Below are 72,089 nucleotides of genomic sequence, written 5' to 3'. Positions count from 1 at the left end.
TAAGTCAGAAAGAGAAAAACACTGTATGCTAATGCATATATATGGAATTTTAAAAAGTGGTACTGATGAACCTAGTGGCAAGGCAGGAATAAAGACGCAGACGTATAGAATGGGTTTGAGGGCACGGCGGGAAGGGGGATGCTGGGGTGAAGTGAGAGAGTAGCATTGACATGTATACACTACCAAATGTAAAATGGATGGCTAGTGGGAAGCTGCTGCATAGCACAAGGAGATCAACTTGATGCTTTGTGATGACCTAAGAGGGGTGGGATAGGGAGAGTGGGAGGGAGGCTCAAGAGGGAGGGGATATGGGGGTATATGTATACATATGGCTGATTCACTTTGTGGTACAGCAGAAACTAACAGATTGTAAAGCACTTATGCTCCAATAAAGATGTGAAAAAAAAATGCAGAGGTTGCAGAGGTTACAGAGGTAAAGAGGAACCAACAAGAGAGAGTTGGAAAGGAGCAGCTAGTGTAGTAAATAGAAGGAAAACCGGAATAATATTCTGGAAGCGTAAAGGGGAAGGTGATTCAGGAAAGAGGAAGTTGATGACTATGCCCAAAACTGGTTAATCAGGTAAGGTGAGAATGAAGAAGTGACTGTTGGATTTAACAATGTGGAGGTGACCTTGATAAGATCAGTTTTTGTGGAGTGTGGAGGTGAGAACATGATTGGAGGTGGTTCAAGGAGAATGTTAGAACAAATCTGGATTCAGCAAGCATAGATGAATTGTTTGAGTCTTGCTTTAAGGCAAGAGAAGGAGAATAAAAGTAATGGAAGGTTAAGAGCAGTTTGTCCTAAAAATTAGGAAAGTGATAGCATGTTTGTAGGTTGACGGGAAAGATCTAGTCAAGAAGATGTAGGAATGAGATGGGATACCTGCCAGGGTGACATCCTTGTGAAGAAGAGGGTAGTTATGTGGTGCACAGAAGAAAGGGCCTGTCTCTGATGGAAGCATGAACAACAGTTCACCCACAGTAACAGGAGTGCAGGCAGGGTGGTTGGGCTCAGATGTACATAGATGGGTCAATGTGGTGGTTTGTGGAATTTGTGGAGTTCTATTTTTCTATTCTTTAATAATTTATTTTAGGTATAATATCCATCTAGAAAAGTACAAAAATCCCAAATATATAGCTTGTAATTTTTACAAAGTGAACAAACCTGTGTTAACTAGAACCCAGATAAAGAAACAGAACATTACCAGCAACCCAGAGGGCTCCTGTGTCCCTTTCCAGTTACTACCCAAGCTGCAGCAAGGATAACCACTGTCCTGACACTGAAACTGAGCAGGACCCTGCAGGGCACTCCTGGGTGCAAGCCCTTCTGTGTCTCCAGTTCTGGTTTGTAGAGAAAGCTTTCCTTTCCTAGGCCTTCCTGAAGTTTCGAATAGCAGACTCAAATTAATGATTAGAGAAGTAGAAAATGTGAAACAAAGGGCTTGAACAATAGAGTCAGAGGACTCCTAGTTCCTCCTGAAGGGATATAGATAACAGTCTGGTGCGTATCTTTGAGTTGTTCTGCAGAAACTAAGATTCCCATCTGGTGGAGGGTGTTGACTACATGTGGATCACAAGATCATAGACCCCAGACTGGTAAGAACTAGATTAATGATTAATATTCCTGAAACTTCACCCTGTTACCTCACCACCAACAAATCAGAAGAATGTCCGCAAGCTGATCATGCATCCTGCAACCCTCACCCCTAAAGTTGCCTTTAAAAACCAAAAGCCATTGGGAAGTTTGGGTCTTTTGAGCATTAGCTGCTAATTCTCCTTGCTTGGTGCCTTGCAAATAAATGCAGTACTTTCCTTTATTACAGCCTGGTGTTCGATTGGCTTTGCTGCGTGTCAGGTGAGTGGACCCAAGTTGCGTTCAGTAACAACACCATAGGTTTTTTGGCCTGTTTTTGAATTTTTATATAAATACTATGTTCTCTTTTGTTTAGGGCTCCTTAAACTCAAAATTGAGGTTCACCTATGTTGTGTGTAGCCATAGCTCGATGATTTTTACTACCGTGTAATATTCCCTATATGAATATACCATACTTTATTCTATTGCTGATGAACATTTGGGTTGTTTTCAGGTTTTATCTATATATTATGAATTGTGCTCTATGAACCTCTTGAAATGTTTTGTACGGAACATATGCATACATTTCAATTGAGTAGGTATGTAGGAGTGAAATTGCTGGGCCATAAGGTATACATATGTTTACCTTTGGTAAATACTGTCATGTAGTTTTTACAACATGATCTACCAATTTAACTCTCACCAGCAAGGTGTGAGAGGTGCATTTGCTTCACTTCCTTGCTAATATTATTAATCTGTCTTGGTCATTCTGGTGGGTGTTGGTATCAGATGGTGGTTTTAATTTGCATTTCCCTAATGACTGATGATGTTAAGTATCAGTTTGGCCAAAAAGTTCTTTCGGGCTTTTCCGTAAGATGGCACAGAAAAACCCGAACGAAATTTTTGGCCAACCCAGTAGCTTTTCATATGCTTATTGCTATTTGGTTATCCTGGAAATTCTCTTTTGATTACCTTTGTTTTGTTCAGTGAAATAAAGATGACTTTATGAGATGTGTATGGGGGAAGAGATATTGGAAGTTTAGAAAAGAGGAAAATGTATTAAATGATTATTTCAGGTTGGAAACTGGAAAAGCCGCCAGATTAAGGGGGAAAAAATGATGCCTGGCAGTATTAAGAACCCAATGACATTAGGGAAAGTGAGTTTGAAAAGAAATCAGCCACTCATTCACATTCAGCTGCAAGAGTACAGGCATACAGTAGGCAGAGGGTAGCATTTACTCAGGTTTGTGATGTATCCTAGCAAGTATGAGAGAGAGGCAAAGGAGTTGAGGTTACGTTAAAGGGAGTGATCATAATGATGGACCATAGAATTTTATCTGAGTAACATGGGGAGGGGAGGGGATGATGATGGGATGATATAAGGGGTGTACTGGAGTGTCATGTCCATGATGTGTTGGGATTGCTTTGAAGTGAGGGATTAATCCTACTTCAAGGAGTCTATTGAAGTGAGGGAGTAGTCCTACTTCAAGGAGTCTATTAAAGATTTTTAGAAACAGTGACACTTGAACTAGGTCTTGGAGTTCACCAAATGATGAAAGTAATGAAGGGTTTTCCAGGTAAGCAAATGGGATTACCAAATGCACGAAAATACAGGGTATGTTCAGGGAAATAAATGTAGCTCTTTATAGGTAAAGAGGAGGTAGCTGGGAATGAGGCCAGGTGAAGATGAGCCTAGAAGGTGGCCAGATTACAGAAAACCTAGTGTTCTGCTTCTGTCAAGTAGTTTGGACTTTATCTGTAAGCAATGAGGATCTGCAGAAGATACTTTTAAAAGAAATCTTTAATATGGAAATCTTCAAGCATATACATAAATAGAGAGAATAGCATAATGAAACTCCCAAGTACCCATCATCCAGTTTCAAAAATTATCAACTCCTGACCAACCTTGTTTTATCTACCCTTGGCCTAAATTTCCAACCCCAACTGAGCTATTTTGAAGTAAAGCCCAAATACATTTTTCCATTCATTCTTTAGTATGTATATCACAATTGAGATAAGTAATAAACATTTAAAAAACTCAACCAACTATATCATACCTAAAGTAGTAATAGTAATTCCTTAATTTAATGAGATACCAAATGTTTTTAAATTTCCCCCACTGTGTCATAATTATGTTTTACAGTGGGTTATTTGAAGTAAGACACGTTGGGTTGATACATCTCTTAAATTTCTTTTAATTGTAGATTCCTCCCTCTACCTTTATTGTATTGGCAGTTTATTTGTTGAACAAACTCGGTCTTTTTCCTCAACAGTTCCCCATATTTTGGATTCTGCTGATAGGATCTCAGCAATAGTATTTAATATATTCCTGTCCCCAATATTTCTTGTAAACTGGTATTTAGATTTAGAAGCTTGAAGGGATTCAGGTTTGAATTTTTGTCAAGAAAATTTCATTTTGGTATTTTGTATTGCCTATTCCATCACATCAGGAGGTACATATGTCTGTTTGGTCTGTTTTTTCTTCTTCTTCTTCTTTTTTAATGTTGGGATTGAACTGTGGGGTTTGGAAGTTGTCAGCCCGATTATACCTTTCCCATAACCTTTTTACCTAATCGTTTTAGTAGCCATTGATGATCATTGTTTAGTTCTTTTATTTCATAACAAATTGCAAAATGGTGGTATCCTAATTCTACAAATCCTTTTTTTTTTTTTTTTTTTCCGGTACGCGGGGCTCTCACTGCTGTGGCCCTCCTGTTGCGGAGCACAGGCTCCTGACGCGCAGGCTCAGCAGCCATGGCTCACGGGCCCAGCCGCTCCGCGGCACGTGGGATCTTCCCGGACCAGGGCACGAACCCGTGTCCCCTGCGTCAGCAGGCGGACTCCCAACCACTGCGCCACCAGGGAAGCCCTAAAATTTTTTATAAAGCACAACTCTTCCTTATCAACAGTATTGCTACTCTGAAGACCAATTATTTCTCGTTACCAGTTTTCAGAACAATGAATTGGTTACCTAATGACAAACAAATTTATGTGTATTCATTTAGCACTCAAGAATTGTTAAAAAACAAAACAAAACAAAACACAAAACACCACATACTTCATATGCTGTGATTCACTGCAATTATTTGATGAAGCTCAAAATGCTCCATCTTTGGCTAGTGTATTTTCCAATGGCTACAGTACCAAGTTATCACAAACATAGTGGCTTAAAACCATAGAAACTTATTGTTTCACAGTTCTGGACGCCAAAAGTTCAAAATCGGTTTCACTGGGCCACGTCAAGGTGTTGGCGTGGCCACACTCCCTTTGGAGGCTTTAGGGGAGAATCTGTTCCTTGTCTCTTCCAGCTTCTGGTGGTTGCCAGCATTCCTTGGCTTGTAGCCACATCACTCTAATCTCTACCTCCATGGTCATATTGCTTTCTTTTCTCCTGTATGTCAAATCTCCTGCATCTCTCTTGTAAAAATACATGTGATTACACTTAGGACCTATCCTGATTATCCTATACTTTCCCCACCTCAAGATCCTTAGTAACATTTGCAAACTTTTTACAATATAAGGAAACATTTACACATTCTAGGGATTAGGACCTGATATCTTTGGGGCCCATTATTCAGCATATGAAAACTAGTGAGAACCCTTTAAAGATGGCTCCTGTTTCCTTGTGACATGACTCCAGTAATTTTGGTTAACTTCCTTATTTTCTCTTACAAGAAGACTTTCGAAGCTTATTATATTTCCTATCCCTTACCTTTCATCAGCCATTCTCATATTTTTTTTTTAAAGTGTGAATGGTATTTATAAACCACAATTCGTGCATTAGGGATGCTCTCTGCTAATGGGTTGTCATTGAATCAAAAGGTCCAGGAATCAAGGGGGTAAGTGAGAATGACACTTGGCAATGTTACATCTAATAACCCACTCAAAGAATTTTTGCTTCCTGTACCTGTAATTTTGGGCTCTGCTGGTTGGGTCCCAAAGGAAGAACACATCCGCTAGGAACCCAACAATGCTCCCAGTGAACTGGAAATTGAGACTCCCATTTGAGCATTTAGGGTTCTTGTGCCACTGGACCAATGGGAAAAGAAGGGGGTTATTATATTGACGGGGGTGCTTGATCCTAATTATCAAGGAACATATGGCTGCTGCTAAACAATGTGACTCTCTGGAGTGCCTCCTTAGTGTCCCCATATTCAGTTGTAAAAGTTAAGGCTATAGCAATTCACTAAAGGAAAATTCACTAAGAACTTAAATACTTCAGGAATGAAGTTTAGGGTCTCCCCACCAGGTAAAGAACCCCAATCAGCTAAGGTGCTGACTGAAGGCAACTGGAAAATGATATGGGCTATGAAAAGAAAGATCAGTCTGATGGCTATTTAATTTATAAAAATGAGGACTATGCTGTCTGTTCCGTGTGTGTGTGTGTGTGTGTGTGTGTGTGTGTGTATAAACATTACATGTTAATCATTTCCCTCTCTCTTCTGTTGTTACATATAAAAGTTTCAGTGGCGACTAATTTTTATAAATTAGTCTTAACAGTACAAAATATCTGGGGAGTGGGTATGTGTGTTGAATTAACTAGGAAAGGAATTAACATCTCTAGCAGATGTTCATAGTGGTAGGAATTTGTGTCTTTCTTGTGGGGGACAGATTAAGCATATTTTGTAGAAGAGATAGTTTGTTGTTGTATGTAAATCTCAAAACAGGCAAAAGGATGGGAATATATGCTGAATATATATATATATATCCAGCACCTCTCAAAGGAGGGTGCTGGATATTCTCTTTTCTTTCAGATGCATATCAACTCTTCTGTATTTCCCTTTGCACTGCTGTGGCAGGAGGAGATCCACAAGCTACATTTCCCAGACTCCCTGCAGCTGGATTTCTGTTTAGTTCTGCCTTTGAGAGGCACTACTGGGATACTGGAAGGTGAGAAGAAGGGAGAAACTACCTTTCTTAGACATTCTGGTAGTGTCACAAGCAACGGCAGTGATAGCAGAAGTGACAGTAGATGCAGTGGAAGCTGTGGCTGGTTAGCGTAGGACAATTAGTTTCTGATCAGGCACATGGTTCAACAGTAGCAGCCTCAGTGGCATAGTGACTGTGGGTCCGAGTCATTACTGTTTTCCTCTTTGCTTCCTCAGTTCCTATTGTTTAGACACACTTACGTTTCATCTGTTGCTCAAGCTGTTTGAACACCTTTGTAACAAACTCCTTGTATTAAATTCCTTCCGTTTGAAATAATGTGGTTTCTTTTTCCGAGTGGACAATGACTGATACATTTCCTCTAAAGTAGGCACAGGCTTCCCTGGTGGCGCAGTGGTTGAGAATCTGCCTGCCAATGCAGGGGACACAGGTTCAAGCCCTGGTCCGGGAAGATCCCACATGCTGCAGAGCAGCTGAGCCTGTGCCTCACAACTACTGAGCCTGGGCTCTAGAGCCCATGAGCCACAACTACTGAAGCCCACGCATCTAGAGCCGCAACGAAGAGTAGCCCCCGCTCGCTGCAACTAGAGAAAACCTGCACGCAGCAACGAAAGGCTCAACACAGCCACAAATAATAAATAAATTTATTAAAAAAATAAAGTAGGCACTAGAGGGGCCCCCAAACAAGCTGAAGACTTGGTCTTTTTCAAGGCTCCTAAAGGTTAAGTTTCAAGACAGGTAGATTACATAACACTATGTATGGTGGTCTGGGAGTTCAGGGGAGGTTAAGAAACGTGTGAAGCAGAATGGTGAGGAAATCTTAGAAGTGGTGAGGCTTGAGTAGAGCAAACAGATCTGTGATAGGCAGGGAGAAGACAGATTTTTCCCTCAGCATTTTTTATAAGTTTAATAACAGTTGTAAAATAGACACAAAATTTACCATCTTAATCATTTTTACGTGTACAGTTCATTCTTGTTGTTGAACAACCAATCTCCAGAACTTTTTCATTTTGCAAAACCAAAACTTTACACCCATTAAACAACTCAATCCTCCAGCCCTCAGAGCCTGACAACCACCATTCTTTCTTTCTCTAAAAATTTGACTGCTCTCTATATAAGTGGAATTATATAATGTTTATCTTTTTTTGATTGGCTTATTTCATTTAGCATAATGTCCTCAAGGTCCATCCATTTCAGCATGTGTCAGGATTTCTTTTTAAGGCCGAATGATATTTCATTGTATATGTATATACGATTTTGTTTATCCATTCAATTGTTGATAGACACTTGGGTTGCTTCCACCTTTTGGCTATTGTGAATAGTGCTGCTATGAACATGGGTGTACAGGTATTTCTGAGTCTTTGCTTTCAATTCTTTTCGGTATAAATGCAGAAGTAGAGTTGCTGGATTAGATCAAAATTCTATTTTTAACTTGTTTAGGAACTGCCATACTGTTTTCCATAGCAGCTGCAACATTTTACATTCACACCAACAGTGTACAAAAGTTCCAAGTTCTCTACATCCTCACCAACACATATTTTGTGTTTCTGTTTTTGATAGTGGCCATTTTAATGGATGTGAGGTGGCCCTTTTTAAGCACTTCTAAGATTTTGTTGTATTGTTTTCTAAGTACATAGTTTTTAACAAGAAACCCATGGGTTTGTTATCTTCGTCTCTGTGGTTACAAAGTGACTTTTACCTCTGATTACTTAAAAAAATTTTCTCTTTATCACTGGTTTTTAGCAATGATATTATGAGGTATGTGGTTATCCTGTTTAGAGTTTATTAAGGCTTCTTTTCTCTGTTGATTTATCGTTTTCATCAAATTTGGAAACATTTGACTATTTCCTAAAAATTGTTCCTTTCCTTCTTGGGGGGGGGGGTTGGCACACAATATGTAGAAATCTCCACTTGATATGATCCCGCACGTCACTGAGGCTCTTCATTTTCTCCAGTCTTTTTTTCTCTGCTGTATTTTTTTTTAATTGGAGTATAATTGCTTTACAATGTTGTGTTAGTTTCTGCTGTACAATGCAGTGAATCAGCTATATGTATACCTATATTCCCTCCCTCTTGGACCTCCCTCCTACCCGCCCCCCCCCACCACATCCCACCCATCTAGGTCGTCACAGAGCACCGAGCTGAGCTTCCTGTGCTTTATAGCTTGTTCCCACTAGCTATCTATTTTACTCATGGTAGTGTATATATGTCCATCCTAATCTCCCAATTCATCCCACCCTGCTCTTCCCTCCCCCGCAACCCCGTGTCCATATGTCCATTCTCTACATCTATGTCTCTATTCCTGCCCTGTTCATTTGTACCATTTTTTTCTCGGTTCCACATATATGCATTAATATATGATATTTGTTTTTCTTTCTGGCCCACTTCACTCTGTATGACAGACTCTAGGTCCACCCACATCTCTACAAATGACCGTTTCATTCCTTTTTATGGCTGAGTAATATTCCATTGTATATACGTACCACACCTTTATCCATTCATCTGTCGTTGGACATTTAGGTTCTCCATAGCAGCTGTATCAATTTACATTCCCACCAACAGTACAAAAGGGTTCCCTTTTCTCCACACCCTCTCCAGCATTTATTGTTTGTAAATTTTTTGATGATGGCCATTCTGACTTGCGTGAGTTGATACCTCATTGTAGTTTTGACTTGCATTTCTCTAATAATTAGTGATGTTGAGCATCTTTTCACGTGCCTCTTGGCCACCTGTATGTCTTCTTTGGAGAAACGTCTGTTTAGGTCTTCTGCCCATTTTTGGCTTGGGTTGTTTGCTTTTCTGATATTGAGTTCCATGAGCTGTTTGCATATTTTGGAGATTAATCCTTTGTCGCTTCATTTGCAAATATTTTCTCCTATTCTGAGGGTTGTCTTTTCGTCTTGTTTATGGTTTCCTTTGCTGTGCAAAAGCTTTTAAGTTTAATTAGGTCCCATTTGTTTATTTTTGTTCTTATTTTCATTATTCTAGGAGGTGGGTCAAAAAAAAAGCTTGCTGTGGTTTATGTCAGAGTATTTTTCCTGTTTTCCTCTAAGAGTTTTAGAGTGTCTAGTCTTACATTTAGGCCTTTAATCCACCTGGAGTTTATTTTTGTGTATGGTGTTAGGTAGTGTTCTAATTTCATTTCTACATGTAGCTGTCCAGTTTTCCCAGCACCACTTATCAAAGAGGCTGTCTTTTCTCCATTGTATGTTCTTGCCTCCTTTGTCATAGATTAGGTGACCATATGTGCGTGGGTTTATCTCTGGGCATTCTGTCCTGTAGCATTGATCTATATTTCTGTTTTTGTGCCAGTACCATACTGCCTTGGTTTACTGTAGTTCTGTAGTATGGTTTGAAGTTGGGGAGCCTGATTCCCCAAGCTCCATTTTTCTTTCTCAAGATAGCTTTGGCTATTCAGGGTCTTTTGTGTTCCCACACAAATTGTGAAATTTTTTGTCCTAATTCTGTGAAAAATGCTATATATATAAATGTTTTGACAATTATTTATTAATCAGTTTGATCCCCTCAAGTCCTGTTTTTCACCTTAGCTAGGGTGGTTCTAAGCTAGAGTAGCTTTTACTCCATTTTAGCCTACTATTGAGGCATGACCCTCTGGGGTCTCACTCTATTTGATGCCTTAGGTGACTACTGAGAACAGTTTACTCTGGTTCCCCACCCTATGTGAGCTTTGGGAATTGCTGTTTATAACTAACTCCCTAGCTACTCTTTGCTTGGGTTTGTAAGGCGTCATTCTACTTATGTGCAACCAAGTACACAGCAAACACTCTAGGGGACCACTGTTTTGATTTCCTTTCTAGAATGCTGCATCTTTCAATCACCTCAGCTTTCCTAAACTCTGATCTCAGTGTCTTCTCAACTCAGCAAGGTTGTCAGGCTCTGTTTAGGTTACCCTCTCCCTGTGTCTGTAGTCTGGGTATTTAAAAAAAATATATATATATATATTTATTTATTTGGCTGCATCAGGTCTTAGTTGTGGCAATGCAGGATCTTCGTTGCGGCATGTGGGATCTTTAGTTGTGGCATGCAGACTCTTAGTTGCGGCATGTGGGACCTAGTTCCCTGACTAGGGGTTGAACCTGGGCCCCTGTACTGGGACCCAGTCTTAGCCACTGAACCACCAGGGAAGTTCCTATAGTCTGGGTATTGCCTCTATGCAGTGAGATGGAAGGTTGTAGACCTCAACTATTTCTTTGCCCCCTTTCTCAGAGATTACAGCCTTGTGCTGCCTGTTTTCCAATGTCTGGAAAACACTTTCATATATTTTGTCTACTTTTCTAGTTGTTTTTGGAAGGAAGTTAAGTCCTGTCCTTGTTATTCTGGAATGACTAGCAGTCTCTGAAGATGGGAACTTAAAAAAAAAAAAAAAGAGATTAAAATTGACATATAACGTTAGTTTTAGGTGTACAAAATGGTGATTTTATATACATGTATACTGCAAAATGATTACCATAATGTTAATATCCATCACCATACAGTTAGAAATCTTTTTTCTTATGATGAGAACTTCTAAGATCTACTCTCAGCAACTTTTAAATATACACAGTTGACCCTTGAACAATGAGGGGGTTAGGGTTGCTGATCCTTTGCAGTTGAAAATCCATGTATAACTTATAGTTGGCCTTCTGTGTATGTGGTTCTTTTGCATCTGTGGTTCCACGTTTGTGGATTCAACCTACTGTGGATCATGTAGCATTGTAGTATTTACTATTAAAAAAATTCCTGTATAAGTGGACTCACACAGTTCAAACTGGTGGTGTACAACACAGTATTGTTAACTATAGTCACTGTGCTGTACATTACATTCCCTGGATTCATTTATAACTGCAAGTTTGTATCTTATGAGCACTTTCACTCATTTTGCTCACCCTGTCACCATCTGCCTCTGGCAACAACCAATCTGTTCTCTGTATCCATGAGTGCAATTTATTTGAGATTCCACATATGAGGTCATACAGTATCTTTCTCTAACTTATTTCACTTGGCATAATGCCCTCAGGATCCATCTGTTTTGTTGCAAATGACAGGATTTCCTTTTTTTAATGGCTGAATGATCTGGTCCTTGTGGGCCATAGATGACACATTTTCTTTATGCATTCATCCATCAATGGACATGTATTTTCCTGTCTTGGCTATTGTAAATAATGCTGCTTTGAACATAGATGCAGATATCTTTTCAAGATAGTGATTTCATTCCCTTCACATAAATACCCAGAAGTGGAATTGCTGGATCATAAGGTAAATTTATTTTTAATTTTCTGAGGAATCTCCATACTTTTCCATACTGGTTGTACTAATTTACATTCTTCCCAGCAGTGCACGAGGGTTCCCTTTTCTCATCTTCACCAATGCTTGTTGTTTTTTGCCGGTAGCCATTCTAACAGGTGTGAGGTGATGTCTTACTGTGGTTTTGATTTGCATTTCCCTGGTTAATGATGAGCATAGTTTCATGTACCTGTTGGCTGTATTTATGTCTTCTTTGGGAAAATGTCTATTCAGAACTGTTTTTTAGCTATTGTCTGAATTCTTTATATTTTGGATATAAATCTATCAGGTATATAATTTGCAAATATTTTCTCCTCTTCTGTAGGCTGCCTGCTCATTTTATTGATGGTTTTTCCTTTGCTGTGCAGAGCTTTTTAGTTTGGTGTAGTTCCACTTAATTTTACTTTTGTTGCCTTCGCTTTTGGTATCAAATACAAAAAATTCACTGCCAAGACTGATGTCAGGGAGCTTTACACATGTTTTCTTCTAGTTTTATGGCTTCAGGTCTTAGGTTCAAGTCTAATTTAGTCCATTTTGGTTAATGTTTTGTGTGTAGTGTAAGAGAGTGGTCCAGTTTTCCCAACACCATTTATGGACAAGACTGTCCTTTCCCCATTGTACATTCTTGCCTCCTTTGTCATAAATTAATTGACCATATATGTGTGGCTTTATTTCTGGGCTCTCTATTCTGTTCCACTGATCTATGTGTCTGTTTTTATGCCAATATTATCATGCTGTTTTGATTACTATAGATTTGTAATATAGTCAGAAAGCAGGAAGTGTGATGTCTTCAGCTTTGTTCTTGCTTTAGCTATTCAAGGTGTTTTGTGGCTCACTTTGGTAAACAGAATGCGTAAAAGCAGAGGAAGAAAGTATCAGAGAATAAGAGTTGGGACATCCACGAGAGAATACTGTTGACAGTTTTCTAGCACAATGCTCTCTTGAACTAATGCTGCTAAATCTTTTGCTGTATGTTGCAAAGTTCTTATACCTCTTACAAGGTAGAATGCCTTGCCCCAAACCCCAAGCACATTCTATCTACCTATGTACTAGAAAAATAAGATTCTATTATTACTACAGCATATAAAAAAATAGCTGGATGAATTTTCACCAAATTAGGGGGCAGTTTTAGAATGGATTGACAGAACCAATGTTGCAGATTCTTATGGAGAATTTGCACTTTCCCTTACCATGCATTGTTTTATTGATTCCAAATTTTATAACTATGCTACAAATAATTGCTTCTCCAGTTGAGTGAAAACACACACATACATTCCAATATATGTATGTATTTTACATATTTTACTATTAGTGATTCAATTATGACCCACTCAAAACTGACGATAACATACCTTAAGACACTGGGATTGATGTCAACCAAGAGATAAAATACTTTCTTCCCCCTTAACATCAGTTGAAGACAGATCACTATAAACAAACCAAACAATGACCAGTCAGGCATCAAACCCAAAGAAGCTATTCTTTGTCCACTATTTGGGTGTTAAAGTAGTACTCAGTAATACACTGAGACAGGACCAACTGTACGTTACCACACAAAGTCCAGATTTTACAGTTAGTTCTACTAATAGATGAATTAATGGACTTTTTTTCTTCTTCCACATTAACAGGCAAGTAAGCTTATTATCACTGGAGTCTGCAGCCAGGTGGGAGAGCTTATACCAAAGTGGTGTAAGCTCTGGCCGTGTCTCTCCTGTAATTTCCAGTGAAGTCCAAGTACTGCTGTGGGAAGATTAGAACACCTATATCACTATGCAGATGTTAGCCATGGGTATGCAAGTAATTAGAACTGAGAGGAGGAAATGTCAGGCTATGACTTCTGTACTCCTGCCCAGGCGAAAAGAGAGGTGTGTATGTGGTGGCTGTCTAAGTACAAGAATTGGTTTCAACTGGTGGAATGTGGTATAATCCCTAGGGTTTACACCTAGGGACACTATAAACCCTAGGTATTCCACACCAGTTACCTGGATGAGTATGAGTGAGTACTGAGAGTGATGTAAGTTCTTCCTGTCCTTTGCTGTGTTTTCTCATGACTCCTTTGTTAAGAGCTCACAAGGGAAGAGCTCAATATGGGTTGTACTCAGATACAAGTGTGTTTAAGTTTTGAATGATGGATAGGATCTTGATTCTGAAAGGAAAGTCATGAGAAATGAAGGAAACAGCATAACCAAGACAAAAGAGAAATCTGACTTGTTTCTTTCTCAAATTTAATTGGAGCAGACTATGTGCTCATTGGTAGGGAAGGTCACAAAGAGAACACTGGAATAGACTGTGCAGAATGGGCTACAAGGATGAAAGTTACTTTTAATTTAAGAATCAAGGACTACACTGACGTGCTGAGGTAATACTAGGAGCACGAAGGCATTAGTCCAATTAGTAGGTCGTGGCAGTCAACCATTTCCTGTAAGAAACTCATCATCTAGGTCATGTTACTTTTGTATGTTTGAAAGCATAATCTAGTGACATCATTTATAGGATCTAAAATCCCCCAAAGTATACACCTCCAGCCCTGTACTTTTCTTAAGATCGCAGTGACTGTTAATAACATGAAAAAAGTTTAAACCATAATTTACTCCTTAAGAAACAGAAATTTCTACAACCATTGTAAGTTTACTATCAATATAACCTGTCTCCTAACCATTATGTGGAACCTGCAAAATAAAAAGGTATTGATCTTGACCCACTGCAATTAAGAAAAATCCTAATTAGGTAACCTTTGGTAACTAAGCTTCTAAATCTGTAAAAAGGGTAACAAAGTTCTTCCAGGGCTGTTGTGAGGATTATCCAGAAGAATATATGTAACACAGCACTGATAATGAAGTTAGTGATGTTGGCCATTATCTTACATAGATGAGACCTGAGCACTGATTACTTAAAAATGATGAAACCTATTATATAACATGCTTCTACAACTAAAAAAATAGGGGGACGGTGTGCAATATAAAGGTCTTTTTTAGTACTTTAATAGGTTTATGAAAAGCTATTTTGCTGACGATTACTGCCAACTCCATTATCTCTCAGCAGAGTGAGAGTGAAAGGACGGCTTCACATTGAAAAGGGTTGAACTGGGAATGACCGCAGGATGGGGCTGTAAAAGCCTACTTCTACTAAATGATAAACATTCTCCCTCTGTGACATTTTAGAAATGCCACTTTCTTCATCATATATTCCTAGATTGACAAAGGAAACTTTTTCCTTCAAGTACACAAAGATATGGGATACATTTAATAGGACTTTTTTTTTTTTTTTGCAGTGCATGGGCCTCTCACTGTTGCGGCCTCTCCCATTGCGAAGCACAGGCTCCGGAAGCGCAGGCTCAGCGGCCATGGCTCACGGGCCCAGCTGCTCCGCAGCATGTGGGATCTGTTCAGACTAGGGCATGAACCCGTGTCCCCTGCATCGGCAGGTGGACTCTCAACCACTGCACCACCAGGGAAGCCCTTAATAGGACTTTTTATTGAAAGTCTAATAACTGGTAAGATGTAGAATATTCTAAAAATGAAACCTGACTCATATGGACAATTTAAGAAATAATTTACATGTAAAGACTACATGTTGTTGTTTAATTTTTCCTAGTTGAGTTCTACTTAGATTTTTCACACCAATAATTACCCTTGGTTTTGTACTTAAAAAAAAATTTTTGTAAGGAAAGTTCTAGTCTGGAATTTTGGTCTTGCCCCTGCTAATGCTTTCATCAGTTAAACTAACAATTGATAAAAACTAACTTTACTGAAATGAATGCATTTTCTAATTTCCTTTGCAAGGAACACGGTGCTCTGTCAAAATGCTTATCTAATATCTCCATATTGCTCAGTAGCTCTAGCAGTTATTACTCACATTGAGTTTTAAAATGAATTTATTAAAGAATGGTCTTAGGAAGGCCACAATGTTTGATTTGTCATTAAAAAAAAGTTCTGTTTCTTCATGCTGTATAATAAGGTAATGTAACAAGGTACAGAATTATAAGCTTCTTTCTACTGGAATTCTCTGATAGTACGGCACAGTGTAGTCATTTCTGCAATGCTAGAATAAATTAAAAAAAAAGTCTCTTCTATGCTTCTCTTCAAAAAGCGATGAACAATAACAGGATGGCATTAAAAAGCCATTTTTTTCCTATTCATTCTGTAGTATTGGAGCCAGTATCTAGGAAACAGAGGAGAGACACAGTAAATTCAAGCAGCAACTTAAATTTAAATATGTTGAGAAAAATCTTTCTTTCAAAAGTAAAACAGGAAGTAATGGTGGTGAAGAAGGGGAGACAAGGGTGGAAAAGAAAAGCTGACCACAGTAATATCTTGTGCACGTAAATGTCTTTTTACCTCTGCCTTAAAAGGCAAGTTAACGCTTAGTCTCCACATTTATGTTAAGAGAAATCAAGTTATACTACATTTGGTTCATACAGCTGCTATACTTTTCCAGTCCTCTACTGTCCACAAATTTAAGACCACAAAGGACTATAACATAGAACAGAATTGTTTTAATTCCTGGCGAGAAAAAGACCAAAATTCTAGCCACTATCAATCACTTTCTCTGCTTCTCTATTTGGAATTGAACTTTATTTCAGAAAGCTGACTTTTAGAAGAAATGGGCTTATTTCGCAGTAGTACTGCATTTATCTGGTTACTAAGGAATGGTATTAATTATTACTTAAGCTTCTACCTCTAAATGCCACAACTATTTATACTTTAATGATTGATTGTATTTTCTGCTGACACGAGTGCATGGAACACAAGCTAAGCTTTTCTTGAATACTCAACAATCGTTTCTTTGAAGAACAATGACTGTACTGTGCTGTAAGTGGGGCAAGTTCCTCAGAAGCCACTGCAGTAGGTAAGGCTGATTTGTACTTTATATACACTGAAGTGTGAAAAAACAGACAATCTTATATCTTTAAGAAGCAAGAGAAATACACTCTAAAGACTACCTCTAAGTAAAATACGTATGTTTACATGGACTCTTTGATATTATTAAGCTTGCTGAGGGGCCTTCACTGACTTTTTGGTTCTTAGCTGTTTCAAATGATTGATCGATTGACACTCTACTAGTCTACATCTGTGCTGTCCAATGTGGTAGCTACTGGCTAACCACATGTGGCTATTTAAAGTTAAGAAAATTAAATAAAAATTAAAACATTAAATTTCTCACTTGCCCTAACCCATTTCAAGTGCTTAACAGTCAGATGTGGCTATTGGAGAGTACAGACAGGAAACATTTCCATCAGCATGCAAGTTTTATGAACAGTACTGATCCATATCATTATTAACTCACTTTGATAGTGGTCTAGAAATTATACATTAATGCTTAAATTCTATAGTCTAGTAAAAATCTGAAAACCTAAGGGTTATAAGGGTACTATTAGCCTAAATTATAAGAAAGACATGAAAAAAAGTATACATTATCTGACATACAGAAATGTTATCTGTGATCCAGGAACTATAAAATTATAAACATAGATTTTTTGTTGTTGTTACAGCAAAGAACAAGCTATTTGGTAATTATATAAAAAAGTCATCTTAAAGTTCTTAGAATGATTATCCCTAGTTAACCTTCCGAAATGAAATGTATGAGCCACTGTAACATTGCTAGTTTCAGAGACTCTGACATCTGGAAGATATGATTTCTTTAAAAAGGGATAAAGGTATATAATTCTAGGCAGCTATCAAAAATCAGGTTTAAGAGAACAGTTAATGACTAATGTGTAAAAAATGATTGATATATTTGCAAATGAGTATGTGCATACATATATTACTGTAAAGATATGTATAAATAAAGACTAGAAGGTTACACATTAAAATATTATCTGCAGATGATGTTACAAATGATGTTTTTCTTCTGTGTGGTTTTCTGTCTTTATAGCTTTTCAGTGATAGGGCATTTCTTTGAAACCCAAAACATAAAAACAAAAAAACCTAACCTACAACCTGAGAAACGGAGGGTCCTGCTTTCTATATTTCTCTTTCTCTTGCTTTTCAAAATTCCCCTTCTTGGAAAGTGACAGTATTCTCTATTTAATTTCAGGAATAGCTGCTTTAAACACAAATTGTTCAGATTACAAAGTAAAAGTAAGTATAATTTATATATTTAAAATTCAATTAGTAAAAAGAAAATAATCATGGAACAGAAAGCAGAGATGTATAGTTTTTGAAACATTTAAGGACCTGAAGAAGTTCTTAGGTCTGCTGTAAAAATATCTGCATGTAACAGATCAGAGGACTAGATATTTACCATTATGACTGATAAGGCTCTTATGGTTATTTAAAGTCTTTTAAATAATCATTTTTAAAATGTATAGGTCTCCAACAAAACAGAAACCATAGGATAAAACTGTTGAAATTAAACACTTCCTTAAAGAAAAAGAAAAGCTTTAGAAACACTTCAACTCTGCAACTGAAATAGGGAAGAAAAGCTTATTAATATGTTCCCCCCCGCCCCGGACCCTGCACACAAAGTCAAGCTGTGGAAGTAGTCTATGTGTCATATGAAATGTTTATACCTAAAGTTAGTAAGAGGACTATGTGAGATCTGGAATCCAGAATCTAGCTGAGAAAGAAGCCTGGTCTCTCTATCTGGGAGTGGATCACTGGCCATTTTCTCCCTAAATGTCAGATGAAAGTTTTCTAAAGACTCATGAAAACAAGATTTCAAGTAGCTTTGCTTTCACAGTAATTAGGGCAAACACTTACTTTTACCATCACAGGCTACAATTTTCACTTTATCCACTTTAATAAGTTCTGTCACCTCTCTGAATTCAACATCATTCAATACAAAAGTCCACACATTATCGCAGAATCTGTATGTATTTAGAGAGCCCTTTAAAACAAAACATTTAGACAAACCATGAAAAGTCATTTTTTCCCCCTCACATTTTTCTCCAGACAATTTAAGAAAACCTAGCTACAAGTACATAATTCTCAAAATAGGATGAAAATTAAGGAAAATCTTAAGCAAGCAATCTTAAGGGTTAATCACTTAAAGAAAAAAATTGTAGATAAATTTGCTAAGGGAAGAGTTAAAAAATATTTTAGTTAGCAGACTACTTTCAGCACTGGAAAAGCCTGCAAATTACTTACCTGAAATCTTAAGAAAAATTGAATGGAAATCTGAATCTGTATTTCTACTGCCCTCATGTGGCTAAATTATGAAAATGCATTTGAATTTTTTTATATAAATACTTAAAAAAATACTTTTTAAAAGCAACCGATTTTACTGTGTATGTTGATTCTCTGAATTTGTACAAAAGCAGGGAATTCCTAGAAACATTCATTTTCATCCTGTGACTTATAGCTCAGATGAATTACTGTATTAGCCACTAAAATTACATTATTGTCCTCTGCAACTCACATTCTTATAATTAATATCTATTCCTCCTAAAAAAATTTTATCTGAACATTAAAAGGAACTTTTTGCAAGGGTGGACACCAACAGAATATAATCAAAACCTGAGAGAGATATACATGCACAAGTATTTACATATGAAATTTAGTATTCAATGAGACATTTATATGCCTTCAGAAAAAAAAATTCAGCACAAAACTGTTCCCTGCAGTGTTACTTGTAATATCAAAAACTGAGTTCTCATTAATGGCTTAAGTTAGAATGATTATGGGAATTTGAATAATTACTATTTGTTAGACTATACTAGGCACTGAGAATACAACGGTAAGCAATACACATATGATCCCTGTCACCCAAGAAGGTTAGCAGGGGAGATCACTAAAACAAGTAAATACATAGTGTAACAGTGCTATGAAAGATTGTCACTGGGTACAATGGGAGTACGGTAGAGGCAGCCAAGTAGGACAGAGAAAGCTTGAGTCCCAAAGAATGAAAAAGAGTCAACGGAAAGGTGGGACAGCAGAAAGGAAGACAAACACTTGGAATGGGATAGTAAGTTCCTGAAAGGAGAATATGACAGGAGGTCCTAAGGTGAAAGAGATCATGGAGAACCTTGGGAAAGCTTTTCCCTATTGTGAGGGCATTAGGACGTCAATGAAGGATTTCAAGCAGAGGAGTAACATGATGAGATTTGCATTTTGCATTTTTGGTGATAACATGAACAGACTAGAGGGGAGTCTGACTGAAGGAAGGAGAGACGCTAAGAAGCCGATAGCTTTTAGCTGGCTGAATCAGACACGTAGGTGAAAGTGGCTGGGCGATAACAGAGGCAAGGGGGGTCCCGGGAAGAGGAGAGATTTTAAAAGGTAGATCTGTCAACGCTTGCTAACCAACTGGATACGGTAGGGTGGGGAACAGAGAAATCTTTGATATTCCCAAGTTTCTGGCTTGTGTAACAACGCATTCATAGAAAAAACAGGTTTGGGAGGAAAGTTAAATTTGAGTTTCAGCTACATCTTACCATATCCAATAAGCAGCTGGAGTGTAGAAGCAAGTATGGGAGCATATCAATTTTAAAGCCAAGGACTGGATGAGATCATTCAAGGAGAATATGTGGAGCCCTAGATAACCCTTAAGGAAAACCAGCAATTAAGTGATACAAAGTAGCCTGAGAAGAGGGGCCAGAGAATAGAAGAAAAAAGCCAAAATAGTAAGATTTCAAGGGAAGTATGCGTTTCAAAAGAGACTAATCAATAGTATCACTAATTATGCATTAGATTTAGCAATAAATAACTTGGCAAGAGAAGTTTCAGTGGAGAGGTGGGAGTAATGCATAGAAAATCACTCAGGACATATTAAAAAGATGCAGTTGTAAATGTAAAAAAAAAATTTTTTTTTAATTAGATCTCTTCCTTGAGTATAGTTTGAGCCGTTGGAAGGCTGAACAACCAAATGCCAACCTCAATGTTCATTTCTGGCTTGTGTATAATCAGAGATCTTATAAGTGTGTGGGTTACTGTCATATCCAGTTAGTGGCAGATATGTCAATGACTTGAACCAGGCAAGTCACTGCTATTTATGATTAGCATGTGAACATTCAACTATGCTGAAATTCTGTTCTTTATATTAAAAATTTCCTTCTATATGATAGATAACATGTGGCTAAACTGTATCTTTAATGCACCACTAATAAATACATATATTTTTTACAGTTAATTTACCTTTAGCTAAGGAGATCCAAACTAGAAACCTACAATAATACAACTAGAAGACCACTCAGGCCTTGTGAACCCTACGACTCTGATAAGTAGTCAAACAAATTTTCTACATGGGCAAGTACGTATCAACATGGATCAATTTAGAATTAAAGGATCAGGTTCTGAATGACAAAGTAGGCACATTTGTATGTATGGTTGTACAAAAAGGAAGCTTTGCCAGCATTATTACTGTTAAAAATTCAAGAATCCACTGATAAAATTTTATAAAGCCACGTTTTACTCCAGATAATTGTTAGGCATGTGAAAATCATGTGACTTATTTATATGAACATAAAATACATGCAGATTTTACCCCGTCACTAAAATAAGTCAAACGGGGCCTGTCTTCTTTTGCCCTGTATACCCAATATCCAGAACAATGCCTCGTATTTAATAGGCATTGAAATGTTCGTTGAATAAATGATAAATTTTTCTTTTGTGCTTTTCATCACAAACTAAAACCAAAAACCCCAAACACTGATGTTCTCTTAAATGCAAATTAACATCTATATTCTTTTCATTTGTTGATTTTCATATCTTGTAATCTGAATTTACCATCGAATTGAGAAAGACAGTTTTGTTCAGTTTGGGATTACTGTTCAAAGTACAAATGATTCAAATGAGACCAAGCTACCAGAAGAGACCATTATCTGCCAACAGGTCAGGTCTTTATAAGCCATGTTATCTAAGAGTAGGTGGGCGGCAACGTGAAGTTTCTAGAAATAACTCTGAACTTCCCTGGTCAGAGTTTAAAAAACATAACTGATCCTTAGAGATTACTCTCACTTACCTTCAATCCTGCAGATAATGTTTCAGACATTTGAAATCTCAGTAACTCTTCAGGGAAGGTAGCCAAACATACATAGGCTGATTTGTGAAAAACAATGGAATAAGAATCTAAAAACAACTCTGTATCTAACATTAAGTGGATGAACTTAATATACAGATTTAAACATCAAGCAGGATTTAGTTGTTATCAAACAAGGTCCAAAGTTTGATTAAGCCATCTCTTTTTATGATTAATAAATATGTAGGTGTCCTAAAAAGCACTATTGTAACAAGCATGGTGCAGCTTCTAGATTTAAGAAAATATCCTTACCCTGAAATTGACTCGGTTCCTGACCCTCTGTGCCAACGCTGAATTTATAGCCTTATCAAACTGAAGTAGAACTTGAAGGGCAAGCTGGGGGGTAATCTGTTGAGACTGAGAAAAAATAAAGGTCATGAATCTTCTTAGAGAAGAATAAAGAAAAAATAAAACAAAAATACATGAATTATAGGGCTTCCCTGGTGGCACAGTGGTTGAGAATCTGCCTGCCAATGCAGGGGACACGGGTTCGAGCCCTGGTCTGGGAAGATTCCGAGCCCTGTCTGGGAAGATCCCACATGCCGCAGAGCAACTAAGCCCGTGAGCCACAACTACTGAGCTTGCGCGTCTGGAGCTTCTGCTCCACAACAAGAGAGGCCGCGACAGTGAGAGGCCCGCACACCGCGATGAAGAGCGGCCCCTGCTCGCCACAACTAGAGAAAGCCCTCGCATAGAAACGAAGACCCAACACACCCAAAAATAAAATTTTTTAAAAAGCTAAAAAAACAAAAAATCATGAATTATCATCTAAAATTTAACTGAGGTTAACCAGAGCCTCTAAACTAGAATCCCTTAAACTAGAATCCCTTATTCTTTTTGCCATAACTGACAACTAAGAAGCAAAGGCTGACAATATTTTCTTGCATTATCTTGACACAAACATAATTTTGAAAAGAAAACATGCAGTGATGTTACAACACCAGGACAAAACTTTGTCTACCACTCCTTCACAGTATCTGGAAAGAAGTGTTCGATAAATTGAAGGAACCAAGTTTCTTTTAAATAAAAAACTTGGGACCAATAATACGTTAAAAAAAAAAAGTCTAATCTTATCAAAGCTCAAAATATATGAAAATAAATGGAAATATGTAATATGTTCTTGGATGAGAGGTTTACATAAAAAGGTTAATTTTCCTAAAATTAAAATATAAATTCAAAATTCTAATTTAAATCTCAAGACTTGTATTAACTTATCCAAAGTTATCTTAAAGCTATGTAGACTATGCCAGTCTCATAAGTATGAGAACAAGAATTATTATAGATCCATCTAAATAAAAATGTTGATTTTTTACTCCCTCACCTGTATAAGCTCATCGAGGCTCTCCTGAAGACTGTTTCCCAAAGTGGTATTTCTGTACAACTGATATGCCATGGCTTAGGAGGGAGAAATTCTTTTTCTTATTCAGGCTTGCATTGATATCCTAAAAATTTAATATGAAAGTATTAAAAAAATTATAAATTACATATGTAACATAGTCTAATTCATATTTTCTAATATATACTATTAGCATACTATATAATAACAGGAATTGCAAGGAATAGTTAAAAATAGTTTTTCTATATACTTTTTCTATTATTTCGACGTAGGCATTTATACTCCTTTGTACAAAGTATAGATATATATATTAAAATGTACATCTTTACCATTTCTTTCAAATATCTACCTTTTGACCTAGTCTAGAATTTACCATGTACCATTCTTTTCTACTTACTGTCAAGTCACTGATCCAGACAATCTTCAGCTCACATTTGAATGCCTTCCCCTTCATTTTCCTGTTCTCTTAAAATTCAGTAGTTAGAGTGCCTACCCAGAAGATAGCACTGTGACAGGTACCATGGAGAGGAAGATAAAGATACACTTCTGACCCTAAAAAATTTATACTTTAGAAAACGTAACAGACACATAAAAAAGTTAGAGAATAAGAACTGTGATAGAGATTATATACAGTTATTATGGAGGCTGCCTGTGGACTGAATGAGTTGGCTCACAAAAGCTTCCTGATTCTTCAAGCTAGACTTTAGCCAAGCAAAGGAGGAAAGTCATCTTAGGCTGAAAAAATAAATAGAATGAGTAAAGCCATAGAAGGATGAAATAATACAGTCTGTAGACAGAACTATAAATTGTTCCATATTAGGGTATAGGTATGAATAGGAAGTGGTAGGAGATGAGGCTGAAAAAGATGACATGGATGGATTTGTCAGGAGAGGTGCCAGGATTTTATAATGCAGGTAATGGGGAGCCCCTGAAGCTTTCTAGACAGGAAAGGTCAGACAGATGGGCAGCAATGTAAACAATGTACTCAAGTGCAAGATTAGAAAGAGATGAGGGCTCGAAGAAGGTGCCAGTAGCACATATTCAGCAAATACTGAGCTTTACTACATGTCACGTATTAGATACCTGACCTCATGGCACTTTCAGTTTCAAGATGGACAGAAGGAGACAGGTGTATTCAGGAGTAAACATCAGGGAAAACTCAGCAAAAATAATAGTTATCAGTCTTCACATTACACACCTAGTGAGCATTTGATACACTTGATCATGTCTGCCTTCTTGAAGTCTTTTCCTTGGCTTCTGGGACCCCACACTCAGTGTTCTCCTCCCACCTCACTGGATAGTACTGTTTCTTGTTTCCTTCTGTTGGTTGCTCCTCAGCAATCTAACTTCTAACTAACTACTTGAGTGCCCCAAAGCTTCTCATGTCTTCTCTATATGCTTTACTCCCTTAGTTACCTCATCTAGGCTTATGGCTTTTTAAATATGTTCTATTTATCTGCTGATGATGTGCAAACTTACATTGCCACTCCTGACCTTTTATATGCCCGTGTTGCCATGTATAAAACTGCCTGCTTGACACACTGGATGGAAACATAAAGTGGTAGATCAAATTAAATTTGTTACAAACCAAATTCTGGATACTCCTCCAAACCTTTTCTGCCCTCGGTTTGTCCACCTCAATTAACAGTAAATCTAGTCTTCCAGTAAGACAGCCCCAAAACCTTATAAGTCAAATTCTCTCTCACCCTGCGTGCAATCTGTCAGCCAATCCTTTCAGTTCTTCCTTCTGAATATAACCAGAATCCAACAACTTTGACCATCACCACTGCTAGCACTAAGTCACCATCAACCTGTCACTAAGATTTATGGTGATAGCCAAGTAAGGCGTATCCTTCTTTCTACCCTTGTCTATCCCACCCCTGCCCCCAGAGAAGCCACGCTGAGCCTTTTAAAACACAAATAAAATCACATCACTCATCTGTTCAAAACCTCCCAAGGCAGCATCCTATCTCAGAGTAAAAACCAAGGTCCTCCTAATGGTTTATAAGGCCTGCATGATCTGGGCCCCCCTCCCACCACTACCTCTCTGAACTTGACTTCTTCCACCTACTCCCTCATTCACTCTGCTTCAGCCATACTAGTCCCTTGCTCCAATATGGCAAGATGTTCTTGCTTTAGGGCCTTTGCACTGGCTGTTCTTGCTGTTTCAAATGTACTGCGCAGACACCTGCAGGGTTTACCTCTCATCCGATTCAGATCTCTGCTCAGATGTTACTTCATCAGAAGTGACTTTTGTGACCAACCTATAAGAAAGAACTACCTCCCTTCCCCTTTACACTGCTTTATTTTCATTTATATCACTAATCGAAGCTGACATATATATGCTTATTCTATTTCCATCCACTAAAACAGACGTTCCCTCAAGATAGGACTTTTGCTCAGTTATATATTTACCATCTAGAACAATGCCTAGTATGAATTCAATAAGTATTTGTTAGTGAATAAATAACCTGGTGATATGTCAAAATGCGAATATCAAACTGTATTGCACTTAGATACATTTAGAATAGGTTTTCTACTTTACTGAGGAAAGTGAAGCAATGAAAACTTCAACTCTCAAAACTACATCTAACCACCTACCAATATCTACACCCACATACTCTGCTTGCCACTATAGTCAGACTATCCATGCTGTTACCTAAATACAATCCTTCTAACTGTGGATCTGGTCCTATCCCCCCTGTTACAGACAGGGTATTTTTCCAACAATTCAATTATTCTTTCTATCCCTATCAAATTTCCCATCTCTACAGATCCTTCCCATCAGCAAACAAACAGGCAGCACTTCTCCCATCTTAAAAAAAATAGTCTCAACTCGCTTCTCTGGCCAGCTACACTCTATTTCTCTATTCCTCTTTGCAGCAAAAACTCCTGAGTTGTCTGTACTCACTGTCTCTCTTTCCTTTTCTCACATTTTCTCTTAAACTCACTCCTTATACATTTGCCTCAAGCACTCAAATGAAACATGGTGAAAGTCACCGGTGGCAATGCTAAAACTAATAATCCTCAATTCTTAGTTCTCACCAGACTTAATCATATGACATGGCTGATTACTCCCTCCTCTTTGATAAAGGATCTTGGCTTAGCTTCTGGCACAGTACACTTTTTGGGTTGTTCTCTTAAACGCACTGGTTCATCCTTCTCAATATTGTTTGTTGGTTGAGGCTCTTCTCCCTTAACTCTTAATGTCACAAGACACCGCTTTGGTTCTCTGCTTTCCGTCTACACTTGTTCCTTGGTGATATTGCTTTGTGTCATGGTTTTACATACCATTGCTGATGATTCCCAAATTCATATACTAGAACCGACCTTGCCCTGAACTCTCACTCCTGGATCCAACTGCCTACTCAACATCTCTATGTGCTGTCCTTCCCATCTCCGCTGATGTAACTCCATACCTCTATGGGCTTAGGCAAAAACCTTCGAAGTTATTCCCGACCACCCCTCCCTACCCCCAGTCTGGCCATCTTACCTCCACATCCAATCCCTAGCATAACCTGTAAACTCTACCTTCAATATGGATTCAGAATCCAACCATTCCTCACCATGTCCATTGTTATCACCCTGGTATGTGCCACCATCACCTGTCATTGGGATTCCTGAAATGCTTCCTAACTGCTTTCCCTGCTTCCATGCTTGCCCCCGAGATTCTAATCCCAATTCAGCAGTCAGGTGATCTTTTAAAACACAGGTTAGAACATATCTCTTCTCTGTGCAAACCTCCCATGGTTTCCATTTCATTCAGTCCTTATAATAATCTGGCTACCCATTATCTCACTGACCTCATTTGCCATCTCCCCCTTGTTCTTGCCCTTCTCCAGACACACTGGCTTCTCCTTGTTTTTCTTAGAACATGACAGACATGTTCCTGCCTATGTAAGCCTTTGTAAAGACTGTCCTTTTCACCCGGAATGCTCTTCTCCCAGATATCCTCTTGTTTTTCTTAATTCCTTCAAGTATAGCACATACTTAATGAGGCCTAAACAGACCACCACATTTAAAACCCCAACTCCCACCTCCACTCTGGAACTGCCCAATCCCCCTCACCCTGCTATGTTTCTTTGATGGCACCATCACCTTCTAACATGTTATACAGTTTCCTTAGTTTATGTTTATTTTCTGCATCCTTCAACAGACTGTACGACCTTACCAGGACAGGGACTTTTGTCTGTTTTTGTTCACTGAAGTAAACCAGGCGTCTAGAACAAACACTACCTGAGACGTTAATAGGAGACAATGAAATATTTGTTCAATAAATAAATGAACACAAAAAAATCAGTTAGTAAAATGTATGTGGGTAGCTGAGGGGGGATAAAAAGGGCAAGAAGGTGTCCCAGTAAGAAGATATAAACTTGACAAAGTGAGAGTACAGAATCTTGTGTCCTGCCCATTTAACAAAAGTCTTAGAGTTACCAGAAAATAACTATAAGTTAATAATGAATTATCAGAAAGAGAAATAAGCCCATTTACGATTGCATCAAAAAGAACAAGATACTTAGAAATAAATTTAGCCAAAGAGAAATAAATTTAGCCAAAGAGATGAAAGACCTGGACATTGAAAACTATATGACAATGATGAAAGAAACTGAATATTACACAAATGAACAGAAAGAAATTCCATGCACGTGGACTTGAAGAATCAGTATTATTAAAATATCCATACTACCTAGAGCAATCTACAGTTTCAACACAATTCCTATCAAAATTCCAATGGCATTTTTCAAACAAATAGAACAAACAGTCCTAAAATATATATGAAACCACAAAGACGCCAAAATGCCAAAGCAATCTTGAGAAAGAAGGACAAAGCTCGAGGCATCATGTTTGCTGATATCTAATTCTATCACAAAGCTATAGTAATTAAAACAGTACATTACTGCCATAAAAACAGATGTTAGATGAATGGAATAGAATAAAGAGCCCAGAAATAAACTTACACATGTACGGTCAAGTAATTAACAACAAAGGAGGCGAGAATGTACAATTGGGAGGGCTTCCCTGATGGTGCAGTGGTTAAGAATCTGCCTGCCAATGCAGGGGAACGGGTTCGAGTCCTGGTCTGGGAAGATCCCACATGCCGCGGAGCACTAAGCCCATGCGCCACAGCTACTGAGCCTGTGCTCTAGATAGAGCCACCCGCGCCACAACTACTGAGCCTGCGTGCCGCAACTACTGAAGCCTGTGCGCCTAGAGCCTGTACTCTGCAACAAGAGAACCCACTGCAATGAGACGCCCGTGCACCGCAATGAAAAAGTAGCCCCTGCTCGCTGCAACTAGAGAAAGACCGCGTGCAGCAACAAAGACCCAACACAGGGAGGGAGGGAGGGAGGGAGGGAAGGAAGGAAGGAAGGAAGGAAGGACAATGGGGAAAGGACAGTCTCTTCAATAAAGGGTGCTAGGAAAACTGGGCATCCACATCCAAGAAAAAAGACACTGGACCATTATCATACACCATACACAAAACTGAACTCAAAATGGATTAAAGGCTTGAAATGTAAGACCTAATACCATAAAACCCCTAAAACTCCTAGAAGAAAACATAGGTGGTAAGCTCCTTGACACAGGTCTTGGTGATGATTTTTTGAATCTGACACCAAAAGCAATAAAAGCAAAAATAAATAAATGGGACAGGATAATACTAAAAAGCTTATGCACAGCAAAGGAAACCATAAAAAAAATAGGCTACCTACTGAATGGGGAAAAATATTTGCAAATCATGTATCTCATATAGGCCTGATGTCCAAAATATATAAAGAATACATAAAACTCAATAGTAAAAAAACAATCCAATTAAAAATTGGACAGAACATTTGCGGCAACATGGATGGACCTAGAGATGATCATATTAAGTGAAGTCAGACAGAGTAAGACAAAATATCATACGATATCACTTACATGCGGAATCTAAAAAATGATATAAATAAACTTATTTACAAAACAGAAATCAACTCACAGACAGAAAACAAACTTATGGTTACCAAAGGAATTGGGGAGGGGAGGGAGCAGGGGATGAATTAGGAGTTTGGGATTAACATATACACAATACTACATATAAAATAGGTAAGCAACAAGGACCTACTGTATAGCAAAGGAAATTATACTCAACATCTTGTAATAACCTATAAGGGAAAAGAACTTGAAAATACATATATATTTATAATATATGTATAACTGAATCACTTTGCTGTACACTTGAAACTAACACAATGTTGTAAATTAACTATACTTCTATAAAAAAAAATTGGGCAAAGGATGTGAACACTTTTCCAAAGAACATATACAGATGGCCAACAGGTACATGAAAAGCTGCTCAACATCACTAATTACCAGGGAAATGCAAATCAAAACCACAGTGAAATATCACCTCACACCTGTTAAAATAACTATTATCAAAATGACAATTAATAGCAAGTGTTGGTGAAGATGTGGATTAAAGGGAACCCTTGTGCATTGTTGGTAGGCATGCAAAATGTGGTGCAGCCACTATGGAAAAGTATGGACGTTTCTTAAAAAAGTAAAAGAGAACTCCCATATGATCCAACAATTCCACTTTGGAGTACTTATCCGAAGAAAAAGAAAACACTAACTGGAAAAGATATATGCACCCACATGTTCACTGTAGCACTATTCACAATAGCCAAGATATGAAAACAACTTAAGTGTCCATCAAAGGATGAATGGATAAAGAAACTGTGGGATGGGAGACAAGATGGCAGAGTAGAAGGACATGGGTTCACCTCCTCTCACAAAAACACTGAAATCACAACTAACTGCTGAACAACTATTGACAAAAAAAGACTGGAACCTACCGAAAAAGATATCCTATATCCAAAGACAAAGAAGAAGCCACACTGAGATGGCAGGATGGGCACAATCGCAATAAAATCAAATCCCATACCCAATGGGTGGGCGATCCACAAACTGGAAAATAATGATTACCACAGAGGTTATCTCATAGGAGTCAAAGTTCTGAGCCCCACATCAGGCTCCCCAGCCTGGGGGTCTGGCAATGGGAGGAGGAGCCCCCAGAGCATCTGGCTTTGAGCGTCTGTGGCGTTTGACTGCAGGAATTCCACAGGACTGGGGGAGACAGGAACTCCACTCTTAGCACACACAAGGTCTTGTGCACACCAGGACCCAGGAGAAAAAGCAGTGAACTCACGGGATCCTGGGCCAGACCTACCTGCTGGTATTGGAGGGTCTCCTGTAGAGGCAGGGAGCAGCTGTGGCTCACTGCAGGTACAAAAACACAGGTGGAGGTAGTTCTGGGGAGTACTCATTGGTATGGGCCCTCCTACAGGCCGCCATTTTCTCACCAACAGTTGGCCCCACCCAACACCCTCTAGGCTCTAGTGCGGGGACACCTCCGGCCAAAGAACTGACAGGGTGGGAACACATTCCACCCATCAGCAGACAGGCTGCCAAAAGTCATCCTGAGCCCACAGCTGCCTGCTAAACACACCTCTTTTTTTTTTTTTTTTTTTTTTGTGGTACGCAGGCCTCTCACTGTTGTGGCCTCTTCCGTTGCGGAGCACAGGCTCCGGACGCGCAGGCTCAGCAGCCATGGCTCAAGGGCCTAGCCGCTTAGTGGCATGTGGGATCTTCCCTGACTGGGGCACGAACCCGTGTCCCCTGCATCGGCAGGCGGACTCTCAACCACTGCGCCACGAGGGAAGCCCTAAACACACCTCTTGACACAGCCCTGCCCACCAGAGGGACAAGACCCAGCTGCACCCATCACTGGGCAGGAACCAGTACCTCCCACCAGGAAACGTGCAAAAGCCTCTTAGATCAGCCTCATCCACAAGGGGGCAGAAGCAGAAGCAAGAACTACAACTCTGCAGCCTGTGGAACAGGCCCACAATACAGAAAGTTAGACAAAATGCAATATTGGAGAAATATGTCCCAGACGAAAAAACAAAATAAAGCCCCAGAAGAACAACTAAATGAAGTGGAGATAGGCAATCTACCCAAAAAAGAATTCAGAGTAACTATGGTGAAGACGACCAAGATCTCGGAAAAAGAATGGAAGCACAGACCTAAAAGATGCAAGAAATGTTTAAGAGCAAGCTAGAAGATCTAAAGAAGAAACAAACAGAAATGAACAATAAAATAACTGAAATGAAACTACACTGGAAGGAATAAATAGCAGAATAAATGAGGCAGAAGAACTGATAAGGGAGCTGGAAGAAGGAATGGCGGAAATGACTGCCACAGAACAGAGAAAAAAGAATGAAAAAAAAATAGGACAGTTTAAGAGACCTCTGAGACTTTGTTAGATGCACCAACATTCACATTATATGAGTGCCAGAAGGATAAGAGACAGAAGACACCTGAGAAAATATTTGAAGAGATTAATAGCTGAAAAATTCCCTAACATGGGAAAGGAAAAAGTCACCCAAGTCCAGGAAGCACAGAGTCCCATAAAGGATTAAACCCAAGGAGGAACACGCCAAGACACATAGTAATGAAACTGACAAAAATTAAACACACAAAAAATATTAAAAGCAACAAGGGAAAAGCAACAAATAACATACAAGAGAATTCCCATAAGGTTATCAGTTAATTTTTCAGCAAAAACTGCAGACTAGAAGGGAGTGGCAAAATATATTTAAAGTGATGAAAGGTAAGAACCTATAACCAAGAATACTCTACCCAGCAAGGCTCTCATTCAGATTCGACAACAAAATCAAAAGCTTCACACAGGCAACAGCTAAGAGAATTCAGCACCACCAGACCAGCTTTGCAAAAAATGCTAAAGAAAGTTCTCTAGGTAGACAAGAAAAGGCCTCAATGAGAAACAGGAAAATTACAAATGGAAAAGCTCACTGTTAAAGGCAAACAGACAGTAAAGGTAGGAAATCATCCACACACAAATATGATATCGAAATCAGCAATTCGATATATCAAAAATATGATATCGAAATCAGCACAAATACAGGATATGGGAAATACATTTGAAATTAAGACCAGCAACAGAAAACAATCTTGTTTATATATAGACTGCTATATCAAAGCCTCATGGTAATCACAAACTGAAAATCTACAATAGATACACACACAAAAAAGAAAAAAGGATCCAAACACAACACTAAAGTTAGTCATCAAAAGAGAAGAGAACAAAAGAGGAATGGGAGAAAAAAGACCTAAAAAAAAAAAAATCCAAAACAATTAAGAAAATGCCAATAAGAACATACATAAAGATAATTACCTTAAATGTAAATGGATTAAATGCTCCAACCAAAACACAAAGACTGGATGAATGAATACAAAAACAAGACCCCATATACACACAGTCTACAAGAGATCCACTTCAGACCTAGGGACACATACAGACAGAAAGTGAAGGGATGGAAAAAGATACTCCATGCAAATGGAAATTAAAAGAAATCTGGAGTAGCAATACTCATATCAGATAAAACAGACTTTAAAATAAAGAATGTTACAAGAGACAAGGAAGGACACTACATAATGATCAAGGGATCAATCCAAGATATGACAATTGTAAATACATATGCACCCAACACAGGAGCTCCTCAATATATGAGGCAAATGCTAACAGGCATAAAAGGGGAAATCAATAGTAACACAATAATAGTGGGGGACTTTAACACTCCAGATTCATCAATGAACAGATCATCCAGACAGAAACTCAATGAGGAAACACAGGCCTTAAATAACACATTAGACTTAATTGATATTTATAGAGCATTCCATCCAAAAGCAGCAGCATACGCATTCTTTTCAAGTGCACATGGTACACTGTCCAGGACTGATCACATCTTGGGCCACAAAGTGAACCTCAGTAAATTTAGGAAAACTGAAATCATATCAAGCATCTTTTCTGACAACGCTATGAGATTAGAAATCAACTATAAGAAAAAAACTATAAAAAACACAAACACATGGAGGCTAAACAATATGCTACTAAACAACCAATGGATCACTGAAGAAATCAAAGAGGAAATCAAAAAATACCTACAGACAACTGAAAGTGAAAGCACGACGATCCAAAACCTATGGCACGTAGCAAAAGCAGTTCTAAGAGGGGAGTTTATAGCACTACAATTTTACCTCAGGAAATAAGAAACATCTCAAACACCTAAAGCAACTAGAGAAAGAAGAACAAACAAAACTGCAAGTCAGTATAAGGAAAGATATCATAAAGATGAGAGCATAAGTAAGTGAAATACAGATGAAGAAAATGACAGAAAAGATCAATGAAACTAAAAGCTGGTTCTCTGAAAAGATGAACCTGATAAACCTTTAGCCAGACTCATCAAGAAAAAAAGGGAGAGGGCTCAAATCAATAAAATTAGAAATGGACATAGTGAGAGAATGGCATGGACATATATACACTATCAAACGTAAAATAGATAGCTAGTGGGAAGCAGCCGCATAGCACAGGGAGATTATCTCGATGCTTTGTGACCACCTAGAGGGGTAGGATAGGGAGGGTGGGAGGGACGGAGACGCAAGAGGGAAGAGATATGGGAACATATGTATACGTGTAACTGATTCACTTTGTTATAAAGCAGAAACTAACACACCATTGTAAAGCAATTACACTCCAATAAAGATGTTAAAAAAAAATGAAAACTGAGAAGTTACAATGGACACCACAGAAATACAAAGGATTGTAAGAGACTACTACAAGCAACTATATGCCAATAAACTGGACAAATTCTTGGTAAGGTACAACTTTCCAAGACTGAACCAGGAAGAATTAGAAAATATAAACAGACCAATCACAAGTAGTGAAATTGAAACTGTAATTAAAAACTTCTAACAAACAAAAGTCCAAGACCAGATGGCTTCAGAGGCAAATTCTATCAACCACTTAGAGAAGAGTTAACACCTATCCTTCTGAAACTATTCCCCAAAATTGCAGAGGAACACTCCCAAACACATTCTATGAGGCCACCATCACCCTGATACCCAAACCAGATAAAGATACCACAAAAAAAGAAAATTACAGGCCGATATGACAGATGAACATAGATACAAAATTCCTCAAGAAAACACTAGCAAACCAAATCCAACAACACATTAAAAGGATCATACATCATGATCAAGTGGGATTTATGCCAGGGATGCAAGGATTCTTCAATATCCACAAATCAATCAGTGTGATACACCACACCAATAAATTGAAGCATAAAAACCATATGATCATCTCAACAGATGCAGAAAACACTTAACAAAATTCAACACCCATTTATGATAAGAACTCTCCAGAAAGTGGGCATAGAGGGAACCTACCTCAACATAATAAAGGCCATCTATAACAAACCTACAGTTAACATCATACTGAATGGTGAAAAGCTGAAAGCATTTCCTCTAAGATAGGAACAAGACAAGGCTGTCCACTCTCACCACTTTTTTTTTTTTTTTTTTTTGCAGTACACGGGCCTCTCACTGTCACGGCCTCTCCCGTTGCGGAGCACAGGCTCTGGACGCGCAGGCTCAGTGGCCATGGCTCACGGGCCCAGCCGCTCCGTGGCATGTGAGATCCTCCCGGGCCGGGGCACGAACCCGTGTCCCCTGCATCGGCAGGCAGACTCTCAACCACTGCGCCACCAGGGAAGCCCTCTCACCACTTTTATTCAACATAGTTTTGGAAGTCCTAGCCATGGCAATCAGAGAAGAAAAAGAAATAAAAGGAATCCAAATTGGAAAACAAAAAAAAATAAAACTATCACTGTTTGCAGATGACATGATACTATACATAGAAAATCCTAAAGATGCTACCAGAAAACTGCTAGAGCTCATCAATGAATCTGGTAAAATTGTAGCACGCAAAATTAATACACAGAAATCTGATGCATTTCTATACACTAACAACGAAAGAGCAGAAGGAGAAATTAAAGAAACAATCCCATTTACCATCGCATCATAAAGAATAAAATATCTAGGAATAAATCTGCCTGAGGCAAAAGACTTGTACTCTGAAAACTATAAAATGCTGATGAAAGAACTTGAAGATGACACAAACATATGGAGAGATATAACATGTTCTTGGATTGGAAGAATCAACATTGTCCAAATGACTATACTAACTGGGACAATCTACATATTCAATGCAATCCCTATCAAATTATCAATGACATTTTTCACAGAATTAGAACAAAAAATTTCACAATTTGTATAGAAACACAAAAGACCCCGAATAGCCAAAGCAATCTTGAGAAAGAAAAATGGAGCTGTGGGAATCGGGCTCCCTGACTTCAAAGTGTGCTGCAAAGCTGTAGTAATCAGAACAGTATAGTACTGGCAAAAAACCAGAAATATACATCAATGGAACAGGATGGAAAGTCCAGAAATAAACCCATGCACCCATGGTCAACTAGTCTATGACAAAGGAGGCAAGAATATACAATGGAGAAAAGACTGTCTCTTCAGTAAGTGGTGTTGGGAAAACTGGACAGCTACATGTAAAAGAATGAAATTACAACACTCTCTAACACCAGACACAAAAATAAACTTGACATGGATTAAAGACCTGCATGTAAGACCGGATATTATAAAACTCTTAGAGGAAAACATAGGCAGAACACTCTCTGACATAAATCACAGCAGTATCTTTTTTGACCCACATTTTAGAGTAATGAAAATAAAGACAAAAATGAACAGGTGGGACCTAATTAAACTTAAAAGCTTTTGCACAGCAAAGGAAACCATAAACAAAACGAAAATAACCCAGAGAATAGGAGAAAATATTTGCAAACGAGGCGATCTACAAAGGATTAATCTCCAAAATATCCAAACAGCTCATGCAGCTCAATATACAAAACAAAGAAAACAATCAAACAATGGGCAGAAGATCAAAATGGATGTTTCTTCAAAGAGGACATACAGATTGCCAAGAAGCACATGAAAAGATGCTCAAGATCACTGGTTATTGGAGAAATGCAGATCAAAGCTGCAATAAGGTATCACCTCACACCGGTCAGAATGGGCATCATCAAAAAAATCTACAAACAATAAATGCTGGAGAGGGTGTGGAGAAAAGGGAACCCTCCTACACTGATGGTGCACCCATTATGGAGAACAGTGTGGAGGTTCCTTAAAAAACTGAATATATTGGGCTCCCCTGGTGGCACAGTGGTTGCGAATCTGCTTGCCGATGCAGGGGACACGGGTTCGTGCCCCGGTCCGGGAAGATCCCACATGCTGCGAAGTGGCTGGGCCCATGAGCCATGGTCACTGAGCCTGCGCGTCCAGAGCCTGTGCTCTGCAACGGAAGACGCCACAACAGTGAGAGGCCCGTGTACTGCAAAACAAAACAAAAGTGAATATAGAGCTGCCACATGATCCAGCAATCCCACTCCTGGTCATATAATTGGAGAAAACTGTAATTCAAAAACATACATGCACCCCAGTGTTCATTACAGAATTATTTACAATAGCCAGGACACAGAAGCAACCTAAACGTCCACTGACAGAGGAGTGGATAAAAAAGATATGGCATATATACAATGGAATATTACTCAGCCACAAAAATAGAATGAAATAGGGAGAGAGGGGGAAGATGGCGAAAGAGTAAGACACGGAGATCACCTTCCTCCACACAGACACATGAGAAACACATCTACACGTGGAACAACTCCTACAGAACACCTACTGAACGATGGCAGAAGACCTCAGACCTCCCAAAAAGCTAGAAACTCCCCCACATACCTGAGTAGGGCAAAAGAAAAAAGAATAAACAGAGACAAAACAATAGGGACAGGACCTGCACCAGTGGGAGGGAGCCATGAAGGAGGAAAGGTTTCCACACACTAGAAGCCCCTTCACGGGCAGAGACTGCGGGTGGCGGATGGGGGGAGCTTTGGGGTCGCGGAGGAGAGCGCAGCAACAGGGGTGCAGAGGGCAAAGCGGAGAGATTTCCGCACAGAGAATCGGTGCCGACCAGCACTCATCAGCCCGAGAGGCTTGTCTGCTCACCCGCCAGGATGGGCGGGGCTGGGAGCTGAGGCTCGGGCTTTGGTCGGAGCACAGGGAGAGGACTGGGGTTGGCGGCGTGAACGCAGCCTGCATGGGGTTAGTGCGCCACGGCTAGCCGGCAGGGAGTCCGGGAAAAAGTCTGGACCTGCCGAAGAGGCAAGAGCCGTTTTCTTCCCTCTTTGTTTCCTGGTGCTCGAGGAAAGGGGATTAAGAGCACTGCTTAAAGGAGCTCCAGAGACGGGCGCCAGCCGCGGCTAAAAGCGCGGACCCCAGAGACGGGCAGGAGACGCTAAGGCTGCTGCTGCCACCACCAAGAAGCCTGTGTGCGAGCACAGGTCACTATCCACACCCCCCTTCCGGGGAGCCTGTGCAGCCCGCCACTGCCAGGGTCCCGGGATCCAGGGACAACTTCCCTGGTAAAACGCACGGCGCGCTTCAGGCTGCTGCTGTGTCACGCCAGCCTCTGACGCTGCAGGCTCACCCCGCGCTCCGTACCCCTCCCTCCCCCCAGCCTGAGTGAGCCAGAGCCCCCGAATCAGCGTCTCCTTTAACCCCATCCTGTCTGAGCGAAGAAGAGACGCCCTCCGGCGACCTAACGCAGAGACGGGGCCAAATCCAAAGCTGAGCCCCTGGGAGCTGTGAGAACAAAGAAGAGAAAGGGAAATCTCTCCCGGCAGCCTCAGGAGCAGCAGATTAAATCTCCACGATCAACTTGATGTGCCCTGCATCTGTGGAATACATGAATAGACAACGAATCATCCCAAATTGAGGAGGTGGAATTTGAGAGCAAGATTTATTATTTTTTCCCCTTTTCCTCTTTTTGTGAGTGTGTATGTGTATGCTTCTGTGTGAGAGTTTGTCTGTATAGCTTTGCTTTCACCATTTGTCCTAGGGTTCTATCCATCCATTTTTTTTTACTTAAAAAACTTTTTTTCTTAATATTTTTTATTTTAATAACTTTATTTTACCTTATTTTATTTTCTTTTATCCTTTCTTTCTTTCTCTCTCTCTCTCTCTCTCTCCCCCTCCCTCCCTCTCTTTCTTTCTTTCTACTCTTTCTCCCTTTTATTCTGAGCCGTGTGGATGAAAGGCTCTTGGTGCTGCAACCAGGAGTCAGTGCTGTGCCTCTGAGGTGGGAGAACCAATTTCAAGACACTGGTCCACAAGAGACCTCCCAGCTCCACGTAATATCAAACGGCGAAAATCTCCCAGAGATCTCCATCTCAACACCGGCACCCAGCTTCACTCAATGACCAGCAAGCTACAGTGCTGGACACCCTATGCCAAACAACTAGCAAGACAGGAACACAACCCCACCCATTAGCAGAGAGGCTGCCTAAAATCATAATAAGTCCACAGACACCCCAAAACACACCGCCAGACGTGGACCTGCCCACCAGAAAGGCAAGATCCAGCCTCATCCACCAGAACACAGGCACGAGTCCCCTCCACAAGGAAGCCTACACAACCCACTGAACCAACTTTAGCCACTGGGGACAGACACCAAAAACAACGGGAACTACGAACCTGCAGCCTGCAAAAAGGAGACCCCAAACACAGTAAGATAAGCAAAATGAAAAGACAGAAAAACACACAGCAGATGAAGGAGCAAGATAAAAACCCACCAGACCTAACAAATGAAGAGGAAATAGGCAGTCTACCTGAAAAAGAATTCAGAATAATGATAGTAAAGATGTTCCAAAATCTTGGAACTAGAATAGACAAAATGCAAGAACATTTAACAAGGACCTAGAAGAACTAAACATGAAACAACCAATGATGAACAACACAATAAATGAAATTAAAAATACTCTAGATGGGATCAATAGCAGAATAACTGAGGAAGAAGAACGGATAAGTGACCTGGAAGATAAAATAGTGGAAATAACTACAGCAGAGCAGAATAAAGAAAAAAGAATGAAAAGAACTGAGGACAGTCTCAGAGACCTCTGGGACAACATTAAATGCACCAACATTCGAATTATAGGGGTTCCAGAAGAAGAAGAGAAAAAGAAAGGGACTGAGAAAATTTTTGAAGAGATTATAGTTGAAAACTTCCCTAATATGGGAAAAGAAATAGTTAATCAAGTCCAGGAAGCACAGAGAGTCCCATACAGGATAAATCCAAGGAGAAACACGCCAAGACACATATTAATCAAACTGTCAAAAATTAAATACAAAGAAAACATATTAAAAGCAGCAAGGGAAAAACAACAAATAACACACAAGGGAATCCCCATAAGGTTAACAGCTGATCCTTCAGCAGAAACTCTGCAAGCCAGAAGAGAGTGGCAGGACATATTTAAAGTGATGAAGGAGAAAAACCTACAACCAAGATTATTCTACCCAGTAAGGATCTCATTCAGATTCGACAGAGAAATTAAAACCTTTACAGACAAGCAAAAACTGAGAGAGTTCAGCACCACCAAACCAGCTTTACAACAAATGCTAAAGGATCTTCTCTAGGAAAGAAACACAAGAGAAGGAAAAGACCTATAGTAACAAACCAAAAACAATTAAGAAAATGGGAATAGGAACATACATATCAATAATTATGTTAATTGTAAATGGATTAAATGCTCCCACCAAAAGACACAAACTGGCTGAATGGATACAAAAACAAGACCCGTATATATGCTGTCTACAAAAGACCCACTTCAGACCTAGAGACACATACAGACTGAAAGTGAGGGGCTGGAAAAAGATATTCCATGCAAATGGAAACCAAAAGAAAGCTGGAGTAGCAAATGTCATATCAGACAAAATAGACTTTAAAATAAAGACTATTAGAAGAGACAAAGAAGGACACTACATAATGATCAAGGGATCGATCCAAGAAGAAGATGTAACAATTGTAAATGTTTATGCACCCAACGTAGGAGCACCTCAATACATAAGGCAAATACTAACAGCCATAAAAGGGGAAATCGACAGTAACACATTCATAGTAGGGGACTTCAACACCCCACTTTCACCAATGGACAGATCATCCAAAATGAAAATAAATAAGGAAACACAAGCTTTAAACGATACATTAAACAAGATGGACTTAATATTTATAGGACATTCCATCCAAAAACAACAGAATACACATTTTTCTCAAGTACTCATGGAACATTCTCCAGGACAGATCATATCTTGGGTCACAAATCAAGCCTTGGTAAATTTAAGAAATTTGAAATTGCATCAAGTATCTTTCCCGACCACAACGCTATGAGACTAGATATCAATTACAGGAAAAGATCTGTAAAAAATACAAACACATGGAGGCTAAACAATACACTACTTAATAACGAAGTGATCACTGAAGAAATCAAAGAGGAAATAAAAAAATACCTAGAAACAAATGACAATGGAGACACGACAACCCAAAACCTATGGGATGCAGCAAAAGCAGTTCTAACAGGGAAGTTTACAGCAATACAATCCTACCTTAATAAACAGGAAACATCTCGAATAAACAACCTAAGCTTGCACCTAAAGCAATTAGAGAAAGAAGAACAAAAAACCCCCAAAGTTAGCAGAAGGAAAGAAATCATAAAGATCAGATCAGAAATAAATGAAAAAGAAATGAAGGAAATGATACCAAAGATCAATAAAAAAGCTGGTTCTTTGAGAAGATAAACAAAATTGATAAACCATTAGCCAAACTCATCAAGAAAAAAAGGGAGAAGACTCAAATCAATAGAATTAGAAATGAAAAAGGAGAAGTAACAACTGACACTGCTGAAATACAAAAGATCATGAGAGATTACTACAAGCAACTCTATGCCAACAAAATGGACAACCTGGAAGAAATGGACAAATTCTTAGAAATGCACAACCGGCCAAGACTGAATCAGGAAGAAATAGAAAATATAAACAGACCAATCACAAGCACTGAAATTGAAACTGTGATTAAAAATCTTCCAACAAACAAAAGCCCAGAACCAGATTGCTTCAGAGGCAAATTCTATCAAACATTTAGAGAAGAGCGAACACCTAGCCTTCTCAAACTCTTCCAAAATATAGCAGAGGGAAGAACACTCCCAAATTCATTCTACGAGGCCACCATCACCCTGATACCAACACCAGACAAGGATGTCACAAAGAAAGAAAACTACAGGCCAATATCACTGATAAACATAGATGCAAAAATCCTCAACAAAATACTAGCAACCAGAATCCAACAGCACATTAAAAGGATCATACACCATGATCAAGTGGCGTTTATTCCAGGAATGCAAGGATTCTTCAATATACGCAAATCAATCAATGTGATACACCATATTAACAAACTGAAGGAGAAAAACCATATGGTCATCTCAATAGATGTAGAGAAAACTTTTGACAAAATTCAACATCCATTTATGATAAAAACCCTCCAGAAAGGAGGCATAGAGGGAACTTTCCTCAACATAATAAAGGCCATATATGACAAATCCACAGCCAACATCATCCTCAATGGTGATAAACTGAAACAATTTCCACTAAGATCAGGAAGAAGACAAGGTTGCCCACTCTCACCACTCTTACTCAACATAGTTTTGGAAGTTTTCCCCACAGCAATCAGAGAAAAAAAGGAAATAAAAGGATTCCAAATTGGAAAAGAAGAAGTAAAGCTGTCACTGTTTGCAGATGACATGATACTATACATAGAGAATCCTAAAGATGCTACCAGAAAATTATTAGAGCTAATCAATGAATTTGATAAAGTAGCAGGATACAAAATTAATGCACAGAAATCTCTGGCATTCCTATACACTAATGATGAAAAATCTGAAAGTGAAATCAATAAAACACTCCCTTTTATCACTGCAACAAAAAGAATAAAACATCTAGGAATAAACCTACTTAAGGAGACAAAAGACCTGTATGCAGAAAATTATAAGACACTGATGAAAGAAATTAAAGATGATACAAATAGATGGAGATATATACCATGTGCTTGGATTGGAAGAATCAACATTGTGAAAATGACTCTACTACCCAGAGCAATCTACTGATTCAATGCAATCCCTATCAAACTACCACTGACATTTTTCACAGAACTAGAACAAAAAATTTCACAATTTGTATGGAAACACGAAAGACCACGAATAGCCAAAGCAATCTTGAGAATGAAAAACGGAGCTGGAGGAATCAGGCTCCCTGACTTCAGACTATACTACAAAGCTACAGTAATCAAGACAGTATGGTACTGGCACAAAAACAGCAAGATCAATGGAACAGGATAGAAAGCCCAGAGATAAACCCACGCACATATGGTCACCTTATCTTTGATAAAGGAGGCAGGAATGTACAGTGGAGAAAGGACAGCCTCTTCAATACGTGGTGCTGGGAAAACTGGACAAGTACATGTACAAGTTTGAGATTAGATCACTCCCTAACACCATACACAAAAATAAGCTCAAAATGGATTAAAGACCTAAATGTAAGGCCAGACACTATCAAACTCTTAGAGAAAAACATAGGCAGAACACTCTATGACATAAATCACGGCAAGATCCTTTTTGACCCACCTCCTAGAGAAATGGAAATAAAAACAAAAATAAACAAATTGGACCTAATGCAACTTCAAAGCTTTTGCACAGCGAAGGAAACCATAAACAAAACCAAAAGACAACCCTCAGAATGGAAGAAAATATTTGCAAATGAAGCAACTGACAAAGGATTAATCTCCAAAATTTACAAGTAGCTCATGCAGCTCAATAACAGAAAAACAAACAACTCAATCCAAAAACAGGCAGAAGACCTAAATAGACATTTCTCCAAAGAAGATATACAGACTGCCAACAAACACAAGAAAGAATGTTCAGCATCATTAATCATTAGAGAAATGCAAATCAAAACTACAATGAGATATTATCTCACACCGGGCAGAATGGCCATCATCAAAAAATCTACACCAAAAAAAAAAAAAAAATCTACAAACAGGGCTTCCCTGGTGGCGCAGTGGCTGAGAGTCCGCCTGCCGATGCGGGGGACACAGGTTCGTGCCCCGGTCCGGGAAGATCCCACATGCCGTGGAGCGGCTGGGCCCGTGAGCCATGGCCGCTGGGCCTGCGCGTCCGGAGCCTGTGCTCTGCAACGGGAGAGGCCACAACAGTGAGAGGCCCGCGTACCGCAAAAAAAAAAAAAAAAAATCTAGAAACAATAAATGCTGGAGAGGGTGTGGAGAAAAGGGAACACTCTTGCACTGCTGGTGGGAATGTGAATTGGTACAGCCACTATGGAGAACAGTATGGAGGTTCCTTAAAAAACTAAAAATAGAACTACCATACAACCCAGCAATCCCACTACTAGGCATATACCCTGAGAAAACCATAATTCAAAAAGAGTCATGTACCAAAATGTTCACTGCAGCTCTATTTACAATAGCCCGGAGATGGAAACAGCCTAAGTGTCCATCATCGGATGAATGGATAAAGATGTGGCACATATATACAATGGAATATTACTCAGCCATAAAAAGAAACGAAATTGAGCTATTTGTAATGAGGTGGATGGACCTAGAGTGTGTCATAGAGAGTGAAGTAAGTCAGAAAGAGAAAGACAAATACCGTATGCTAACACGTGTGTATGGAATTTAAGAAAAAAAAATGTCATGAAGAACCTAGGGGTAAGACAGGAATAAAGACACAGACCTACCAGAGAATGGACTTGAGGATATGGGGACGGGGAAAGGTAAGCTGGGACAAAGTGAGAGAGTGGCATGGACATATATACACTACCAAACGTAAAACAGATAGCTAGTGGGAAGCAGCCGCATAGCACAGGGAGATCAGCTAGGTGCTTTGTGACCGCCTGGAGGGGTGGGATAGGGAGGGTGGGAGACGCAAGAGGGAAGAGACGTGGGAACATATGTATATGTATAACTGATTCACTTTGTTATAAAGCAGAAACTAACACACCATTGTAAAGTATGGATGGACCCAGAGATTGTCATACTGAGTGAAGCAAATCAGGCAACGACAAACATCATATGGTATCACTTATATGTGGAATCTCCAAAAATGGTACAAATGAACTTATTTACAAAACAGAAACAGTCACAGATGTAGAAAACAAATTTATGGTTACCAGGGGGCAAAGCGGGAGGATAAATTGGGACATTGGGATTGACATATACATATTACTATATATAAAACAGATAACTAATAAGGACCTACTGTAAAGTACAGGGAACTCTACTCAATACTCTGTAATGACCTATATGGGAAAAGAATCTTAAAAAAAAAAGAAGTGGATATATGTATAACTGATTCACTTTGCTGTACACCTAAAACTAACATAACATTGTAAATCAACTATATCCCCCCCCCCAAAAAAAACCCCAAGAAGATACATGCACTTTTCTTTCACTGCAGCATTATTTACAATAGCCAAGATACACAAACAATCAAAGTGTCCATCCAGGGATGAATGGATAAAAACAATGCGGTATATAGAATGGAATATTATTCAGACATTTAGAAAAATGAAATCCTGCCATTTGGGACAATGTGAATGGGCTTTGAGGTCATTACACCAAGTGAAGTCAGTCAGAGAAAAAAACACCACATGATCTCACTTACATGTGGAAACTAAAAAAAGAGAAGAAAATTAAGCTCATAGATAGAAAATTGAGGGTTGGGGAAAAGGATGGGTGAAACTACAAACTTGCAATTATAAAATAAGTAAGTCATGGGGATATAACGTACAGGATGGTGACCAGAGTTACTAATACTGCATTGCATATTTGAAAGTTGCTAAGAGAGTAGATCTTAAAAGTCCTCATCACATGAAAAAAAATTTTTTTGCAACTATGTTTGGTGACGGATGTTAACTAGACTTATTGTGGTGATCTTTTCACAATGCATACAAACATTGAATCATTATGCTGTACACCTGAAAGTAATGTAGTTAAGTTATATGTCAATTATACCTCAATAAAAAATAATTTTAGAAATAGCTATGTTATTTAAATGTTTGTTTAAATTACTTGCTTTAATTAATCTCAGATTTCTAAAAATTCCTTGTGAAATGTTTAATTCTTTCAGATGTGGTATGAGCCACGTAAATTTAGTACTACTCCATTTTGCAGTTTAGAAAATTAAAGTAGAAGGCTCCACATTGGGAAGTAACCTCACAGTCCTAGTCTTTCTTGAGCAAACCATCCAGTTTAAATTCATTCCGGTACGAGTTCACATGAGGTTGGAAAGCGGACTTCAAGCACCGAAGACACACAAGAATGAGACACTTAAGAAACGGGCCGCCCCCCCCCCCCGCAAGCCCGCCCCGATACTGTGGGGAAAAATCATCATGTAAGCTTTAAGACTTTCACCTGGCTAAAAATACGGTGCTGGGCTGAGGACCCCTGCCCCCCAACCCCCACCCTCCGGACTGTTCACATGGCGCCCCGAGTACAACAAGCCTCCCGGCCGCCTCCTTTTCCTTCCCTTCCCACCCCGGGAAGCGCCGCGAGGCCATCCCGGCAGCGAAGTCGGTAACGGGCCGAACCCAGGCCGAAAAGGCCCTCGCAGAAGACCCAACGGACGCAATGCCTGCTCTGAATGGTGGCAGGGAGCGCGGGCAGGCTCACCAAGTACCTGTGGAAAAGGCGCTTCCCGCGTCGGAGGCAACAGAAGTGGTTCGGCCAGGAACCCAGCAAGAGATACCTACTTCGCCAGAGTACCTCTCGTTCCGCCGCAGATAAAGCGGCGCTGGGTCGGCGTCCCGGAAGCACTCGCAGAAGCTGGAAATGACGTAGGCCCGTGAGCCCCGCCCATTCCTGCTCCCGCCAGCCACTCAAGTCTTGCGAGAGGGGAGGGATGTGGAGAGAGGAGCGTGGGGCCGCAGCTTTGAAGCCTCAGACCGCTAAACAGGTGTAGCTCCCAAGTAATTCACCAGGTTCAGTAAATCGTTAATGAGAGAATTACAATTTTACAGACTCTTCTCCACTGTTAGACGCACAATTAGAAAACGTAAGGCAGTCACATTTTATGCCGCTAGTGTGTTCAGCGTAATACTGTTGAAGACCCAGTAATACGAATTGAAGCCAAATTCTGAAAAGTTTATAGCCAAGTATTTAACGAAACAGTGCGGCAATCCATTTAACTCTGCAAGCGTTTAGTTTGTGAATCACATAATTTCAATTCGGGAGAATCTGTATTTAAAATTTATGCTTAATGCAAGACAAATACTTCAGTTTGTATTTGCGTTTACGTAATCCCAAACGGTATTCTAACTGGATTAAAGGCAGCAGTAATGTGCGCAGCTGTTTGCCGTTAAGCAGTTGAACAGTGATTAAGGAGTAAATGCAAAACAACTGCAACCAACTTGAACCTCTGCGCAGGTCCATAGAGTAAACAGGTTATTTTTTATGCCATGTTTTCAGCCACTTATTGAACTGATTTCATTGGTGGATTCCCCATAACTAAAATAATTCTAAACTATGAAATACAAAGTGTGCTTATAGTTAACATAATGTTTAAAATTGAAGCAGGATGAACTCTTCACCCCCTTGAATAGGAAGCAGCACCCAAACTACAGAAACAAAAGGTTTAAAACTATTTGAAAAGCTTACAAGATAAACTTTGTAAAAATTCAGTAGTGAAATGGGAGACAGAAAAATGTGACAAATGAGTCAAAACCAAAACTTTCCAATTAATTTATTTCAATTCATTAACGTTGCAAAAATACGATGTGCAACAAATCAGGACACAAGTTATTGTATTCCTAACAAGTCAGAGAAAAAGAAAATATTACATCTTCTTAGTAAATCAAGACCAACCTTAGTATTTCTTACAGGGACCACATCAACATCTTGCACACACAGTCTTCAGAACTGAATTTCTCTCACTGTAAAAGGAGAGCACTAGGCTATGCAACATTATCTGAACAGTGATAAAATGATCACAGTACATTAACTGTGTCTAAATGACAGCATGTGAATTTATGGTAAGAAAAATGTATTAATCTTTGAAATATATATCAAAGTGCATTAGTGTCTAACGAACTCTGAATTGTGTTCCATGTGCCCCAAGGGCTGTGCAAGTCAGTGCCCTGAACACCACAAATATTTACTAGCTAGTTTATGTAAATAAGCTGTTTAAGGGACATAACTTCAGAAAATTCAAATACAAAAAGTGCAGTAGAGTAGCTAATTAACATTATTTTCCAAGTTCCTCCTTAGCTACACTGAATGTGAAAACGCATAAAAGTTTCAAAATGCAAATGTTTTAACCTCTTGTACAATGTCTTATAAAATAGAATTAGACAGATATTATAATAATTCTTTAGTAAATGAAAGCATTAAACTTTGATTTTCTTCTGGTGTTTTATGTGTTATATTAAGTGCTTCATGTAAACTTTTCATAAAAGTAGTTCTCAAAACGTAAGAAATTAAGTAGATCTATCATATATATCTGCAACAAAGTAACAGTTCTGTTCAAATTTTAGTGTCACTCCTTGCTGGTTGACACATTATTTTCAATTACCATTAAGAATTTTAAAGGATCACATTACTGGGACTCACCACTGATATGATTCTAACTCATTCAGAATCTTGGGATGGGAAGAGGGGGATGAAAGACTCTCCAGGTAATTCTTCCTTACTATTAGAACACTGAGAATCTCCCACTTCTCGTACCAGCTGACCTTCTCATGCAAGTCTAAGTCCTTAACTCTTTCTCCCAGCAACTCAAATTACGCAATCCCTGTTCCTACAAGATAAACTCTAACAGAATAGTTGGTCTAACTTTTAAGGACATTAATTCCTCTAGCTATCCCACCCTTCTGACATTTGTGATCCACTTCTCAAATAGCTATACAGGATGAGAAAAAATAGGCATGAAAACAAAACAGAATGTGGTAGCCATAACTACCTATTTTCAGTCTACTTCCTCCTCCTCCTGTAGGAGCAATGTTAGCAATTTTCCACGTATCACATGGGGAAAAGGATGAAGCTGCTGTCACCTTATATACAACTTTACCAATCTCATTAGGAAACTGGACATATCCTAATGCTAATTTTTAACTATCAATTGAAGAAATCTAAAAAGCCCCTTCTCCTTTAATTCAAACACTTTCAAATTCCCTGAGCAATCACGTAAAAACAGCCAGAGTAACACAGTCATTTAAAAGAAGACTCTCAAAAAAGCAGATTCCTTACCTTTTTAAATTCTGGAATTGCAGTTGAAGAAAGTCTAGCAACCTATATATACCTGTCAATCAGCAAATTTCAGTATTCAGTATAGTTACTAAAGAGTGATGTCCATTTTGGAACAATACATTAAATGTTTACCAGCTATGTCAAAAGTAACGTAACCCTACACTTCAATCTGAGCATTGTAATTGCTGACCCTCCCTGTTTAAACTTGCTTTTGTATGAAGAGACAAAGCAGAGGAAAATATGAATTTTCATTGTAAGTATTACCAGCCTTTGCCCCCTTCACTCCACAGTCTTATTCACATATTCTGTATGTAGCCTGCAGGTCTTCCTGATTGATACAAGAAATGGTACCAACTGCTGCCATATACAGCACTCCCCTTAACAAGGACACATTCAGTGGAATCTTAGCTAACTCATTATCCCTTTATAGTTTTCTTTCTCTTACTTCCTTGTTTTGTTATCTTCCTTTCCAGGTCCTGCTAGGCCCTACTTGGAATCATATTTCTTTATACTCCCCCCACCCCCAGTTAAAGACTATTAAGCTTAAACTGTGGGATCAATATAGTATCTTCCCTTGGTGCTAATAAGGAATATGACCAAGGAGAACACAATCAGATTACTTTATAAGAGAAACTTTTGACTAAGAAGAGGCGCTCAGAACCTAAACACAACAAAAAATAGTGGCATAAGCATCAAATTAAACAAGTTAGAACCATGATCCCAGCAGAAAGATAAAATAACACAATTTTATGTACTTTCACCTCAATCACTAATGGAAAATTAAAACTGAATGATATGGGGAAAATGTCACATAGCTAGTAATTACAAATAACCAGTTTAATAAATGCTTTTCCTCTGACCTACTTGTTATGATCTTAAGTCTCACAGCTATGAAACATTACGGGGCATGTCCCTATACCAGATTTCATCAAGGTATAGGTTAGAACAGGTATTCTTTTAAATCTAGTGATTCACAGCACATCCCTTTGGTTATATCCCAAATGGTATCACTGTTCCCTCTAAATTTTAATGTTCTGATAGAATATAGGCTATCTCTACTTTAAAAAAATATGTAGGAAAATGCACCACTTTTGCAACGAGTTGTATCTATAATCAGGGACAATGCTTGCAAATGCAAAAGTCAATAAACAGTAACGTGTTGCAACTGAAGAACTGGGTACTTAATGTGGAGGAAAGCCACCTATTTAAAAAGCTCAGCCAGGTTTGACTGAGACACAAATTTATAGATGAAAGACTACTTTTACTGATGAAAGGTCACTTAAAGCACTCTACAAATATAGACTCTAATCACAATTAAATTCAATATGATCTTTTATTCGTAAATTCAGAAGGAAAGCCTAAACTGTTACTGTTAATTTGCTTTTTGAACACAAAGTATTTCTAAGATCTTAGCAAGCAATAATGGTTTTAGCTTTATTGACTATAGTGACATTAGTTCAGGATCTGCCTACAGCAGCTGGATCCAAGTGAAGTCAGGAGGCTGCTAAAGAAAGTCTCATCCTGGGAATCCTCCAGCATCTGCCATAATTGGACTTGGGTTACTGTGTCAAGTTTATGACTGAGGAGGACAAAAAGTAAAGGAAATTCTCTTTTGTAATAGAAAATTTTACACTAAAAACAGCAATGATAAAAGCCAGTCTAGGATAAAATAAATCCTAGAGGTTTAGCTCCTGCACTTCAATTTTACTACTCTTTTGTAAATTACCTTATAAGAAGGGCTGGAGTGTGGTGTGACCCTTAAATCAGGCAGGTACTAAGTTTACCAAATGTATAAGTCACACAAGTATATGACACAGTATTAGACCAACCTGTTGTTTTTGAATGATTTTGTGGGTAATTAAGTTCTATCTGGGGCATAAATACAATTTCAATGCAGAGTCAAGGTACTTACCAAATTAAACAAGGAGTTCATATGCTTACACCAAACGCAAAACACCATAATATGATGATGCTCTAAGACTTACAAAATAACTTAATTTACAGTACTGTCAACATAATTCAACAGAAAATGGGAAAACACACCTTATCTGACTGGGTCAAACACCTGATATGAAAGTATTTTGGTAAAGTGCCCACATTGAAAGTAGTTAGAAAAGCAGCCCCTATTTTCTAAAGAAAAGTAGTGACAGTGAATAACTCATCACATTCTCTGAATATTACACTGCACTCACACCAATTCAGGAGAGTGATACCCTGGACACACAGCTTATTTCACATTAGTGAACAAACCTACAATTTTTATGAAGTTCTGACTTTTGGCCAGAAGATAAAATGTCTGATATATACATATACACAAGCCCCAATTCTTAACCTCTTAAATTCTCTAATTCTAAAAATGGCTTTTTGACTTGTCTTTATGTTTAAAAAAAAAAGTGTGCAATACACTTGTATTTGTGTCTGAATTAAGAAATAAATGTTAAGTGAGAAAAAAACTCAGAATGGTACTAATCTACTTAGATTATGTATATGACCTTTGGGTATTCATGAGAACCAGTTTAACTGTCCCTCACCTTATGAGCGTATTTTCTGAGTGACCCAGGAAGTGTATTTAACCATTTACAAAAACAAATATTTTAACATGCATTTTACAAAATCATGGTCTTATTTACCTGCATATTCTTCCATAAGAAAGGTATACATTAAAAAATACTGCTCAAAAACATAAAAATATATATTATCTCTTTCCTTTTCCATTTAGGCATATAAATATTTTACTGAAGAAAATGCATCATTTAATAAACAAATGCAAAAACTGCTTTATATAAAGTGTGGTTCTCTGCTATTTAGCAATATAAAATATAAAATGATTACAATATAATTAGCTAGTAAAGAGCTAAATTCAAGAGATCTGCAAACCAGTACAGCAGTGAACAGTCCCTTATACAAAAGTCCATTAAGAAAAAGTCAAGTCAGTTTTGTAACAGGTTACATAAAAATCAGGACCAATAAATGCATTATAAATGCAAAAAAGCACTGCTTCATCAGCACATTCTTCAGTGTTTGGACTAGATGCCAAACTTACTGTTCACTTTTCGGTTCATCTTGTTTTCCATTAAGCTCTTGATCAACTCTATTTAATGAAAAACAATATAGATAATAAGATATCAGCAAATGAACAATTCTCTTTCTAAAAATAATGGCTGATTTTACCATAGATTATTATTCTGTTATAAACAAAGCTTTGCAAAGAAGCAGACATAGTAAAAAGGTTACCAAACATTTTCCCAACCAGGAAAGATAATTTTTAAAGGCAAGAGGACACTGGCAAGAATGTGATTATTGTTTTTTTTTTTTAAGATTGTAAGATACTTTATATACAAATGCATATAAACTTTATTAAAAGTTCAAATTACAACAGGCATATTAAAATGTTGAACTGTAGCATGGCTGAGGCAGGGAGCTAAGTGATCTGAGTGGCAGGAAAAATAATTCCCTCAAAAATGATGTTGTTAACTGAAATATTTAAATGCCACTAATGCCATCAACTGATCAACTTTTAAGTTCAGTGGTAAAAGTACATATTTATGGATGCCATAATTATTCTCCAAAATTTATTGGTACACTTAGAATGTGAATACTTTTTATTTATCTTGATAGTAAGAAGCCACAGAATTTAATAATCAGAAGTATCTAGATGTAGATTAAAAATATGATTGGATCAGGAGTGGGATGCATAGAGATCACATCAAAATTTAGGCAAGTGGGGATTAGAAGAATTATGTAATTACCACACAAAAATTATAGACAACCCTTCACAGATAATGTACAACAATCTCTTACTATTATACTTGTATATTTATATTTGTAGTAGTTTGAATCACTGATGGAGGAGAGTTTAAAACAACTTGGTATGATATATGAAGATACTTTTCACACTTGTTTCCATTACTACAATCACCTGAACATTAGTGAGTCAGACCTAAAAGCCTTGGCCTGTGGTAAAGCCAGATTAACAACATTTTAAAATATTTTTTATATTGGTAACAAAAATCTGAAAGGTACATATTCTTGATAAGGCATGCAAAACACATCAATCTTTTCAACATGTGAAATATCGGTATGAACTAATTTCATAATCACTTTATTTTTAAACTCTGTTCAAATATTTTAACAATCAACATCTACCTGGCTACACTTGCACTGAGTTATTTGAAACAAACATCTAAAACATTTAAAACTGCTATATTTCAGCACACTCAGTTTTGAACCCTTATCACCAGTACTCATAGAAATTTCACCTTGGGTAATAAGCTCCCCCATGCAGTTTCTGTTAACTTGGTTTTAAAAACATGCCCTTCTATTTTTAAAACTTGAGTGTTACCCTTTTCAAGCTGACAAGGATTTATTATTTTTCAAGGCTAAAGAAACTCTGTACAAAAACTCAGAAGTGCCTAAAAGATATATGTAATGATTCTATTTAAGATTAAATGAAACGAAAGTAAAAAAAAAAATCAAGATAAAATAATATTGGTAGGTTTCAAACAATACATTTAAATAAGAAGTACAATTCTACTTTTTTTTCTGATGCCTAAGTTACTTAACTAAGAATTTTGTAAAAAGGCACAACATAGCAGATTTCATCAACAAAGGCAATTCATTTTGAAATCCATGAAGCAGCTGGCTTCAAAATACTCTACAATTATAGACTACATTTTAAACTTCAGCCTCTTGTCTGGCAAATTCACACCAATGTCTTGAGAGGAACGAGAAATTAGCAAGATTTAAAATCACTGTCCTTATCTCTATCTTAAAATGTTTAGCTGTAAAGTGTCACATAGAAATGTAAAGCTATGACTCTATCACATGGTCAACTGAATTCTTGCTCATCAACAGAGCCAAAATGTGTTCAAAGTTAAGAATATTCCAGCTCCAGTTCCTTACAATGGTCCAAATGATAACTACATACAAATCTCTCACCTTAACTCTTATGAGACTGTATCAATCTGTTTTGCTAATTTAGTTGTTAATATTTTAAAAATCCATTAACAAGTTAGATCTAAATCCTATAATTTTCTAAATTACTATATAAAATGGTAACTATTTTATACACTTGCCTTTCATCTTCTATGCCAAGATATTAACAGATGACAGTTTGTTATGCTCAAAGCAGAAGTATTCAAAATTAAATTAAAGATGGAAAGCAGAGTGTTTTAACTATTAAATGGTACATTGAACTTTTAGGTATTTTATCACATGTAGAATTTGACTAGTTAGCAGGCCATTTAAGCATACAAGAAAATCAATGTTGGTTAGCCAAAGAACATGTGCATTGCAAATATAATCATCAACCCCAGGGGGGAAAACTGATACATTAAAAAAGTGCACAAATATTTCAAAAGCGCAACTTAGAGATTTAAAGTATGGTGAAACTGGTAAGGTATTATAAATAATTGGTTTTCCAAATAGTATTCTTAGGAATTTACTGTCAGTATTTATACCAAAAGCAGGGAGGAGGAGGTGTGGTCTTTATTTTGTAACTGAGATTATTATGGTGTTAAAACAGAGTGAATCCAAGCCATACTCAGCATCAGGAACTTTGGATTCACTCTACATTTGAATCCTGGGGTATATTTATATTTACAAATGCTATTATCTTTGTCTACGAGCTAACCAACCAATAAGGAAGAGTTAGTCTGTGCAATGCAAATGGACTAGTCTAGATGCAACCCAGTCAAGGTGTGCATATACCTTTTCTGTTTCTTTTTAAACTTTTCTTCTTCATACCTGGTAGGGAAGAGTTATTTTAGTAAACATACATGTTATGAAGATGAACAAAAACTCAAAAAAAGGCACTAAAAATAAACTCAAAAGTTTGCAGGCAAACCCAAAAATATTTAACATACTATACAGGAAGTCAGAACTGACTTAAGAAATGTGGTTTTGACACATTCAACAGACTAAAACATCACATTAATAGAACAAAGAAACATTTTTCTATATTATAGCACTGTGATACTCAAGTATTTATGTTAACAGTCTTCTACCAATTCCTTTTAGAAGTTAGATAAGTGAATTTGGTAAACAGAACAAACTCCAGCCACTGGAAAGTATTAAGATTAGACAGATATAAATATTTTACTTCCCTAATAATATTATTTGATGCCATGACAAGCTTACTCAAATTTGGAGACCAGCATGTTCAAGTCTGGAGAATGTTCCTTAGTACTAACCAATCAAGAGACCATCTCTTAAGACTGTAACTATCTTTAAAAATATAAATGAACCAAACCAGAAACAATTCCTCCTACTCAACTGATAGCCTGAAGAAAACGGTGACTTATGGGGAAAGTGTTGGAAAGTGTCTTCTTCCCCCTTTTCTTTGTTATAAAAACAAGAGCAGTTATAAAATAATTATAATATATGAAGGGAGAAAGAATGGGTACTGAAATATTTACCTCTTGCACATCAAAATATAAAGATCCAATACAATTAAAAAAATGAAACAAAACATACTGTTTTATGCATTCTGGTATTCCAACATATTCCATGGGGACAAGTTCCGCTAGTTCTGCCAAATTAAAGACGTATCTAATTTTTTGGCTGAATTTTGAGCTATGGAAAGAAATAAAGATAATTACCTTAATATTTCTGACCAACAGAACTGACAAGAAATTCATACAAGGAGTCTGTGGGGGTTTCTTTAAGAGTCAATGGTTCTCAGAAAATTACCTAATAAATGGTCTGGTAACAGCCAGAAGTGTTCTGATAAACCAAGAGGGATGTACAATAATGAGAGACTTTAGGTTTTTCCGTAACCTGGAGTTTAAAAGAAAAAGAAAAATTTTAAAGTTCTACAAATTCTAAAGCTAGAAGAAAAGCTAAGACATCAGTAAGTATGTGCAAATCTATACAAAAAATTGAAAAAATCCTCATTCAAGAGCTGTCATTTGGATATGATATTCCTAAAGACAACAAAAGATAACAAACAAAAGAAAATGCACTCCTGAATTCCAATGGTCCTTCCCACTGCCACAAAATGAACTCTACTTCATTTACCTAAATTTATGTTCACAGTGTAGCCTGTTATTAAATGTCTCCTAATATACATTCACTTGTCTTCAAGACTGTCAACCAGGGGTAGAAGCCAATACTGAATATAAAAGTAAGCTCTTTTCATTTTTCAGGATGGAGGGGAAACTGTTATTAATTTCTTCAACACCATGAAAGGCACTGGGCAGGCAGAAAGGTGAGAGGAGAGATCACCACAGGAACAGGCAACATGAATCAGATCTAATGTATTCTTATGGAGTCTAAAATTTTTATTGAAAGTTAAAAGCATTATCCTAGGGCTTCCCGGGTGGTGCAGTGGTTGAGAGTCCGCCTGCTGATGCAGGGGACATGGGTTCGTGCCCTGGTCCGGGAAAATCCCACGTGCCGCGGAGCGGCTGGGCCCATGAGCCATGGCCGCTGAGCCTGCGCATCCAGAGCCTGTGCTCCGCAACGGGAGAGGCCGCAACAGTGAGAGGCCCGCGTACCGCAAAAATAAATAAATAAATAAATAAATAAATAAATAAATATTTAAAAAAAGCATTATCTTAGACAACTTAAAATGATGAAATAAAAACTGCTGTTTTTATCATCATATTTCACACTTACAGTGATGACTAAGTATTAAAAAAAAAAAAAATCACAAGAACCAGCCAATGTCATGTTCAGGTATGAAGAGAAACCTGTTACTGGATCTGAGTTGATTAAACCTAGTTTGAATTAGCTGTGGTCAAATCAAACCAAATAGAGGATCAAAATTCCTTTCATTAGCATGGATGACTAACTCCCAAGAGAATACATTTCTAGAACTCATTCCAAAGAAAGATTACAGCTAAATAAGCATCTTAACTAACAAAATATACTAAGCACTATAAATGAGGCAAAATCCAGAATGTAATAAAATAGGAAATGTACTAAATTCTCCATCCTTTCCCAAAATGTAAATTATAGGAAAATGTTTGATGTGGTACAAAGGAGAAATAAAGAGCTATTTTATAAGTTTGAAAATAGAAACTTGTTATGAAATTAATAAATGTAATTTCTGAAGAAATACATGGTGACTTTAAGTGGCAACAGAAATAAAGTTTAATCTAATAAGGACATAATAAACATTATTCAGACTAGCTTTCCACTTGCATTTACAATACCTTCTATCAATTTGTTGATAGCATTTCCTGAGCCATCCCAGACTGGGCATTTTTCTTCGAGTTGTTGCACCATTTAAATAAACGATCATGTAGTTTTCTGCTACTAACAGCTCCAAAGTGCCAATAACGTACCTGTACAAATAAAGTCTTAGAAACATTGCTATGCAGAACCAAACCAGCTTATCCAAATAACACAATTCCCTTCCCTCCCCTTCAGTGAGAGCAAAAATTTAAAACAGCATTAGTTGGTATTATGGTTATTTAAAGAAAAAAAGTTCTTTTCTTTTAGAAATACATCTTAAAATGTTTATAAATGATATGATGTCTGGGATTTGCTTCAAAATTATGCCATGGGGAGGTATTTGTGGGAATAAAGTATAAACTGATAATTGTGGAACTGGGTGATTGTTACACAAAGATTTAATATACTTCTCTCTGCCTTTGTATATGTTTGAAATTTTCCCCAATAAAGCACTTAATGTGTCCTCAAGTGTAAAATGAAGTTGGAACACATAAACTGTAATATCTCTTCCAGTTTTAAAATGACAATTCTTCTGTTGAGTTGGAAAATGGATAGTTTTTATAATGCCAAGGGATAGACGTAAGGAATCAGAACTAGGATTATTTATATTGGGTTGGCCAAAAAGTTCCCTCAGGTTTTTCTGTAACATCTTACGGAAAAACCCGAATGAACTTTTTGGCCAATGCAATAATTTCTACCCAGCTAAATAAAGTTCTCTTCCTTAAACTGGAGATCTAATGTACTCAATTCTGTCCAAACATTTTTGTGATGATCTACTTACTTAAAGAGATTGTCCATCAGGTATCTATAGTTAGGTTGACCACTTTCAGGCATAAAACAGACAGCAAACACAACAATAGCATTTAATCCATCCCCATAATATCCTGAAAAAGAAACCAGCATGATTATACTCTGAAGATGTTTCAGGGGATATCATTTATGGTTGATAAATTATAGTGGTGCATGTTCCACACATTTCTGAATCAAAAAGTATGGTTTTTTTTGTTCTGACCCTGTATAGTCTTACAGAGCTCTTTAAATCCTCTCTTCTCAAAAAGAGAACAATAAAATTTAAAGAGGAAAGAGTGGGCATAAAAACCAGAAACCCACTTAAATTAGCATACTCAGAAAGCTGCCTTATTTTAGCAAGTAGATAATAATCCAACCAGATACAACATCTGCAATAAAACATTCTTATGCAACTTCTGCGTAAAGTAGTTGCTCTTTAAAAAATAGTTTTACATTCAATGATGTCTAGCATTTTGTAGCTTTTAGGGTATTAAAAAGAAAAGATTATGTCTGACCTAAGTCTAAGTGAAGAAAAACAGCACTAAAATACACGTTTTAATTACAATCTCTAAAACATAAATGTTTTAATTCTCATATAGATATTAAGCTGTAACCAGCAACAAATACTTCCGCTTTAATTTTCATTCCTATTGTTTACAAACATGCACTAAAAAGGAACATTTCAAGTACATTAGAATATTCACTACCTTTCTTAATCCCTTAGTCACAAAACACCTTGTGGTAACTCAATAGGATAAAATGGCCCTAATTATGTTCTCCTAAAAAAATAAAGTGCTATTTCTCAAAAATGTTAGGTTTAAACAATGAGGCAGGTCTCACAACTTGCTTCCAATGAACTAGATGAATTAATACATGTCTGTGGACTTCGTGATCCATATTATCCTGTTTTCTTCACTGAGTAAGACTAAATTAGGCAGAATAATGTAACTGCAAATATTCAAGAGATTTGCTTTCAGATGAATGAAGACTACAGAAATAAACAGAATGCATTTGGCAGAGAGTAAATTAAGCAGAAACGACTATGTGAAAAACCCAATCTGCTTGACCTATGTGGCCCCCTGTCCTGAATTAGGATTTCAGGTAGTATGACATGCTCTATAGAGTTGTATTTTGACTACCACTAACATTCTGGTGCTATTTACACAGTGACTATGTAAACTTCTACATACAAGACAGTCAGACTGATAGATGTTATAACTGCACTTCATAGCTTTTCCTATTTGACTTGTAAATTTCTTAAGGAACAAAGCCTTATTTTTATATATTCCATAAATATGCAAAGTGGGTGTTCCAAAAAAAAAATGGGGAATGAACTAACTGTCTACTTTGTGGTAAAGCTAAATGATTTGTTCAGGGTTTTAAGGCAAATTAAGATTCATATTTTAAAGGGCCAGGTTGTATTTATAAGCGCAAAAGAGTATAAGAACGTTCACAGGGGACTTCCCTGGTGGTGCAGTGGTTAAGAATCCGTCTGCCAATGCAGGGGACACGGGTTTGATCCCTGGTCCTGGAAGATCCCACATGCTGCAGAGCAACTAAGCCCGTGCGCCACAACTACTGAGCCTGCGCTCTAGAGCCTGCGAGCCGCAACTACTGAAGCCCCCGTGCCTAGAGCCCGTACTCCACAACAAGAGAAGCCACCACAGCGAAAAACCTGTGCACTGTAACGAAGAGTAGCCCCCACTCGCTGCAACTAGAGAAAGGCTGAGCGCAGCAACGAAAGAAACCTGTGTGCAGCCCAACACAGCTCCCCCCCCAAGCCAAAAGCAAATGAATGGCAAAGACAAAAAATAAAGTGTTCACAGCAGTTTTAATCATAATAGCTCAAACTAGAAAATAACTCACAAGGCCATCAAAATAGTGATGGATAAGCAAACCGGCAGTAACAAGGAATGAACTATGGATACATGCAACAACATGGATAAATGTCAAAATCATTAGGCTGAGTGAAAGTAGACAGAGTGTAAACTATGATTCCAGTTACATGAAATTCTTTAACAAGCAAAACTAATCACGGGGTAGGCATTAGAATAGTGGTTATTGGAGAGAGGGTATTCATTGAGAAGGAGAACCAGAGAATTTTCTGGGGCAATGAAAATGTTCTGTCTGTCTGGGGGTGTAGATTTTAAGTGTATATAGTTCTATGGGCATTCATCAAAATTCAGTGAACTGTACACTTAAGATTAGAGCATTTCTTGTGAAATAAGTCAGACAGAAGAATGACAAATACTGTATGTCACTTGTATCTGAAATCTAAAATAGCTAAACTCACAGAAACCGAGACTAAAATGGTGGTTACCAGGGGCTGGGGGTAAAGGGGAGATGTTGATCAAAGTAAAAACTTCAAGTTAGAAGATGAATAATTTCTGGGGATTAATGTACCACATAGTGACTATAGTTAACAATACTGTATTATGTACTTGAAAGTTGCTAAAAGAGTAGACTAGACCTTAAATGTTCCCACCACAAAAAAGAAATGGTAATTATGTGATGTGATACAGGTGTTAGCAAATGCTATGGTAGCAATCACTTGCAGTATATAATGTGTCAAGGACTTTCCTGATGGTCCACTGGTTAAGAATCCGCCTTCCAGGGACTTCCCTGGTGGTCCAGTGGTAAAGAATCCGCCTTACAATTCAGGGGACTCGGGTTTGATCCCTGGTCAGTGAACTAGGATCCCACATGCTGCGGGGCAATCCGCGTGCCTCAACTAGAGAGCCTGCATGCCGCAAACTACAGAGCCCATGTGCTCTGGAACCTGTGTGCCACAACTACAGAGCCCAGGCGCCCTGGAGCCTGCTCACCAAAACTAGAGAAGAGAAAACCTGCACGCCACTGCTAGAGAGAAGCCCACACACTGCAACGAATGATCCCGCGTGCCACAACTAAGACCCAATGCAGCCAAAAATAAACAAAATAAATAACAAATAAAACTTTTTTTAAAAAAAAGAAAGCAAAAGAAAAAAAGAATCCACCTTCCAATGCAGGGGACGCATTTTCGATCCCTGGTTGGGGAATTAAGATCCCACATGCCGAGGGGCAACTAAGCCTGCGCGCTCTAAAGCCCACATGCCACAACTGAGCCCGAGGGCCACAACTAAAGAGAAGCCCACATTGCAACGAAAGAGCCCACGTACTGCAACAAAAGATCCCACATGCCGCAAGTAAGACCCGAGGTAGCCAAATAACTAAATATTAAAATTAAAAGAAAATATATATATAACGTATCAAATCAACATATTTTACACCTTCAACTTACACACTTTGTCAGTTTTATCTCAATGAAGGTGGAAAAAAAGGGAATATACAAATGCTACAAAAAAAGGATTACAGTAGCTCACTGTATATAAATTATAAATGGATAAAAAAGGGAGAAAGTCCCAGTTTAGGGGTGTCTAGGGATAAGGGTGGAAGGAGACAGTTTTCACCGTACACTCTTACACCTTTTGAACTTACTGTATGCACGTGTTAACAATTTTTAAATGTTGGCTTTAGCCTTTTACTTCAAACCTGTTACATTTCTAAAAGGACATGATGTTTATTATGCTTTCAAAATTATGTAATACCTCAAAGGAGAGATTCTCTTAAGCATTCAGATTTCTGATATTGTATTAAAAAATCTAAAAAATCTTTGGTAACCATTACCTCCATGGCTAATAACTTTTTTATAGGGTTCAATTGCTTTCATATCAACCCTGTGGTCCTGTTCTCCAATTCTGAACATACGCCAGCGTCGTCCATCTTCTTTTTCCTCTGCTGCTGTATATTCAGTAATTGAGCCTTTCCTAATAACTTCAGTAGTCTTGGGTTTCGGAAGATCATCTGTCAAAATAAAAGGTTTTTGAATCACAGATTGTTATTTATAAAATAAAAATCAAATTACATGTTAACCACTTTACTATCGAATTAGATTGTTCAGAGAATTTTTTTATTATACCTTCTGTGGAATTTTATTTATTTTTTAACTTTTTATTTTATATTGGAGTATAGTTGATTAACAATGTTGCGATAGTTTCAGGTGTACAGCAAAGTGACTCTTTTCCCATTTAGGTTGTCACATAATACTGAGCAGAGTTCCCTGTGTGTGGAATTTTAAATATTTCTTCTGTAATAGAGGAAAAGGCTTATTCTTGATATAAGGCCATTTTGTTTTTTGGAAATCATGGTTAACTTGTTTTGAATTGCTTAATTCAGAAAGGACCTAATCGCAGTACAACGTACACCCACAAATTCAGAAACGTTAATTCACACAGCCATCAAAATCTTAGTACACTGGCCCTACAATGCCTTTCCAGATTCTATTTACAACACTGTCCTTGACAGACAGTTACCACTATAGGTTACTTAAAGCAACTCTCTGGGAGCCAATGTTTTTTGTTGTTGAGCACATAAATTATTCCCCAAACATTATAATACCAGATAGAAAGTGGTTAACGAGTCAATGATTATTTCTCATTTGATCAGTCTTATAAAGCAGAAAATTACTGATAATATTCTGAAGTGTACATGCAAAAGTCTATTTTAAATTGACATTAGTCAAAGCACAAGCACCAATGATTAGGTATAATTTACATTTTAAGATTGCACTTTAGCTGATTTTTAATGAAGCAATGATTTTCGAAATTTTAGTATCATAGTCCTTACCAAAAGATGGGGGAAGGGGAAACCTACTGTATGTTAGTTGTTTGTTTCCAAGACAAAGCTGTTAACGGAAAATATCCTTCCAGGAAATGACTACAGCAGCATTAAAGAAAGAAGAGACAAAACACATAGGCAGAAAACTATTTCAGTATCTTTATAAAATATTGCTTATTACCGGATTGCATATTGAACCAGTGAAACAGGGAAGAAAAAAGGAACAGAAGATAACAGCACATTAAGGATCTTACTCTTTACTGCAGATAACATACCTAGTGATAAACACTGCTTTGAAATAAAAATCACTTTAAAGATGAACTAAACATATATAAATTATTAACAACTATAAAGATACTGTAGACAGCAATTATCTAATTAAAGAAAGCATGCAAAGCAAAACACATGCCAATTCCTTTCAATTCCAAATAACTAATGATAAAGAATATAAGGGTGGAGGCTAGGAGAATACATTAATTCAAGGTAGTTGTTTACAAAGTGCAGCACTATCCGGCAAACCTATTTAAAAAAAAAACACCTTCAAAAAAAAACCACTCCCTTCAGAACTCCCTCTCTGCAAATTCTTAACTACTTTTAGCACATTCCCTAAAGCATAAGTTTCTTCAAAGCTTTTCTTCTTAGTTATCTACTGAATAAAAGAACATGCCATAATTATCAAGCAATATTGGGAGCAACACGGAAAAACGTACGTTTACAGCATTGGGCAATTAAGAAAAAAATAGAGCCACATGTGTAATCTACTATAAACGGTTTTGAAAGCCATCGTATTCAGTGTTTAGCCGAATTTCATATCTTTGCAACAAATATATGAACTTTAGAAAGTATAACATTTCAACAAAATCCCTTAGCCACTCCTTAGCTGGTTCATGATCAAGTTTTAAGTTTTTCCAATTATCCTAATAGGAAAATGCTACCATGTATGTATATAAACACGAACATTCATTAATAAAAGTCAGGTAAAAATAATGAAACACTTACCTTCCCACTCAAATTCATTACTGTCCTCTGATGGTGTATCTAAGTCATCTAAGTCAATCTCCCCGCTTTCATCCAAATCATCTGACCACACAGAGCCATCACTAGGATCCAGGGTTAGGCTAATGTCAGGAGCCATTAGTTTCTTTCTCACTTTATTGCCATTAACTTCTAGTGAGCCGGGAATGGGTTAAAAAAAAAAAAAAAAAGTGAAAGATATATTTAGAAAAAATGCTTAGATGTATAAACTGAATAAGAGAAAAACTTTAATCACTTTATTCTTGAGAAAATAACATTAATTAAACACAATTCCAAAGCACTTATTTACAAACTTTGGATTTTGATCACTATTGCTTCTGTATCACAGCAAGATGACACATCTCAGCAAGGATATGCCTTTTTAAATAACCGCAGCAGACCTTATAGTCACCTTTTACTATTAAAAACGATCTCCTCTCACCCCTTTATGGTTGAAATTTCTAAAACCCAAAGGTATGTTTCTGAAAAGTATTCCAAAGCAATCCAAAAACGCTTTCCTAAACATTCAAATTACCCTTTGGCACCCTATGATGGAATAAAAACTGAGTATATTTTTTATCTTGACAAAGAAATGTGTTCAAAAAATAGCACAGTTAAAGTCTATCACTAAGTGTCAAGTTCTTACCAGGCTGACTCTCTGGTCCAGTTACAGCTAATATATCTGCTTCAATACTATCATCTTCCGGTAAAGGTCTAGAACACACAGACACAATTTTTAACCCAGAAATTAAAAAAAAATTTTTTGAAGTTCAAAGATCTATTAAAATAGCTTATAGAAACAATTATGTGGAAAACTGAATAAACCAATGTTTCTTAAGGTTTAGTAATTTACAAACCACTGTCAAAGAAAATTTTCAGACTGTCTGAATTGACTTACATATTTACATAAGCAACACATAAAAGTAGATATATATATTCCTTATGTAACTGCTCTTAAATACAACTACAAAACAAATTAAAAAATCATTAATCTACAAAACAAATATATTTCAAATGCATGAATTTAATGTGATGCATGATACAATGTACAATGAAGCTGAATTGTCACTCACAATGGGAATATGGTAATGATGATTACATATTTTGAGCTCTGCATTTCTTTATTACTATTATCATGCTATGCTATGCAATGACTCGGTACTCTCACCAGCTGTCCATATTCCAACTGCTAAGGAACCTTCTTATGCACTGGGATGGTATTCTGACCAAGATGGCATGGAAGCATCACTTAAATATAAAGTCTGCCTTTGCTCTTTTTCTCTTAACCCAACTGGTGCCAATACAATTGTAAACACAAATGCAAATGTGTCAAGGTAGCTCGCCAGATAACCTAGAAAGCTCTTCCTTGGTTACTTAACAAGCTTTTTCTCAAAATAAAAGCATACAACTTAACAATTCTTATAGACTTCTAAAGACCATCTTCCCCTAGAAACCCCTCAGACTCTTATTACCAGTATTAAATGAATACTTTGCAACACTGGGTTTCTTTAAGAAGCCTGATATTCATTTAGTAAGTCAGCAATCCCCAACCTTTTCGGCACCAGGGACCAGTTTCGTGGAAGACAATTCTTCCACAGACAGAGGGGCAGTGGGGGGATGGTTCAGGCGGGAATGTGAGTGATGGAGCGGCACTGAAGCGGCAGATGAAGCTTCACTCACTCGCCCTCCTCTCACCTCCTGCTGTGTGGCCGGGTTCCTAACAGGCCACAGACCAGTAGTGGTCCGTGGCCTGGGGGTTGGGGACCCCTGTAGTAAGTGACATCTCAATAAAGAAACTGTGAAGTTTTGTTTACTTGTTTTCATTTAAAAGCATTGCTTACATTGGAAAATCTTCATCTTGCCATTCTTCCTTAAGTTCAACACCTTCCATCCTCAGCCTGGACTCAATGTCAACTACAAGCTCCTGATAACCCAGAGAGCCAAGGTCCTGTAAAAAACGAAAAAAAAATTTACAGGCTTATTTTTCACTTTATCTGCTGAAAAGATGCAATAATCTTATACCTTAGTTCATACTTCCACCCTGATCATGAAATAAATTTAGTTGGTTGCAACTACAACTTTTTTCCCCCAAGAATTAGAACAGAAAACAGAGTGTATATATTCCAGTAATTACTGTTTGTAATAAGGGTATTGTGCAGTGAAGTACCTGCTTCCATTTGCATATATGCATGTGTGCCCCAGGACACGATTTAAAATTTATTAGGTCCTGTAAATTATGTAAAAGCAATTTGCGGGATGGGGGGCACAAATAATAAAAGTAAATAAATATATGCTCTATTCTACACCCATAATTAAATTTTCTGTCCTTTGGAGAGAGGTTAATTCTAGAAATTGAACACTAGGTAAATAGCATTTACACTCACTTGATTCAGCAGAGTCCAAGTGGTGTGCTCTTATATTACTTCTCTATAGTTCCAATGACATAATTCCTGAGCCACTTAAAGAAGGCTATTCAGTACCTGTCCAGTAAATGAATTATGCTACGTTCTGATTTGCTTCATATCTATAACAAGCTTTTCTCATGTAGTTTAGCATGAGTTTTCAGACACTGAATTTGGTGAATATTTCTATTCACGCAACTCCATGTTTTAACTTAGTTTCAGTTTTTCCAAGAAAGGATGTGGGTGTTACTATCCGCAGTTTACAAAATGAAGGATCTAGAGTTTGGTATCGTTGATGGAATAAGAAATACAGGTTTAAGTATATTATTTAAGAAGTCATTAAGATCAACTGGTTAACAGTGCAACAAAAATCGTGACAACTTTAGGGGGCAAGAGGTATAAACGGAATATTTAGTTCACTTACATTAGAGTAAGTCAATAGATGTCTAAAGTTATCTTTTAAAAAAGAAGTAAAACATAGATGTCTTAAGAGATAGAAAGTATTACTAGTTATCACTAGCAGTTTTAAAACAAAGTTAAAAGTGGTTGACACCAGTGGAAGAAGAAATAAGGTGGGAGGGGGAGAAGATGCTATTCATGGTAAATCCTTCTAAATTATTTAACTTTTAAAACCATGTATGTATAACTTGTGGTCATATTTTATGGTTGCCTTATCTGCTGTGTCATTACAACATTCAAAAGATACACAAAGTTGTACCAAAAAACCATTATGTTCCAGAACAACAACAACAAAATTACATTGGAAATTTTCTAAAGTGTTAGATTTCACATAATAAACTACATTCATATCTCTGCCAAGACTGGGAGGCTCTTTTCCCAGTTTGAATTCTTACTTATGCTCAAGAGATTTCAAACATTCTCAAAAGGTCTAAATTGTTGAGGAACCACTTGCAAATAGAAAAAAGCAAATGCTGTCTTTTCTTCACCAACATGTTTGCTGGGAAAAGTCAGTTAATTTACACATAGGAGTAAGGCATTTTTAATTCTCCGGGAAAAACTGAGCCAGGCAATTTTGAGAAATGAATGGAAAACACACTTAAAATATAATAATCTTGACTTATTTAGCAGTTTCTCTGTTTCTGATACATAACCTATAAAGTAATCTGACACACCTTCAAGGACCACTTCATAGACTGTTCTCTGACAGCAACTCTTACTCTCTGTAGAGAGGAAAACAAACAAAAAAGGGATACCTACTTTAACAAATAATTTTCTATTTAGAACACAGAATTATTAGAAAAGACCCCCAAATTATGATCAATAAAACCCAAATACTTAATACTTATTACTCTAGAATTCATGTTCAAGTGAGAGTGCAGCATTCTATTACTTAAGGTTGAAAACTGACAGTCTATTCCAACTTTTATAACTTTTTTTCTTTTTTGGCTGCATTGGGTCTTCATTCCTGCGCACGGGCTTTCTCCAGTTGCAGTGAGCAGGGGCTACTCTTCGTTGAGGTGTGCGGGCTTCTCATTGCAGTGGCTTTTCTTGTTGCAGAGCATGGGCTTCAGGAGTTGTGGCTCACGGGCTCTAGAGCGCAGGCTCAGTACTTGCGGCACACGGGCTTGGTTACTCCGCGGCATGTGGGATCTTCCCAGAGCAGGGATCGAACCCATGTCCCCTGCACTGGCAGGCGGATTCTTAACCACTGTGCCACCAGGGAAGTCCCTCAACTTTTAAATTCATTACACTTCTCAGTGTTTTTTCAAATCTTTGATACTCACTATGAAGTGAATTAATGTTTTTTCCTAGATTTAATAATCAGAGCTTTCATTACTTAGTTTCACATTTTTACTGGGTGTTGGAAAAACAATAGGATGTTCTGAGTGTTTTTTTCAAATACCCCACATACTCAGAAAAACATTTAATATTTCAAAAATATAAGCGGTGACTGGAAGTTGCTACCACTATACTCCCAACATCTAGCACAGTGTCCGGCACATAATGGGTCTTTAAACATTAGTTAAATTTAAAAATAAACATTTAATTGTAAGGTTTAACATTGAATAGTAACCATTTGTTTTGCTCAACCTGTTAAGTTTTTTTTTCTAATTAAACTACATAAATAGTCTCCCTGTTTAGTTTTACCCCTCAAAAAGAGCAGTGAAAATATTTGGGGCAACCTACATACAAGCAGTGTCTATTTCTGTTGGTAAAATTATTCCTTGTTTGTAAGAGAAAATACATACCTTGTGAAATTCTAAAAGATAAACCATGTCTTTTAGCTGCTTTACCACTTGAACAAGTCAACCACGTGAAAATACTTCTCTAGACACAGGCAGCCAGAGTCTCTCAGCTCATTTAGCTGATTCATTCAACTTTTACTTTAATATCATTGAGTCATGTGATGTTAATACACCCCAGCATATGGACATGGATATTTAGTTTGGGGATAATTAATTAAGCTAGTTAAACGAAACCTAGGAGGAGAGAGAAATACAGATTCACTCTTAACCATTTCATCACCAATTTTAGGGGAGAAGTACACTAGGTAAAGTTTAAATGACAGAGAGAGGACTGCTCTTAGAAGCACATTATCAGTAGCTGTAAGAACAGGAAACAAGACAGGAGCAATATAAGCACAACTACTCTGAAGGAAATCAGGATGCTGCTGATTCACAAGTTAATCGTGGCTGTTTCCCGTTTTTTGTTCATTGATTTGGTAAATCAGAATGGGGAAGTAATACTTTACGATGCCAACTGTTAAAATAACCAAATGCAACAGGAATACCCTGATTTCTCAACAAATGTGTGGTAGTGGTGGTACATCATTACTTATGCCAGTTAGCAGTGGAGGTCACAGAGATAAATTCAAAAACAGTAGCTGACCTCAGTGAGGTGTGGTGGTAAATTCAACCAAGATGAAAACGGGGATTTCCCCATGCAGCCTAACAATATAACAAACAACAAACAACAATATAAGCAAAAATTGAATATTAAGATCATATTTCCCCATGCAGCCTAACAATATAACAAACAACAAACAACAATATAAGCAGAAATTGAATATTAAGATCATATTTAGAACTGCCTGAATTATCACTTACAATTTTACATGACAACTTTACTATTATGTAGTTTAACCTAGATGTAGGTGCTAATAACCAACATGTATGCTGAAATCAATCTGGCAAAAGGAAATGCTTAGGCAAGGCTTTCACATCCCCATTTAAAGGAAAGGGCTTCATTCTAAATATTTATGTTCACTTTTTCCTGTGAAGCTGGCAATGCTGGTAGCACTACAAGAAAATACTTTAGGCCCAGCCTATGTGTTTAGGAAGGTCACCAAAACACCTGTAAAAATCCTATATGCTTGTCATTGTTTCCTTGAGAGCAGAGTCATGCAGGTTTTTAAGAATGAAATGACACAAAGATATCATATCGCCTCACACTTTAGGACGGCTATTATCAAAAAGACCAGAAATAACAAAATGTTAGCGAGGATGAGGAGAAAAGGGGATCCTTGATGGGAATGTAAACTGGTGCAGCCACTACGGAAAACAGTAAGGAGGTTCCTCAAAAAATTAAAAACAGAACTCCCATATGATCCAGCAATTCCACTTTTGGGTATTTATCGGAAGAAAATGAAAACGTTAACTGGAAAAGATATCTGTACCCTCACATTCACAGCAGCATTATTTACAATAACCAACAATATGCAAGCAACCTAAGTGTCCATCGATGAATACACACACACACACACATACACACACGCACACAAAGGAATATTATTCAGCTATTTAAAAAAAACTCTGCCATTTGCAACAACACGGATGGACCCTGAGGGCATTATGCTAAGTAACGTAAGTCAGACAGAGAAACACAACACCATATGATCTCACTTATGTGTAGAATCTTTAAAAAAAAAACCCAAAAAACAAAAAAACAGAAAAAAACCCAACCCCCCCGAAACCAAGCTCATAGATACAGAGAACATACTGGTGGTTGCCAGAGGTCGTGGGGTGGGAGGTGGGTAAAATGGATGAAGGGGGTCAAAACGTACAAACTTCCAGCTATAAAATAAGTCAGTCCTGGAAATATAATGTATAGCATAGTGACTATAATTAATAAAACTGTATTAGATATATACAAGCTGCTAAGAGAGTAAATATTAGTCCTCATCACAAGAAAAAAAATTTGTAACTAAGTGTGGATGTTAAGTAGACGTATTGTGGTGATCATTTTGCAATATATTCAAATATCGAATCATGATGTTGTACACCTGAAACTAAAAAACTGTCATGTCAATTATATATCTCAATTAAATGTGACACCCTATCAGAAATGTTAACACAAAATTCAAGAGAAATTACAATAGTGCTATTTCTCAAAATTGTGACGATAAAGCACAGGGTAATTATGCCAACTATACAAGGTACATTATATTATCAGTATGCAGAACGTACTGGAAATGCTCTGAGACCTTTAAGAAGATTAAAGTCTAAAAACTGATCTGTAACACTTTTCTGTGGAGTTACAAATATTGGATGTAACATAAAATTATAACTTTGGAATATTATTATCATCACATTATACTAGCACTCTGCTTTATAGGATGCAAACTTCACATGGCATTTTTTGATCCACTATCAGCCAAGGTTAAATTATCGGATCTGGCTACACATATACTTCCTTTTTTAGATGCCTTTCTCCACTACTGCTCCTTCTACGAGCATTACACCAGAAGGAAGAGAACTACTTTCCTAAAGAGTGCTTTTCCCCTTTACTAACCACTTGTACATCCATCATCCCATGCGTCCCACCCAAAAACTTTGTGTCGTATAAAACACTGATGTTATTACACCCATTTTATCTTATATATGAGGCAAATAACACTACATTCTGGTTTCCAGATTAGACCTAGACTGTTTCTAATACAGTACACCGCCTCCAGTTCACTGGCAACTTTCTACAGAATAAGCCTGCAATGCCAGATATGGCTACACTTAGCTTCAAAGGTCCTGTAATGCCTAAAGACTACAATAGCACAGACTTATGATGATCTAGTTTAAGCCCCATGTTTGCAGAAGTGGACCTGTCATACTTCCTGTCTAAACCCAACAATATTAGGCTGCAATAGAGGAGATCATGAAAATCAAAAAGATTGTGTGGAGAAAATGTAAAATGATAAGAACTAAGGAGAAGATATGCAAAATCATAAGAAAATAGTCTGTAGGGTAACTAGACACGGTAACTTCAGTTATAATTTTGAGGAAACAACACCCATTTACAAATGGCAGAAATTCTTGTATAATTTTAAAGAAAAAATACGTTTAATTTTAAAAATTAAGTAATTAAGCATTAGGAAAAATAGCCTTTTTTTAAAACTCCGAAAAAAAAAAACCACCACCAAAACACAATCACACTTCATTAAACTAACTACATGCAAGGCGCTACGACTACCTAGATGACAAAAGCCGTGCTCTCAAAGAGCTGCCCAGAACAGGGAAGACCAAGGGGGTTTCAAAGCAACGTATCAGACTCAAATACATTTCTGATTTAATAGGAGTTGCTCTAGTAGATCTCCAGGGGCATCAAGAAACTCAAACCACTTTTGCCAGGTACGGAAGTAAAAGGCAGTGTCTGAATCCACGCAGGAACTGGGCTTTCCACATATCAAGGTCCCTTAAAGCCCTGATTACAGATGCCGCTTCCGTGTCTATATTCCCGGAGGGTGTGGAGCACATTAGACATCCAAGTTTCTTTGTTCTGCACCAGGACCAACGCTGGTGACAAACAAGGGACCAACGTGCCCCCAGAGTGGGGGATGTGGAGAGGGGCAGAGAAGAGAGCACCACCCCTACAAACGGAAAAGGGGTGGGAGAAGGGGGGACGCAAGGGTGGCAAAAAGCAATCAGAAGCCTGGCCAAGGGCGGGGGCCTAAGCGGGGCGGGGATCCGGGAAGTGCCTCCGGGCAGTTTCCGCGGCGCCTCCTACAGCGGATACCGCTCTGGGCTTCCCTTGTCGGGCGGTCCGGGATACGCGCCCCTCGGACGTCCCCCCGTCCACCCCAGGACTGTTCCCAGCTCAGACCCGCCGTGCCCAGCCTTCCCGAGTCGCACTGACCCCGGAGGAACCCCTGGCCTCCTCGTCTTCTTCGCCCCTCCAGGCCGGCGACGCAGGGCTGACGGCCAGGTCGCAGAAGGTAGCGCCGAGCGGAGCCCGCTCCCTTCCGACGGTGAGACCCGGGCCCAGTCCCTCAGCCACAGCGGCAACAGCCGACCCGGATGCAGAGAGCTGCTCCGGAGGAAGTGACAACATCCCGACCTTCTCCAGACGCCGCAGCTGGCGGAAGCCAAGGCGGAGCCGTGGCGTCTTCGGGAAGCCTCAGGGCTCTTTCTCCCGACCACACCCTCAGCCGTTGGGTGGAAGGAAGGGAGGGAGGAGCTAATGCCTGCGCGCAGGCGCCCGCGACTTGGCCCGCGGGGCTGTCAAGCGTTTCTGTCCGGCAGGCGACCTGTTACACAACCCTGCGGCCCTTGAGAGGCTACTGGCGCTTCCTCGCCCGGCGCAGGACCGCCGCCCTCGAGTCTCAAGGAGCCATTTTTATATTCTTTATGTTTGCTTTACTGATCATTATGATAGCGCTATATAATAAAATAGATGCAAAAAGAGGAGGAAAAATATCAGATGTCTCACTGGGGAAGTTAACCTCAGAAGAAATCCTTAGAGTCTGATAAAATTATCCCGGGCGAACAGCTTTATAACAGTGCTTTTCAAATTGTTACCAGAAAATTGGGGTCACCTCTTAGAGGGAGTTGAACCAAAAGACAACCAAGGTAAAGATCAGGAGAAGGAAGTATTTATTACTGGCACCAAATAAGGAGGAAGCTGGGGAATCTCTCCCAAAGCAGTGTCTGCCAAGCAGAGAACTTAGGGAAGTTTTAAGCT

At 38.1% G+C, this 72,089-nt stretch overlaps 2 protein-coding genes across 6 annotated transcripts; both read right to left on the bottom strand.

Annotated features, from left to right (window-relative positions):
* Nucleotides 1-15,599: 15,599 nt before the first annotated feature.
* On the bottom strand, nucleotides 15,600-45,705 carry GTF2A2 (general transcription factor IIA subunit 2). 3 transcript variants are annotated; one of them, XM_030878869.2, is made up of 5 exons: nucleotides 45,575-45,705; nucleotides 23,022-23,142; nucleotides 21,953-22,057; nucleotides 18,445-18,571; nucleotides 15,600-15,904 (listed from the first exon to the last, which is right to left on the bottom strand). In XM_030878869.2, exons 2-5 carry the CDS (start codon nucleotides 23,091-23,093, stop codon nucleotides 15,879-15,881), a joined length of 330 nt encoding a protein of 109 aa, XP_030734729.1. In that variant the 5' UTR covers nucleotides 23,094-23,142; nucleotides 45,575-45,705; the 3' UTR covers nucleotides 15,600-15,878. The 3 variants fall into 3 exon arrangements, with proteins under 3 accessions (XP_030734729.1, XP_030734730.1, XP_030734731.1); XM_030878870.3 differs by having other exon boundaries at nucleotides 45,568-45,689; XM_030878871.3 differs by lacking the exon at nucleotides 45,575-45,705 and adding an exon at nucleotides 23,434-27,348.
* Nucleotides 45,706-46,611: 906 nt separating this feature from the next.
* Nucleotides 46,612-71,459, bottom strand: BNIP2 (BCL2 interacting protein 2). Of its 3 annotated transcripts, XM_070044907.1 has the most exons (12): nucleotides 71,265-71,459; nucleotides 66,311-66,358; nucleotides 64,617-64,723; nucleotides 63,422-63,489; nucleotides 62,761-62,928; nucleotides 60,772-60,948; nucleotides 57,098-57,200; nucleotides 56,295-56,426; nucleotides 54,829-54,915; nucleotides 54,613-54,711; nucleotides 53,848-53,883; nucleotides 46,612-51,229 (listed from the first exon to the last, which is right to left on the bottom strand). In XM_070044907.1, the coding sequence occupies exons 1-12, from the start codon at nucleotides 71,457-71,459 to the stop codon at nucleotides 51,178-51,180; spliced, it is 1,272 nt and encodes a 423-aa protein (XP_069901008.1). In that variant the 3' UTR covers nucleotides 46,612-51,177. The 3 variants fall into 3 exon arrangements, with proteins under 3 accessions (XP_069901008.1, XP_069901009.1, XP_060150163.2); XM_070044908.1 differs by lacking the exon at nucleotides 53,848-53,883; XM_060294180.2 differs by lacking the exon at nucleotides 66,311-66,358 and having other exon boundaries at nucleotides 71,265-71,453.
* Between the last annotated feature and the right edge of the window lie 630 nt (nucleotides 71,460-72,089).

This window comes from Globicephala melas, chromosome 2, assembly GCF_963455315.2.
Source record: "Globicephala melas chromosome 2, mGloMel1.2, whole genome shotgun sequence".
Taxonomy (NCBI): Eukaryota; Metazoa; Chordata; class Mammalia; order Artiodactyla; family Delphinidae; genus Globicephala; species Globicephala melas.
The sequence above is the reverse complement of the archived record's forward strand: the minus strand, read 5'-3'. Positions and strand labels throughout refer to the sequence as shown.

Excerpts from the sequence above, each read along its gene's own strand:
- GTF2A2 (XM_030878869.2), bottom strand. The coding sequence starts at position 23,093 with ATGGCATATCAGTTGTACAGAAATACCACTTTGGGAAACAGTCTTCAG. Across the intron at positions 22,058-23,021 it reads GCCTCGATGAGCTTATACAG|TCTCAACAGATTACCCCCCA; the intron begins GTGAGGGAGTAA and ends ATTTTTTCTCAG. Across the intron at positions 15,905-18,444 it reads TGTAGCCTGTGATGGTAAAA|ATACTGGCTCCAATACTACA; the intron begins GTAAGTGTTTGC and ends TCTGTTTCCTAG.
- BNIP2 (XM_070044907.1), bottom strand. The coding sequence starts at position 71,459 with ATGTTGTCACTTCCTCCGGAGCAGCTCTCTGCATCCGGGTCGGCTGTT. Across the intron at positions 54,712-54,828 it reads GTTACCAGACCATTTATTAG|CTCAAAATTCAGCCAAAAAA; the intron begins GTAATTTTCTGA and ends TTCTTTCCATAG. Across the intron at positions 51,230-53,847 it reads TTTAAAAAGAAACAGAAAAG|AGTTGATCAAGAGCTTAATG; the intron begins GTATATGCACAC and ends TTCATTAAATAG.